Source organism: Amia ocellicauda, chromosome 14, assembly GCF_036373705.1.
Source record: "Amia ocellicauda isolate fAmiCal2 chromosome 14, fAmiCal2.hap1, whole genome shotgun sequence".
NCBI lineage: Eukaryota > Metazoa > Chordata > Actinopteri > Amiiformes > Amiidae > Amia > Amia ocellicauda.
This window is the reverse complement of record NC_089863.1, coordinates 11,753,112-11,825,200: the sequence shown is the minus strand read 5'-3', so window position 1 is coordinate 11,825,200 and position 72,089 is coordinate 11,753,112. Positions and strand designations below refer to the sequence as shown.

The 72,089-nt window shown below is 40.6% G+C and overlaps 1 protein-coding gene and 1 long non-coding RNA gene across 2 annotated transcripts in view; both read left to right on the top strand.

Moving 5' to 3' along the window:
* Positions 1–27,248: 27,248 nt before the first annotated feature.
* On the top strand, positions 27,249–49,616 carry LOC136768144 (pleckstrin homology domain-containing family D member 1-like). The gene is made up of 14 exons (XM_066722196.1): positions 27,249–27,252; positions 27,358–27,378; positions 28,220–28,240; positions 29,044–29,064; positions 29,444–29,464; positions 30,019–30,039; positions 30,373–30,393; positions 30,678–30,698; positions 36,972–36,992; positions 39,321–39,341; positions 39,658–39,678; positions 39,849–39,869; positions 44,961–44,981; positions 49,570–49,616. Exons 1-14 carry the CDS (start codon positions 27,249–27,251, stop codon positions 49,614–49,616), a joined length of 303 nt encoding a protein of 100 aa, XP_066578293.1.
* Positions 49,617–63,659: 14,043 nt separating this feature from the next.
* The window catches only part of LOC136768712 (uncharacterized), an 8,806-nt gene continuing 376 nt past the window's right edge, over positions 63,660–72,089 (top strand). The window contains exons 1-7 of the long non-coding RNA XR_010822016.1: positions 63,660–63,680; positions 63,978–63,998; positions 64,490–64,510; positions 65,223–65,244; positions 65,516–65,534; positions 67,224–67,246; positions 70,828–72,089. The exon at positions 70,828–72,089 is cut by the window's right edge and continues 376 nt beyond it. This is a non-coding gene — a long non-coding RNA (uncharacterized LOC136768712). The remainder of the gene's footprint in view (positions 63,681–63,977; positions 63,999–64,489; positions 64,511–65,222; positions 65,245–65,515; positions 65,535–67,223; positions 67,247–70,827) is intronic.

The window sequence follows — 72,089 nt, the reverse complement described above, 5'->3', positions numbered from 1 at the left end:
ATTGCCAACAAGGGTTTTGCCACCAAGTACTAAGTCGAAGGGGTCAAATACTTGTTTCCCTCATTAACATGCAAATCAATTTATAACTTTTTGAAATGCGTTTTTCTGGATTTTGTTGTTGTTATTCTGTCTCTCACTGTTAAAACACACCTACCATTAAAATTATAGACTAATCATTTCTTTGTCAGTGGGCAAACGTAAAAATCAGCAGGGGATCAAATACTTTTTTCCCTCACTGTACAAACAGTTAGGTCCATAAATATTTATATAATATATAAATAATACATATTTTACACATACGCCAATAAATACATACTGTATGTATATAAAGTGCTTCACACATAAAATCAATAGTGCATAAACAATCTTTAACTCTGATAAATGTAATCACAAATTCCACACCAAAAGAAAGGGGCAGTCACACGAGAGAGTATACCTACATGTCAACCTCAAACTTGCAATTTCTTTTAACCAGTGAACACATTCAATACGAAACACAACCAAAGACGTTTTACACGCAAGTTTACATATAACCACACTCTAGTTCACCAGGCAACACATCGTAACTTTAAAAAGAGAATCGCAAAGGGGCAAAGAGTGAATAAAATCAAAACAAGTCTGGAAACAAAACAGTGCTGTAAGAGGATTTTTTTTTAATGCTTGGTTTTTCAATCCAATAAATAGTTTAACTGAAAACATTTATAACTTAATAAGATTTTAAAAGGGAAGACGTTCAATAATCATTCATTTATGACAAAAATAGAAAACTAATATCATTTAATTATATTACTGAAAAGGGTAATATTAAGCTTGTGCCGAGTTACAGGAAAGAAACAGACGATACCCGATTTCTCTCACTGCTCCTCACAGAGAGCAGTTGTGGTCAGTCTGGTCAGCAGCGGCAGCCTGGTCTCTCTCTCTCGCTCTTTTCCTCCTCTTACACAGGGGATGTGCCTTATCCACCCCTGGCAGGACTCCATAGTTATGGAACAAAGAACGTGAACAGATGGTTTGTGTTATATGGGCCACGGGTGGCATGGTGGTGCAGGACCCCAGGGTGGCTGACGGCTGCAGAGAGCGATGCTGCAAAACGCAGGTGAGCTCACCTGTGACACTTTCATTCATGACAAACCTCCGATTGCCCATTTAATAATTCAGTTTAATAGTGTTTGCACCGAGAGGACAATGTGTTAATAGTGCTGACGTTTTGTGACTGGAGTTTGGTAATTGAATGGCAGTGCTTTCTACATGAACACACGAGGTGTCACTGGTGAAGGTTTTGTTTTAAGTACAGAACTGGGTGATGGGATTAGCGAAAACTGTGAAACAATTCTGAATTGTGTGTGAAAACTGGTGAATAATTCTCATTGTTGAAATAGTCTCTCTTTTGATTTCTAAAACAATGGATTGGGATATGGTGTTCATAGAACCAGTTTCAGTGTGTAAATGTTTTGAATAAGCAAACAAACTGTGTCAAACCAGATTGGTTAATTGCAGTTTTAGATTAGTAAAATGGAAAAGGGTAATTAGTTCCAGTATTGCTGCGGTACGGTGCTATAATTCAACCCTGATACCCAGAACAACAAAGCCTGAACCACCAATCTGGGCCCGATACATCATACGAGCCTCACTTATATTAAACATTATGTTGTAACGATCACCTGGCACGACTGATAAGCAGCCGCACTGTCCTCCAAATGGAGCCATTACTGGCCCACTTTATATACAGTATATCAGCAAGGGTGAGAAAAAGCAAATGCAGGGATGTCAGATGTGTCAACGTCTAACCAATGCAGTTTATTGTGGGGATTCAGTGTGACAGAAACAGAAATAGGATAGATAGGAAAGAAGCCACTAAATTAGTGAAGTATAGAATATAGGACAAAAGAAAGACTGCAGAATACATCTACACTATATATGGATAGAGAAGGGATATTAATTGATATATGGAAAATAACCTGGTTAAGGTAGAAAAGTACTTGGAATATAACAGGAGACAAAGAAGAGAGAAGAGAGAAAGTGTTGGGCTGAAGCAGGAGCCCATCAGACCATCCACAGACAAATTTAATTTTTATTTGTTGGCAGACGCCCTTATCCAGGGTGACTTACAACATAAGTGCAAAACAAAGTGCAAAAATACAGTTAAGTACAAGGCATCAATCATTATAAATTCAAGTTAACTAAAACATAGTAATACAAAATACATTTTACAAATTCCAATTTACAATTTACAGTAAAGTACAGTAAGTGAGGTCCTACATCCTGGAAGGTGAAAGCTAAGTGCTGTCAAGATGTAGGGTCACAGTCAAGGGCAACGGGAAAGGGAACAAGCAGGAAAACAATCAAAAGCACAAGGGGCATAATAAAACTGAAGTGCTATCTAGCAGGGATGAAAGGACTAATATTACAAGTACTGTCAAGTACTGATGCAGGGGGTTTGAACACTACCAGGCTCACAGGGATGACAACAGCCCAGCATCCCTAGCATCTCCACCACAGCCACTTCCACCTCCTCCAGAGCTGGAGCCAGTAAAGCTCCCCCTGGTGCCTCGCCCCCTGACAAGTGAGAGCGAAGGAGCCTCTTGGGCTGAGGATGTTCTCTCTGTTCAGGCCTAGAGGGTGATGAGAGAACAGAAGAGGACAGCCCCCCCAAAGCTACCCAGAGAGTTTCTGGCTGTAGTCCAGCGGAGCGTGGAGCATTTACAAACCCCCTGGCCTGACCCTTTAAGCACAGGCAGCCCACCCAGCATCCACCCAGACCCCTCCCCATGTGACTGGACTTCCTCTCTGAAGCGATTGTCTTCCTCCCACCTCCCACCTGTCTCTGCTGAGCCCCAGGACCTTTCCTGCTCTAACCAGCAGTGCAGAGTTAGAGACTCTCCACCACAGGGCCTGCGCGGCAAAGGTGCAGTCTGCTTATATTGTATCTTGCCAGCCTTGCTGAAGCTCTTAATGCAACTCCAGACACACACCTCTCAGCGGTGTCACACTTTCTGGTCGAAGTCGTGTGCCACAACGCACACACCACAGGCCCTCCGTAGCAGCCATTAATGAATTGTCAGGACATGTTTAAGACTGTTAGGGCTTATATGTGTTGCAGGGTGAAAAACAATTACTGGGAATATATATATATATATATATATATATATATACCTTCAGCTCCCTCCACAGATTTTCTATGGGATTAAGGTCTGGAGACTGGCTAGGCCACTCCAGGACCTTAATGTGCTTCGTCTTGAGCCACTCCTTTGTTGCCTTGGCTGTGTGTTTTGGGTCATTGTCATGCTGGAATACCCATCCACGACCCACTCACCCAAGATTTGACGGTACATGGCCCCGTCCATCGTCTCTTTGATGCGGTGCAGTTGTCCTGTCCCCTTAGCAGAAAAACACCCCCAAAGCATAATGTTTCCACCTCCATGTTTGACGGTGGGGATGGTGTTCTTGGGGTCATTCCTCCTCCTCCAAACACGGCGAGTTGAGTCGATGCCAAAGAGCTCGATTTTGGTCTCATCTGACCACAACACTTTCACCCAGTTCTCCTCTGAATCATTCAGATGTTCATTGGCAAACTTCAGGCAGGCCTGTACATGAGCAGGGGGACCTTGCGGGCGCTGCAGGATTTCAGTCCTTCACGGCGTAGTGTGTTACCAATTGTTTTCTTGGTGACTATGGTCCCAGCTGCCTTGAGATCATTAACAAGATCCTCCCATGTAGTTCTGGGCTGATTCCTCACCGTTCTCATGATCATTGAAACTCCAGGAGGTGAGATCTTGCATGGAGCCCCAGACCGAGGGAGACTGACAGTTGTGTTTCTTCCATTTGCGAATAATCGCACAAACTGTTGTCACCTTCTCACCGAGCTGCTTGGCGATGGTCTTGTAGCCCATTCCAGCCTTGTGTAGGTCTACAATCTTGTCCCTGACATCCTTGGACAGCTCTTTGGTCTTGGCCATGGTGGAGAGTTTGGAATCTGATTGATTGATTGCTTCTGTGGACAGGTGTCTTTTATACAGGTAACAAGCTGAGATAAGGAGCACTCTCTTAAACGGAGCCAGAAATCTTGCTGATTGATAGGGGATCAAATACTTATTTCCCTCATTAACATGCAAATTAATTTATAACTTTTTTGAAATGCGTTTTTCTGGATTTTTTTGTTGTTATTCTGTCTCTCACTGTTAAAATACACCTACCATTAAAATTATAGACTGATCATTTCTTTGTCAGTGGGCAAACGTACAAAATCAGCAGGGGATCAAATACTTTTTTCCCTCACTGTAAATGACAATGCTTTGTGCAGTGTCACTGGTCACACCTTGTATGTTTTACTCAAATTAAACTTTTATTATAATTTGATTCCTTGTCTGCATTGTAAGTTCTGATGAGGAAATAACACTTTAAGACTGTGTTCATTTTACTTCCGTTAACCTATAAATACATTGGTATTGCTGTAATTATAATCTGTAATGCATTTACTGTTGCATTTTGTATCTGGTTATTTAGTCATTTAGTTAGTTGTTTTGATAGTTAGTTATGTACCAAATGGCAAAAGAAGAAAGAAGCAAATTAGAGTTTTACTCAAAATATTTGAATTAATGTTCATAACAGTGTTATTAGCTTTCTTCACTATTTTCTATCTTTCACCATCTCACATGCCACCTCTGGTCAGAATTTAATCAGAATAAATGGTACAACATGTTTTTAGAACTCATAAATTAAGAATATATCAAAAAAGCAGTATATGACATATGTAACCCAAAGATATGCTCTATTAAATGATCCCAAATCTGTATTCCACTTCTGGAGAGCTTGTCATTTCACTTCTAAATAACGCATGTTAGTCTTAATGGTTGACAATACAATTGTATTATTATTATTATTATTATTATTATTATTATTATTATTATTATTATTACAGCTGCTTCTCTACCCATTGCCTCACCAAGCACAGTGCTGGCTCTTCATCATGCCAGAGAGCACAGGGAAAATCCCCCCCCGCCACCTTACTGTGCTGCCCACCACTGTCCTGCAGCCCCCAGCCGGATCGTGCTGAGGTGCACCAATGGGTTGTTGTCAATGAATACTGTAAACGACATCCACCATAAAAAGTCCTTGAACTTTTCTGTCATGGATCCACTTGAGGGCCAACAGTTCAAGGTAAAATTAATTATAGTTCTGATCATTTCTCCTAGCCCATCCAGGCTGGCATCGGTGTAGAATCCAATGACTGGATGAGCATGACACTGATGTTATACATATGTCATGGCCTTCTGAGTCACCAGATCTGAACCCAAATGAGCATTCATGGGATATTTTGGAACGACACCTGACAGCATTTTTCACCTTCAAGGCGTAAGTTGATTGATTTGAAAGAATGGTGCTGCATCCACCCCGCAGACCTCCAGACGCTGGTAGACGATGTCACGGCACATACTGGCTGCTCAACACTTCATTAAGTGACTTTACATTGTTGTTAAAATTTGTATCCACTACCTGTATATATTTATACACACATGTATACATGGTCTAATGTAGATATCTTGTTGAGTTGAGCTACCAGAGCTACCAAAATACCACAGAATATCTACTTCTGCAAATTGAATTCAGATCTGTGAGCCCCTCACACTTTTGTCATTTTCTCTTCATGATAAGACCAGCACAGTGTCAGGAGTAAGCTCAGTCCAGGGGGGGTTATATTTTAGATATTTTCTAAACCTGTTTTGATGTGAGCACTTTCACCTTTCACAACTACACACAGAGCAGAGAGCAAATATGGAAGCGATATACGCTAATATTGAAAACACAAAGGAGGAGGATGTTGGAGCTGGCGATTGCCAGAACATTAAACATTTTGCAGGTAATATGTCATTTTAATATAGTGGAAAGATTACAAACCAGTTGACCCAGCATGCTCACATTGGTATTGGTCAAATTCATTTTTAAATATGATTTTTCCAGAGCCACACAGCAGTAGGATAGACTGCATTTATTAAAAAGCAATATTTCTATTATCTTCTATTATTGCATTACCATGAGGTAATATTTCACTATTTCCTTCTCTTTACATATGTATGTATACATGCATTTATCTATTATTAATAATACTATGATTGTTTTATGGGAAACCTTATAATATGTGAAGAATGTATCATAAATGTACTGTACATACTGTAATGTTCAGTTACATCACAAATCTCTGATAAAGTGATATTTTGAGGGTCTGATGAATTTACTTTAATTTGTTTTTGTGGTTTCGTTTTTTATTCATTTTTTTTACAGGAAATTAAATATAACCTGACCGTGGCGGAAGATATTGCTGAAGCAATATAACAGCTCTCCACTTGACTAATGTGTTATCATGAATTATGATAAAACAAGTGTTGCTGACTGCTGTCTGATTAAACAATATTTGACACGAATACTGTTCCACTTACTTTAAAGGCATCAGGTTTACAAACACATTTGTGAATTCTTCCATTTTGTAGTTTCTTTCTTTTTTTTAATGATTTGAACTTTGATGTGCACATTATTTCTTTATGTTGTCTACTTTTATTGTATCTTACTTTATCAAATGCTTATGTGGTAGTGTCAATCAGTCCAGTCAATGAGAAACATTTTAATTTCCAATTCCAGATAGGAAAGAAGTAATGTCCCAAAACGAATGTATTTCTGTTTGGTTGGGTGAAGAGAATTAATGAGAATAATTTTATTTTCAGTTTCACAATCTCTGGAATCCAGATGGCAAGACTTTTTCTACAAGACTGCTACAATCTGCCTTACATGTCTGAGCTTCATGCTGCTGACTGCAACTATATTCCTCGGTTGTTACTGTAAGTATTTAACAAATGTATATCACATTGTAACAGAGGATTGTGAAAATAATTGGTGCAAACAATAACTCTGTTTAACTCAGTTTGACAAACATGTTCGGAACTCTGACAGAGACAGTATACGTTATAGTATAAAATATATAAAGAGAGGTCATAAACTCATATCATAAATGCTGAAGCAAAAGCATCTTCATTCTGTTTTTTTTTCTTTCCACCCTTTTTGAAGCCCACCAAGAGTCCACCAGAACATTCTGGTGAATATCTCACACCCCTCTGAGCTCTCCAAGCCCTGATCTCAAACCCAGTCGGAAACCCCATGCATAACCCTTGTGCACTACCCTGTTATACTCATGATTTACAAGCACATCCAGAATGTATCAATCTTCCTGTAACATTCACTATTTAGCCGTTTGTGGCATTTATAATGTAAACTTTGGCCACATTTTCTGTTGTATCTTGTTTAGCTCTTCAGAAGACACCGGAGAACATGCAACCCAACTGCTCCAGACAGCAAGAGCATTCCTCTAATGATGCAGTCTGTAACTGCACCAGCAACAAGGAAATAGAAAGACAATTTCTGGTAAAGCTATGCTACAGTAAAATTTCAGATGGTCAGTATATATATTCCATTGAACTTTTTTCTTATATTCTTTATTTTCTGTCCCTCTACAGTCAATGTACAGTACTGCAATTGTAAAGAACCAGAGAACGTTTTAATTATTTAGTTCATTCGTTCATTAGTTTGAGCTAGAGTGCATGACGACTTAATTGATTGAGATTAACTCTTTTGATTTGATTAATTAATTCATTGATTTAACCAATTTAATTGGATTACATTAAACCATACATTTCAAGGGGATTTCCACTGGGTCTTTTGGTGTAGCGGTTTGTCACTGTGCTGGTGGGGATGTGTAAATCAGACACTGAGGGGTTCCTGAGATGGCCACTCAGCGTCTAACCACACAAACTACTTCTGCATTTCAACTTTTTGATACCTCTGATTTTATCTTGCTCCTCTTATTTACAGTTTGCTCTATTGTTACGGAGCTGTCCAGTAAGTATATCATGAATCATTGTCATTTTTGTTGCTGTTCATTTCACCTAATCATACTCTGCAGGCGCAGTATTTGGCCATGACAAAACTTGACATTCATTAAAAAAATCTTCCCAGTGCTTATACTCTGTCTCCCACTGTTCAGTACCCAATCACTTAACTGGAAAATATGTAATTAAACTGTGACACTTAGCAAAAGTTATAATTACCAATTTTGTGTTTAAATTGAAATAATAAATTTAGTATGAATCTCTTCCATCTAACCAATGCCAGAGAGAAAAACTTGTTTAATACAGAAGAAAAAATATTGGAATTGCTGCGCAGTCCATCATTGTTAAATAGGGGAAGAGTGTGGTAGAATCCAGGGGTATTTAAATGGAGAGATCAGAAGAAAGTGATGAGTGGAAGGGAAAAAAGAGAGGATCAGATTTGGAAAGCCTAAGCTTGATATGATGTGAATGCATCCAGGAGGAGATAGCAGAGAGACTGGAAGAGATGCGAAAGGGGATCAGAGAGTTCGAAGAGGGAAAAGATCTGGGTATTATCTGGGAAGGAGAAGTCATGGGCTGAGGTGGCCCCGAGAGTGGGTGCAGAAAGACAACAAGAGGCCCAGGACAGATAATTGGGGCATACCTGTTAAGAGGTTGCGATGTGGATGAGAATCTACACCGTGTCACCTGTTGGTGCAGCTGGTGAGGTATTAGGAGAACCATAGTTCGGGAGGAGTGGAGAATGAAGTGACTGACTGTGTCACAAGCTGAAGAGAGGTCAGGGAGGATCAGGACAGAGGGAGGCTATATGAGCTGAGTTAAGAGAGTCAGTGACAGATAGGTGAGTGGTTTCAGTGGAGTGAGCAGTGCAAAAGTCAGATTGCCGGGGGTCAAGGAGTGAGTGCTGAAATAGAAATGGAGAGCTGATGGTGAATAGCCCCCCCAAGGGTTTTAGACGGGACGGTGATTCTGAAGAGAGGTGGGGTCGAGGGTGTTTGAGGTGCAATTAAATAGTCCACTTGTGTCTAACTGGAGAAGACATATGAATTACATTAAATTTTTACTTTTAATATCTCAAAAGATCCACTTTGTCCCTCAACATGTCAAAATGTTTACCAGCCTATCACACAGTTTTTCTTATTTAACCCGAAGCAAAGTCATTGTCAAGTAGTTGATAACATGTATGAGAGGAACCCTTATGTCCACTATAGTATATTAAAATATTTAAAAACATTAGAGCATCAGACAAGTATGTGTTCATGAAAATGCACATACTATCCCATACCTCACCAGCAATCCCTGTAATTCTTTTAACAGAGCAAGAAGGACAAGTACCAATGGCAGGTAATCAAATTCTTAACCTATTATGCTTATTTATTTTTTCAGTAATCTTAACACACCAGTATCATGATCAGGAGTAACTCCTTTCTGTTAATGCTTTGTTTTTGTTTGTGAAATGGATTACTACTTTTTAATAAAAGGCATAGTTGTCAATGATAAATGAAGAAATTTGAATTTTTGTATTCATTTTTTCTAGTGTGGAAATGGATCCAGAATGCATCAGGTACTTGCATATGAATAACAGTAATACTAACCATGCAGAGTTAATAATGCAAAGTCACTGGTTTCCATTCCAAGTTGAACCCCTATCATATCTTATTTCTTGTCTCTTATTCTCTAAGTAACTTGTCAGTTAACATGTGGACGTCATGCAGGTTAGTAACAGAGCTGGAATGCAAACCAGCGCAGACAACACACATGCAAGGGAAGGTACATTAGTTCGTTTCAAGGACATCTCTTAACAGATCTGTCCTCTCTATTGCTGCAGTTGATGTGACACTGGACCCTGAATCAGCCCATACCAACTTAAAGGTCTCCGATGATGGGAAGCATGTGATGTCTGATGATATTAATCGCCCAACATTGCCATCAAGATTTCTTAGAAATCGCTGTGTCTTGGGTAAAGCAGGATTCAGCTCAGGTACACACTACTGGGAGGTGGAAGTGGGAGACAATCACAGCTGGGGAGTCGGCATCTTCAAAGGGACTGCTTATCGTGGAAATTCCCTAAAGCCTGAGAACGGTGCTTGGGCTGTACAAAGGTGGGATGGAACAAAGTACAACGCCAATACTGCACCCCGAACCCCAATAGAGTGGCGGCTGCTGCCCAATAGGGTGGGGGTGTATGTTAACTGTGAGGAGAAGCAGCTGTCATTTTACAAAGTGGAGACTCGTGAATTAATTTACAGTTTCGATGTGAGCTTCACAGAGACATTCTACCCACTGTTCTATACTAATGATTACAAAAATATTAGCATTGTCTCTCCTTCATTAGAGTGAGGGTTAAGCTTCAGGAAGACAAAATATCCTCTGTCATTGTTTTCTTCTGAGACAAAAGAAGGTTATTTGATTTTACACCATGCAAATTAGAGGAAAATATGTTTCTGTTCTCCGACCAGATAAGAATCAATGTTAAAAAGATGATGCCAAAACAGATTCATCCACATCATTGGCAGCTGCAATTGGCCACAATAATTTAATTGAGTGATTAGCCGAGCAGAAGCTTTACAGTCTGTCCGTTAGAAATTTTCATGTATGTCCCTTGTATTGGGGTAGCGATTCACTTTGATTAGGACTTATTTTAGTATAACTTTCAAAACAATGAAATTGGAGCTCATAAAAGTCTGCCTGTGTAAATGTGTCCCATAGCAATCTGTTAGTTGTTGTAAGGAAATCACAAGAGGGATTTTGTAACAAGAAAAGTGGGATAATACAAACACTCATTGTGTCCAAGCATAATATTAATTGCAGCAGCAGAACATGTCAGAGCTGTATAGTATAATGCTTATATTAACAGAGTGGTTTCCTTTGCAAAATGATAAGTAGTGTCTGTCCTCCATTCTGTTGCAGCACCCCTCCCTTAGGCCGAATATCCACTGCCTGTGTCAATGTCTTGTGTCTGGACAATTCTGTTTGGGGATTGAATGGGCTTTTGCAGATTTTCTTTTATTTTTCTAAAATACTTGTATAACATATATCTTGAATTGATTTGCATGTGTAGCTTATTTCTCTTAGACAATCAACTCTTCTTTTATGGCTTTGTGTTTCTTCTTAGAATGTTTTTATGTACATAAGTTTCACTTTGTTTTAGGCTCCTCCCCCTGTGATTTGGTATCTCTTGGGGAAGCATCGAGTATTTAGCCAGCAAGTGTGAAAAACCAGGAAGTGTAAATGAACTAATTTTGACCTCTACTGTTAGTGTTGAGCCATATAGCTCTTCTGTGTTATTCTGTCTATTTTATCAAATCGTTACTGGAAATTGTACTACTAATGATCTTTAAATCTTCACTAACATTTCCCTTGTTTTTAATCATTAATAAATGGCAAATGCAATATTAATGTATATTTGTTCTTCTTTGTACACATACTATAGGTACAGCATGCAATTGACTCTGACTCAATGTAGTCCTTGGCAAACCATAGCATTAATAGATTGTACCGGGATTCACATGTGAAACAGCGGATTCCTGGTGGAAAACTCCACCATCACTAACAGAGAGTTGGAATTTGAAGTATTTTAGTGACAACAATGCTTCCAGTACCCATGAGACACCAATAAGTTTGATTTTGGTGACAAATTATTGTAAACCAATTGAGTAGCTTTCAAGATAGATCAGTTAATTTAATTAATAGAGATCAACTTTACAATGCACAGCTGGGAAAATGATGGGTCTCCCAGCACTGATATAGTACAAGGCATTAAGTAACCATATTAAATAGAGATGTAAATCAAAAGGGCTTCCACAATTACAAATGACACCATGTTCAAGAATGTCAGGGTTTATATTTGAAATGTGAAGTGAGCTGCAGTCATGTTAGTCGCAGGGTGAAAAACAAGAACTGGAAATATATATATAACTGTGCTTCGTGAAGTGTAATGGGTCACACCGTGTTTGAGTTCAGTGAAGCTGTATGTTGTCTTATGATTTGATTATTTGTTTGCATTGAACATCTCAATGAGGAAATAACACTTTAAGACTGATGTGAGCTGTTTATCTGATGGTGCTGTAAAAGCATTTGCAGGAGGGAACAATGTAAGCATGTGACATATCTCGCTTAGTGTGTAGTGTTGTAAGAAGATTTGTAAGATTGTATTTTATTTATTCTAATTAAACAAATATCCATATACACCCATGTATTAATGTCTCAATGTCTCAACTTTAGTGAACGTCATGCTTTTTATTACTGTATCTGACAGAAAGGGTTATGTTCATTTCACTTCTGTTAACCTATATAAGCACATTGGTATTGCTGTAATTAAAATCTGTAGGCTAATGTATTTACGGTTGCATTTTGTATTTGGTGAGTAAGTTAATTAGTTAGTTAGTTAGTTAGTTAGTTAGTTAGTTAGTTAGTTATGTACCTAATGGCAAAATAAGTGTTTTTTAATAGCATGTGCAACAGAGTCAGAAAGAGGTATATAACAGTTTAACCTGAAATCACAAAATAGTTTAAGTAATATTCATAACAGGGTTATTAGCTTTCATCACTATGTCCTATCTGATTCTGCTCAATCTTACAGGAAACCTCTGGGGCCGACAGGATCAGAAAACAGGATCAGATCCGGGATCACCAGATCATGAAAAGGCGCTGTATGAAGTGTGATTCATCGCTCCAGAGATCGCATTTCCACTGCTCTCAGGTCAAATGATGACAAGCTTAACACCACTCCAGCCAAGGCTTGGAATTGCACATGGAGATCTTAGGCTTGTGCGGCTGCTCTGCCATGAAAGCCCATTTCATGAAGCTCCCGAACAAACAGTTCTTCTGCTGATGTTGCTTCCATAGGCACTCGGAAGTGATTGTTGCAACCAACAAAAGACTATTTATGTGCTATGTACTTCAGCACTCAACAGTCCTGTTCTGTGGCCCACCACTTACGGCTGAGCTGTTGTTGCTCCTAGATGTTTCCGCTTAACAATAACAGCACTTACAGCTCACCAGGGCAGAAATTTAACAAACTGACTTGTTGGAAAGGTGGCATCCTATGACGGTGCCACGTTGAAAGTCATTGAGCTCTTCAGTAAAGTTCATTCTACTGCCAATGCTTGTCTAAGGAGATTGCTGTGTGGCTTGATTTTACAGTGGCTCTCAAAAGTATTAAATCCAGTTTTCTGGAATTAACAGAATATGTAACTTCATTGATATTATTTTATGATGCACAACAATACCTGTTCTCACTCCAGCTCCAGTACATATTGTCACGAACTGTGCCACACAAGGACAGGGAAACGGTGATGGAGGTGCAGGACAGAGCAAACAAGGGATGGGCAAAGACATGGTCGTGGTAACAGGCAAGGGTCCGGCAAACAGGGGAAGTCCAAAGTCATGGTCAGGAGGAAACACGAGTGGTCAAGGAATCGAGGCTATAACAAGGCACAGGGAGAGACTGCTCAGAGATGCAGGTAAACCAGTGGTTTTCAAACTGGTCCTGGAGTACCCCCTGCCCAGCTGGTTTTTGCTCCAACCGAGGTTTTAATTGCTTACTTGAATCCTTAATTGACCTAACAAAGCAATATACCATTCAATTAAGAAATTAAGAACTAGGTTGGAACAAAAATCAGTAGGGTAGGGGGTACTCCAGGACCGGTTTGAAAACCCCTGAAGTAAACTGACAAAACTTCACAGTGAGTGAGGGGTTTATGGAGCAGAGGGAAGCAAGGAACCAAGTTGGGAGGTGCAGGGCGAATGGGAGCAGAGGGTGCTTGAACAAGTGCACAAGGTGTTTAGGAATGTTGATTGATTGACTGAATGAAGGGAGCTGGGGGAAGGGACTGGTAAGGAAGTCCAACAGCGACATCTAGTGGGGAACTGGGGATGTGTTGTGAACTGTTACTCATATGCATTATATTTTATTAATTGTAATTCTATGATACCTTCACTTTCTCAGTTTAAGTGAGGTCCTACATCCTGGACGGTGAAAGCTAAGTGCTGTCAAGATGTAGGGTCACAGTCAAGGGCTACGGGAAAGGGAGCAAGGAGGAAAACAAAATCGAAAACACAAGAAGCATAATAAAACTGAAGTGCTATCTAGAAGGGATAGAGGACTAATATTACAAGTACTGTCTGGAAAGATGCATCTTGAGTAAGCAACGGAATGAGGTCAAGGACTCTGCTGTTTTGACTTCGGTGGGCAGGTCGTTCCACTACTTAGGGTTCAGGGATGAGAAGGAGCGGCTCTGGAGGAAGGAGAGTGGAGAGGAGGCAGAGTTAGTCTTCTGGCACTGGAGGAGCGCAGTGGTCTGGAGGGGATGTATGGAGAGACGAGTGTCTGAAGGTAAGGGTCAAACAAACAAACCTTCTTTTGATGTACAAAACAATACACTCACCTAAAGGATTATTAGGAACACCTGTTCAATTTCTCATTAATGCAATTATCTAACCAACCAATCACATGGCAGTTGCTTCAATGCATTTAGGGGTGTGGTCCTGGTCAAGACAATCTCCTGAACTCCAAACTGAATGTCTGAATGGGAAAGAAAGGTGATTTAAGCAATTTTGAGCGTGGCATGGTTGTTGGTGCCAGACGGGCCGGTCTGAGTATTTCACAATCTGCTCAGTTACTGGGATTTTCACACACAACCATTTCTAGGGTTTACAAAGAATGGTGTGAAAAGGGAAAAACATCCAGTATGCGGCAGTCCTGTGGGCGAAAATGCCTTGTTGATGCTAGAGGTCAGAGGAGAATGGGCCGACTGATTCAAGCTGATAGAAGAGCAACTTTGACTGAAATAACCACTCGTTACAACCGAGGTATGCAGCAAAGCATTTGTGAAGCCACAACACGTACAACCTTGAGGCGGATGGGCTACAACAGCAGAAGACCCCACCGGGTACCACTCATCTCCACTACAAATAGGAAAAAGAGGCTACAATTTGCACAAGCTCACCAAAATTGGACAGTTGAAGACTGGAAAAATGTTGCCTGGTCTGATGAGTCTCGATTTCTGTTGAGACATTCAGATGGTAGAGTCAGAATTTGGCGTAAACAGAATGAGAACATGGATCCATCATGCCTTGTTACCACTGTGCAGGCTGGTGGTGGTGGTGTAATGGTGTGGGGGATGTTTTCTTGGCACACTTTAGGCCCCTTAGTGCCAATTGGGCATCGTTTAAATGCCACAGCCTACCTGAGCATTGTTTCTGACCATGTCCATCCCTTTATGACCACCATGTACCCATCCTCTGATGGCTACTTCCAGCAGGATAATGCACCATGTCACAAAGGTCGAATCATTTCAAATTGGTTTCTTGAACATGACAATGAGTTCACTGTACTAAACTGGCCCCCACAGTCACCAGATCTCAACCCAATAGAGCATCTTTGGGATGTGGTGGAACGGGAGCTTCGTGCCCTGGATGTGCATCCCACAAATCTCCATCAACTGCAAGATGCTATCCTATCAAAATGGGCCAACATTTCTAAAGAATGCTTTCAGCACCTTGTTGAATCAATGCCACGTGGAATTAAGGCAGTTCTGAAGGCGAAAGGGGGTCAAACACAGTATTAGTATGGTGTTCCTAATAATCCTTTAGGTGAGTGTATACAATACGTAAAAACACTGGATTTATCTCGGTATAACGTCTTCACTGTCCTCCAATTCATACACACAGTCAGATTACACCTGCTGTATAGTATAAAGTGTGTGGGTTTTAGTCCCAAAACTATGAAGACTTAAATTCGTACGTGATAGTGGTTACATATTCATACTTTATTTTTCAGGGAAGGATCGTTTGTGGTGCACATGCAATAGAGATGCTGACACATATGCCTGCTGCTTTATTGATCGATTACATCATTCACTCTCACATGCCATTCATTAGAGATCAGTTCCCACATGTGTGTGCTGGTCATTGTGAGTGATTCATTGATGGGCAAAAGAAAAATGGAAAAATAGAAATATCCTGATCGTATTCCTAAGCATCGAAAAATATCGGATTTGTTCTGCTGAGTAAAATCATTAATTCCATATTCCATTACCTTTTAAAGTTCCTGTACAGTTTTCTTTTTCAGTGCGTTTCAGTTGACCTGTTGAATCTGGTCGTTCCACTCAAACATGCTAGTTTCTGATGTAGTCCTAAATCCTGCTCAGATATGGCTCCAGATCGAATTTCCAGAGGTTTCACTTTCAAAATGTTCACGGGGAAGCCCCCCAGACCCCCCGCCCGGGCTCGAGCCCTGTGGCACTTGTTCTCTGGCCTTCGGTCCTTGAACCCCCTCTACAATATGGTGGGCTTGGATCAAATTACATCAAAATACTGGACAGTCCGGTAAAATACTGGCCAGATAGCAAGCTTAATTGCCACAAACATCTTTATTGTACAATTTTCTACTTTTTCATGTTTGAATGGTTAAACAGATGTTTAGGTTATTAATATTTTGGTTTTGTTAAAACAGTTATTTACATAAAAAAGTAAAACTAATAAATAAAACACTGAAGCTTTAATACCAGGTTTCTATAGTCTAATCTCTTATCAAATTAGAAAATGTATAGCAAAGCAACACAATAAAAAAATATATATTTATTTGGATAATAATAATTTAATGTAATAATTTATAAATAATGATCCCATAGTTTGCAGTTTTTCTGTGGCTCCAGAGCTGGAGCTGGTTACAAGCAGCCGGAGCTGGAGCTGCAGTGTGGAGCTGCACCGGAGCCGCTCCAGAGCAGGAGCTGAGGATGCTGGAGCCGGCCTGGAGCTGGAGCTGAACCTCTGGAGCCACTCCGGAGCTGTAGCCAGCAAACCCTAACAGACATAAAGCAGCAGATTCAAGGGCGTCTTGCTCTCCTGGAGATACTCAACATACAAAGCCAAATGATTCACAACAGAGGTATGGTTATTTAACTTCTGTCTAGTCAGGTAGCCACCCCACTAACCACCCACAGGTAAGTGAGCGGTCTAGTCTGGGACGCAATTGCTCTTCGGTGTCTCCACTGGTGTCGGTGTCTTGACTAGAGCCAGGCAAAACCCAGACTGGCTCCACACCGATCGCCCAAATTCTAGAACAGATTCTAGAAAACAGTCTCTGTGCAAATACGCAATGCAAGCGTCTCTTTCCTCCTTGCTGTATGTTAATGTCTCAACAGCCACCAGAGGAGAGTGAGGGAAGAGTGACCATCTGACAATGCAAGTTACATTTAAAGCTCAGGTAAGTCTCTGTGGCGTCTGAAATTAAGTGCTCTAAATGCCGTTTTTTAAGCCTCTTATTTTCACAATCACTATTCCATCAACGGGGAAACAAAGTACTTATCCATGTAGGGAGGGTCTGCATTTCTTCCATTGTCTCCAAACGTTATCTCTTTTATTCCCTAATCTTCTTCGTAGTCGGCTCACCCAGCTCTTCCTCTGACCCAGGACCCCAGAGACTATAACTTTGCTGTTTTTATCCCCCACTCTCTCCTCCAGTACAAGCTTAGGTTAAGGTGCTTTGTTGCATCTCATTCCTGCTTCGCTGCTGGTCTGTATGGCAAGCCTAATTTTCATTTAGAGATATCTGTAATTCATTTAAAGATATCTTCAAATATTTAGAGATATCTCTAAATCATTTAGAGATATCTCTAAATATTTGAAGATATCTTGAGGGGGAGAACACAAATTAAAACATGCAGATGTGAAATGCGTGTATTTAATTGAAATAAAAGTGCAAAACGTGCAGTGGCCTGAGACCGCTACAATTTGGTTGGCTAGTTATCTGCTTATGGTATGTTGATTTTAAAACTAACTACTGATTCGGTTTGAAAACTAGTTCAGTATTATCTAGCTTGTTGCATGGAATGAGGTCACACACAAGCATCACTCGGCAGGTGAGGTGAAATAAATAATGAATAATGTCTGCAACATACTTCTACCTTGCACCTCTTGTCCTCGTCCTTTTTTCTGCACCTGACCGGTCTGCTCTTTTAAAAGATGTCATATATTTGCCTCTCAGCTCTCTGGTATCAGCAGCACTGCTGTAACCCACACCTCAACTGCCCAAGACGATAATAATGTGATAAGTGATGAAAAGCCAGTCACGCCCCCATTGTGACACTCAGTTAGTCTTAAGATTTAGTCAAAGAGCATATGAGTATAGGAGTTCTGGTTAATACTAGCCTTAAAAAAGTGACTTCACATTAAACTCATGTATTCTTCCTTTTATTTCTCTAGTTCTTCACAGTGAGCCTGGCTAGCCTATCAGAACAGCCAAAGGAATGGTTTGTTTACCTCCTTTCATTTCAAAGAAAACTAAAAAGATGTCTTATTAGTGTCTGGCTTTTTAATCCATATTAATCCAAAAGTGGGCATTGTTAAAAGAACATCAGGTTACATTTTCCCCTCTGCAGCACAAAGGACAAAAACGAAAGGGACATGTCTTTGTAAAGTCAGTGTTGTAATACAGCGTTACCTCTTTATAGTCATCACTCAAAGCACAATGTTTGGTGTCACAGAGACTCTCGTAGAATCGTGGACAAACTTGCTGTGTGTTAGATTTAATCACTTCTTTTTCTTTAACATAAAATTCTCTCTAAAATCATACATAAATCCTTGTTTTCTACTTATGTACTGTCTGTTCCTTAAGTAATCTTACCTTCTTTACCTTTCACAGTTTCAGGTCCTCAGTCCAGCGGAGCCTGTGGTTGCTGTAGCTGGTGAGGCTGTTCTGCCCTGTCATGTCTCACTCAGCATCAGTGTGGAGGACATTGAGATCAGGTGGTACAGAGATGATATTGCTGCACCTGTGTATTTATACAAGAACCACAGACTTCACCTTGAAAATCAGAAATCATCCTACAAAGGAAGGGCTGCGTTTCTCCTAGAAGACCTCAGAAAAGGAAACGTCTCCTTAAGACTGAATGACGTACGAGGGTCTGATGAAGGACGGTATACATGTTTTGTTCACTCTACAGTGTGGTTTTGTAGCGCACCCCTTTAAAACATCCCTTCTGGCAGATGTAAACCAAGGATAACCCCCTCGGTTATCCCTATAATTAAATTGACTATCTTGAATAACCAAATTAAGCAGAATCAATGACTACGCCACTGTGAAGCTAATATAACTCCAAATAAATAACAGGTCCTTTAAAAATCAAGACAGCACAGTGTGTGAGTAAGGACAACAAAGTATAAAAACAACATTTTTATATTTATATTTAAACAAAATATCACAGCTTTTACCTATTGCAGCAGATTTGATAGCAACAACCATTAAACTATAGCAGCAGATTTTAAACTATAATGATCCCATCAGACCCCAAGCACTAGGATACTTTAAACTAAATACTGTTAGCGAATTAGGAAGTCTGACCTGTGTGCGGTTTATGGGAACCTGAAGGGAAAAAGGGGGAAAGTCGATGTACCTCTTTGGAAAGGTTAATAAATGCCAGTTGTTTTGGAAGACTTCTGTTTCTTTTGCGTTTTATTTCAACAGCGACCATTTAAAGGCTAGGTCGCTACAATATCTTTGCTTTACAACCACACATCACTATGGGACACATCTGGCAAAGCTTACAGAAGGTAGGCAATTAAGGTCACAGTTATAAAAACGTTGGACTCTAAAGAGACCTTTCTACTACTGAAAAACACCAAAAGAAAGATGCCCAGGGTCCCTGCTCATCTGCGTGAACGTGCCTTAGGCAAGGAGGCATGAGGACTGCAGATGTGGCCAGGGCAATAAATTGCAATGTCCGTACTGTGAGACGCCTAAGACAGCGCTACAGGGAGTCAGGAAGGCCAGCTGATCATCCTTGCAGTGGCAGACCACGTATAACAACACCTGCACAGGATCGGTACATCTGAATATCACACCTGTGGGACAGGTACAGGATGGCAACTGCCTGAGTTACCCCAGGAACGCACAATCCCTCTATCAGTGCTCAGTGTAGGCCAGTTGTAAGGCAGGTCCTCACCAGACATCACCAGCAACAACGTCGCCTATGGGCACAAACCCACCTTCGCTGGACGTGATTTCCTGCAAGACAGGAATGTCAGTGTTCTGCGATGGCCAGCGAAGAGCCTGGATCTCAATCCCATTGAGCACTTCTGAGATCTGTTGGATCGGAGGGTGAGGGCTAGGGCCATTCCCCCCAGAAAAGTCTGGGAACTTGCAAGTGCCTTGGTGGAAGAGTGGGGTAACATCTCACAGCAAGAACTGGCAAATCTGGTGCAGGACTGCAGCTGCACCAGATACTGACTGTTACTTTTGATTTTGACCCCCACTTTGTTCAGGGACACATTATTCCATTTCTGTTAGTCACATGTCTATGAAACTTGTTCAGTTTATGTCTTTTTATGTTCATACAAATATTTACACATAAAAGCAGTTGAAAGTGAGAGGATATTTCTTTTTTTGCTGAGTATATATATATATATTGCATTGGTGTTTGAAATTGATATTAACAAAACATATACATTTTGTGTAAATTAAAATGACTGTAATAAATACTGACGATTTCTTGTGTGAAACCTGTTGAGGCTTATCAGCTACAATCTAAACACATGCTTATTGTCTGCAGTAATAGTAGTTTAATCTTTAACCAAGGTCCAAGGTATCTGCCATGTAAAAATGAAACCAAGAACGGCCTCTTTCTGCACCTTGCACTGACTGTGACTACCGGTGTCTAGCTGGAGGTTTAAACGGAGTAATAATCTTCATCTTGTGGGTCTGAGCTGTCCATTCAGAGGGGCTGTTGTGTCTGGACTCCAGTGCACTGATCACAAGTCATTGCCCATCTGTGTGAGAGAAGAGACTGCAGAAATGGCACAGACCTGCAGTGCAGCTGCGGACCTTACTGTGAAAGTGAAAGGAGGTAATGGACAGAAAGTAGGCCGCACCGTACATTACTCGAAAAACTGGGATTTAAAAAATATATAATTTTATTTTAAAGAAAATAATGATTAACACTACAGGGTTGCAAAACTATTACACTGCAACTTCCGCTGTGATTATATGCAAACTCTGTTGAACGTGATGCTTGGAGTGATGAAATTAAAATGATCAAGCTGTATTATAAAAGCGATGTAACAAAGACAGTTATATCCTTTGTGCTGCATGGCGGGAAATGTAGCCTGACATGGTAATAGTGCCTACTTCTTCAATAATTCAATTTTAATACATGGAATAAAAACATGACACTAATATACGACACTAATATGATTTTCCTTTTGTTTCCATTTGTATCAAATTGAAAGCAAACAATGACTGTTCTGAAAGGCCAGAACTAGAATATGAAGAGCTTGAGAAATAAAAGGAATGCATGTTGATGTATACATGGGTTTAATGTGTAGTCCCTTCTTTAATAATAAATACAGAAACTATGTAGGAGATACATCTAACCTCAGCCTCTTCATGATAGCTATTAGCCTACACATCTCCATAAGTGCATCTATTTAATCAGTTATGATTTCACTGTCAGTAAGTAATTTGTGGGGATTCTTTACACAAATGTTAAACTTCTTGCAACTTTTAATGTTTTGACATAGATCAGGGATTCCCAAACAATCTAACAATGCAATATAAGGCTCAATTATGTAATTAAGTGCTCTGTTCGAACCAGAACCAACAGGGCAGGGGGTCCTCCAGCACCAGGGTTGGAAACCACTGTATTAAATGTGAGATGGTTTGTACATCAGGAGACGCACCATTACAAACTGGGTGGGGGGGGGGGGGTATAAATAATTGTGAAATTAACATTCAAATTTAAACTTTCATAAAGGTTCTGCTGTCTAGAATATGAAAGCTCAAAATATTTATAAAATAAAATAAATTTTGCTGCTGGCTGCACATGACATGATTTTCCCTTCTGCGATCATTGTAGCACATATCAGCTTTTACAATCTAGGATATAAGACCTCATATATTGTTTACTGTACATCTTATATACACTTGCATACATTTTGAATTTGTAAAATGTATTATGCCTTGAACTGCACTGTATTGCACTGTGTATTGCTCTTATATTTTGTAAGTCGCCCTGGACAAGGGCATCTGCTAATACATAAATAATAATAATAATAATTGTTTCCACATCTATGTGTTTGTACTGTATACATTTTTAAAGGGAAAGGAGGGTGGGAAGGAATGCATTCAACTTCCTTAAAAGCTAACTTTTGAACAGAATGAAACAATGTTGGGATCACAGATGAAAGATTATGTGACTTTTTGACACAAGACAGGGTGAGATATAGGTGTTAGTGTTGAATGTTAATGGGGATCAGTGTTACTCTTCTGTTTTTATTAGGTTTAGTGTTATTTACGAATATTAATAATGTGAGAAAAAATGGGAATTGATTTGGAGCTATCAGTGATCCGTAAAAAGTCAAACACTATTTGAAAAGATAGATTTAATTGTCGTGTCACAGCTGTCTGTTATCCTCAGCAGTGTGGATGCTTGTGTCTTACAGTCATGATGACATTGTGGATGAGTTTGGTGCTGCTGCTTCTCCAGCTGATCTCCATCTCTACGACAGGTACAGCGCTAAGACATTCACTACAAGATTCAGACCCTTCAGGTTTCTTTTTGCAGAAAGTCAAAGACATGTGTATGCTCTATTCATTTTTTGTAATCCTTAATTTAAGTAAAACATTGATTCAATATATTAGTTCTTCTGTATATTTCTCAGAGGAAAGTGTGATTGTGTGAGTCACAGGTGGTGCTGTACAGCGGTGTGTCATCTTAACGATGAGATGTATCAATATCTGCATTATTTCTCTTTCCAGAGAACTTTAAGGTTATCGGCACATCTGAGCCTGTGGTTGCTGCAGCTGGTGAGGCCGTGGTCCTGCCCTGTCACGTCTCACCCTCCATCAGTGTGGAGGACTTTGAGATCAGGTGGTACAGAGAGAATTTTGCTGCACCTGTGTATTTATTCATGGACCACAGACTTAGTCTTGAAAATCAGATATTGTCCTACAAAGGAAGGGCTGCGTTTCTCCTAGAAGACCTCAGAAAAGGAAACGTCTCCTTAAGACTGAATGACGTACGAGGGTCTGATGAAGGACGGTATACGTGTTTTGTTCGGTCTAAGTTGTGGTTTGGAGAGACTGCCATTCAACTAACTGTCAGAGGTTCGTTTTGTGTTTAAATGTATTACTGTGCAGGGACAGAACAGTTAGAATGATTAATGCAAAACAGTAAGATAGAGAAGTCCTTACTGAGGTTTTGACAAGAAGTCCTTATTTGTGTTTACAGTGGCTCATGTTGACTTTGTATGTTATGTAATAAAGTAAAACTTATTGTAACAATCATGTTTTAGTTTGATTGTGTGGGAATTTGATTTTTTAGACACAAAATAGACTCAAGTCACAGCAGTGAGAGGGAAATGTTGTGCAAACCCAGATAAAGTTCAATATTATTAATATTATGTATTGATTTGGCTACCAATTTAAAGAGTCACTAAAATGCAATGCGTTATACATATTTGAAAATCTGCATATGCTACTAAAACTCCAAGCTGAAACATGTTTATAAAAAAATATATTTAATATAATACAAAAGTCTTCATCTCTCTACTTCATTGTAGCCTCTGGCACCCTGCCAGTGATCTCTATAGAGGGACACCAGGAAGGGGGGATCGGCCTGGTGTGTGAATCTAAAGGCTGGTACCCTGAGCCTGCGCTGGTCTGGATGGACAGTGAAGGACAGAGTCTCACTGCTGGACGTACAGAGACGGTCAGAGACAGTCGGGACCTCTTCACTGTGAGAGGACAGGTGATCGTACAGGAGAGAGACATCAACAGGTACACCTGCAGTGTCACACAGCAGCAGCTCAATGAAGGGAAGGACACAAAAATGTACATTCCCAGTAAGTAACACTAGTTCATATGTATTTTATTAAACACTGTCACACTCAAATAATATCCACAGTTATTAACTGACCTTGTGTTTTTCAGGTGAATTGTTCCCCCGTGTCTCTCCCTGGATGAAGGCCTTCTTTGTTTTTTTCACATTTTTTCTCATTGCTTTGAATGTTGGTGTATTTTTCTACTTTAAACTGCGCAGAGAAAAAGGTATTTTATTATTTAGCTTATTGTATTACTAAAACTGTTCATTGACTGTTGTGCTGCATTTGACATGGAGAATGTAACCACTGAGTGTCATTTACTCAGTTGCTGTTGTCATGAACAGGCCAATGAGGGCTTACTGGAGCACTGTCCACTGGTTACTGTACTTTGAGTAACATATTAGTCTGCATGAAGGAGGGGTGTTTTTTTATCAGTATGACTTCAATACATTCCCAGAATTATTGGTTGTTTCTTATCTTTCCTGACAGCTGAAATTGCAGAAAAGGCGAGTAAGTATTCAGGGTTTACTTGATTATTCTTTGATTCCATCTGTGTTCAGTATTTCAGTCTGAGTTTGTCTTGTTGTGCTCAAGGCTAGACCCAGAAAAACACAATCCAGATCCAGACGTATGGCCTTATTCAATATCATAAGGAAACTGTAGCCTTCACTCTGGTATGACTGATTTGATTTGTCTTTATTTTTTGTCACAGCTAAGAAGATAAGTAAGTATTATTTCGCTGTATTTAAAGACCATGTTCATATAGTGTGGTTGACTCTTAATCCTAGTACTTTAATTGCAAGTAATTTATGAAAAGGCTTGTCATCAATAAACTTGAATAGTGCTCAAATGTCTTGCCCAAATACACTGTGGTTTATGTGATAAATACTTACATAAAGCAGGGAGTGCCCCCTCCCAGTCACTCTAAAATCTTCATATAATTCATAGTGAGTTTCCCGTGTGCATAATCTGGACAATGGTGTACGTTAGTTTCTTTTACAAATTTGTAATTTTTGAGTGTATAACACCCGGCAGGAATCAAGCGAGAGAGAGCAGTTACTAATCTCCACCCTGCAGCTCAGTTTATGGTGAATTGATGGTTTATACTGTTGCTGCACTGAAGTTTATTTCTGCAAAGACACTGACAATCTGATGAATGGTGACAGCTACAACACTAGGGTTACCATACATCCAATTTTTACAGGACATTATTTACAGGTTTTTCGGTCTTTTAAATATGTAAAATTGTCAGATTTGGCTGCAGACAGGAGTCATGCGTGTGAGGAGACAGTGCTCACCTGTCAAGCCTGTATAACAACTATTGATGTTAATAACTGACTGACGTCTGTAAAGACTTCAAAAACCAATCAGGAAGGTTTCATTTCATTGGGGATGTTAACGATTTACTAATGAAAAGTTAAGTTGAGACGAGAAGGCAGAGTGTGAGTGAGAGGACGATTGACAGGCAGAGAAAAGGCGTTTAGAGATTGTCTTTGAAGAAACGGCGACAGCATATTCTCACACCTGCGCACATCACTAGTGTTTAGCTGTTGCTGTTTCTTCATAGTTTTATATTTGTACTATATTACCTTGTTATAGTGTTAAAATATATTTTCATATAATCACGTTTTGGTTCTGTATGTTTTGTATATACATTTATTAACTAAAACAAACATGCAAATATATATAATTTTAAAATAATACTAATCGTTCATGTTATTTATTGTTTATGTTATTGATAACTTATGTTATAAATTGTTTAAGCACACAATTGTTTGTGCTTTTTCTTGGTAAAGCATTTTTTCACCTTTTTACCATACAACCATGTATTGAACGAATAAGTGCTGTGTTTTATTTTATATATATTTGCACTGCATATAATGTTACATAAACGGACATGGGATTGAATGTTAAACTTAATTTTTAGACATTTTTTTCATTTAAATATTTGTTTGAGGTCATAACACTTTCACAGTTCAGATATGGGAGCTCATTATCAGTGGGGCAGTAACTTTGGCTAATGGGTTAAAAAGGTCTTAATATACATGTTCAATATGCAGTCCAGTGATTTTGGGGGGTTGTGTACCCATTCTGTCCAATCAGGCATTTTCTTTGTTTATTTTTTAAATATTAAGGGGACCCTAATTTGTTCATTAATACATTCCCTCTTGCACTGAATAAATGCTCAGGGATGTGTCCATATTGAAGTACTTTTGGGGGTGAGGCGAGTGGAGAATGTGTGTATTTTGTCTAGTCTGTTAATGGCAATATGTAATAATCATGGCCCTATGCCCACCCATTTCCAAAATCCTACAATCGCCCTGGTTACAGAGCGGTTTAATTTACTTACATAATTGTAGTTCAGGTAGCCTCCATGGCCTTGAATGTCAGTGTCCTGTGTTGTCCTGCAGTGTATAATGGATATTGCTTCACACTAGTCATGTCTGGTGGAGATTCCTGTAACACGAGTGTATTAAAGTGTGTCTGTTGATGCAGTCGTCACTAAATCTTTGTTGAGACCAATTTTGACTTGTTTTTTTAATTTATAGGTGCTGAGAAGCGTAAGTATTCAAAACATTTTCTGGGTTTTATTTTAATTTAATTTGTTTTTTTGATTGAGTTAAAAATGTTGCTAGGAGTAAGATTGATATGTTTTCTCATTCTTCTGCAGAAAAACTACTAGAAGATAAGAGTGAGTATGCAGTGTATATTTGCTGTATGTATTGGTGTGGTTGTAAGTCTGTCTGGGCAGTTGGGTACTGAGCATTTAACTGACATCACTGTAATGAGCTCATACACCATGTGCCCAATTATATATATCACTGAGATCATGAGAATTACAACCGTCTTCTCTTCTTTTTCATCTGCAGTTGACCTTTCTGCATAGCTGAGTTAGTATCCAGTGTGCGTTCAGAGCAGCACTAGTCCTGCTCTCAGTGTCTCATTGTTCTCATTTCACACACCTGTTGTGCTTCAACTTGCTCACCTTCTGTGTGTGTTGAGATGATCCTCAGTGCTCACTCACTGCTGCAGTTACACATCATTGCTGCACACCCTTATTAGAGAGTCAGTGCCCTGGAGAGGTGCTGTCAGTGATGCTATAGCTGAGTGCACTTTCACCAATGGTGGTGCAGCTTTGTGCAACAGGATTTGGTTTCCCCTGCACACTTCCTGGGAATCCAGAAACACAGGTCTTTCAGAAGCTGTGTGTGTATTTGGGTGGAGAGGTGAACGTCCTCTTTACATTCATAATATCTTCCTTGTGCAGTGACAGGGTAGTGCATCCCAGTGGTGATTTATATGTCTTTTCTTTCCATTGACAGGCTCTGCTGCTGAAGAGATCAGTGAGTATTCATCTTTCTCCTCTGTGCTCTCTGGATGAGTAGAGTCCAGTGTTGTCACCGCTGTGGATCTGTTCTGTCTCAGTGTTTGACAGATTGTCTACATGGCCAGCTGTAAAATCTGAATTTTATCTCAAGTGACAGAATAGGAAAAGAAGAGGATAAATTAGTTAATGCATTTCTACTGAGAGCCGATCCCAGTCTATCAGTCATGGGTGCAGATTCCCCATTAAGGGCAGTAATGTCTGTGATTATCGCTGTCTGTTGCTGGTGTGATCTGTGGTTCAGTGTGACTGGTTTGACTTCTCTTTGCTTGACAGAAACACTTTCACAAGACAAGGGTAAGTTTTTAAGATTTCCATAGTTCTCTGATATTTTAACTATTTCAATCATTGTTTTCAAGTATAATAAGTCCTGATTGATTCATGTGTTGTGTAATATTCTGCATCCCCTGAATGATGGTGACCTGCACATTTGCAGGAGGATTGCTCAACATGAGTTATTGCCCAACAGTGCACACTTGTGTGAGAAGGAGTTTAGTTCAAGGTGATCTTAATTACATAAAAAAACTGAAGTGATTTGCATTGTTTTAATTACATTTTAAATGTAAATCATGAAAAAATGTTATACATTGAAAATAAAGCTACATTTTGATATTAATTACAGTCGATTTTAAATAAAGGATTCTCATTGCAAACTGTTTTATAAAGGCAAATGTCAAGTCAGCAGGACATAACGAACAGTAAATAATGAAGATGATTTTAAATATGATTTTAATTACTGTTCACAATAGTAAGATTACAATGTTTGAAACTGTGCATGTGGCAATCGGTCAGGGGATGTAGGATTCCAGGGGGCGTGGAATATTATACAACAAATTCAATTTTCATTGTTGGTGCTGCTTTTTCTCTTAATAACATGACATTTCTTACTGTTTTAATAATAATACACATCACCACATTAAACAGGTTTAGAATTGTGACTTTCATGTTTATAAACTATAATTGTGAAAATGTCTACCCTTAAATTATAATTTTCAATTGTTTTAAATAAAACACAGAGTATGCTGTAAATTGATGTAAATTCTAATTAAAGAAATACATAAATAAAAGCACTGCAGTAAGCAGACCAGTATCATGGAACTTCTGTGAATTAAGTGTCTGTTTGGTTTTTCTCCTGCAGTTCGGCTAACTGCACAGCTGGGTAAGTGTCCAGTGTGTCCCTGTGCTGCTGTGTGTGTGACATGTCTGACAGTCCTTTCTCACAGCTGGGTGCTGCCCTCTACAGGACAGAGGAGTGCGGTGCACTGTGTCAGAGCAGCGCAGGTCCTGCTCTCAGCGTCTCAAAGCTATCACTTCAATCTCCTGTTGGGCTTCAGCTCGTTGTCCAGATCTCACTTCCTGTTTATGACACTCTCCCTCATTAGAGAGTCAGTGCTGGAGAGATGCTGTCAGTGATGCTATAGCTGAGTGCAGTTTCACCAATGGGGGTGTAGCTTTGTGCAACAGGAATTAGCTTCCCCTGCACACTTCCTGGGAATCCAGAAACACAGGTGTTTTTAGTACTTGTGTTTTGGTTAAATCCATGTAATTTCCAATGATGGTTGCCATGTTGAGCACCTCCCAGGTATAATTATTTGTATTAGTATTTATTTGAGTAAAATTATTATTAAGCATAATTGGGAGCATCTGAACATTTGTATTGGTGTTCTGTGGTTGAATCGGAAAGTAGCATTCTTACCATTGATAAGATTTTATGGCACACTGTGTGTTGATCCTGCTGTCTCTCTCTAGGACTTAAATGATCTTAATATCACTATAATCTTTCCACAATAATGAATATATTTAAGTAGGAGTTGTCCCAAAGATAATATTCATAGAGGATGTAAAAGAGTCATTTCCCTGAGAGGTGACTGAAGGAGTCTGACTGTTGTAGATCTTCCTCCTTTGGCCACAGTCTTCTGTGCATCACTGCTGTGACTAAATGTGTGTCTTCTTCCTTTATAGAGTCTCTTACTGAGCAGAAGAGTAAGTTTTCTATGGTTTGAATTTCATTGTTTTGATTCCTACTTGTTATGCTAAAATATTGGAATATGTGTTAGTAAAAAAAGTTTATTGATATGTTTAATTTATTTTGATCTAAATTGTGATAACAATGGAAAACATTTATATTATTTATATAATAAATTACTCCACCACAAACATTTAATGACATTTTTTATTTTTGTAATGATGGTTTTATCTTTGAATGACATTGTAATTTTAAGTTTATATACCCTGTTGTAGGGTACATGTTTGTTTTTGATTACTGTTCCTAAATGGCACAATTCATATCAGAGATGTGAACACAGGAGTATTACTGAACTACTGAGAATTAAATCTGTCTTCTACTTACTTTCACCTGCAGATGAGCTTAATAAACAGTATGGTAAGTGTCCAGTGTGTCCCTGTGCTGCTGTGTGCAGTGACGTGTCTCTCTCACAGCTGGGTGCTGCCCTCTACAGGACAGAGCAGTGCAGTGCACTGTGTCGGAGCAGCGCAGGTCCTGCTCTCAGTGTCTCATTGCTCTCACTTCAATCTCCTGTTGTGTTTCAGCTTGTTGTCATTATAAATCTTCTAAATGTGTCTCATGCACATCCTCACACTGATAGTCATGGAGATGAGAATTGTAGGAATTAATCATTGTCCTAGGTGTTCTCCACTGATCTGAGTGTTTCCCACATTGTTAAGCATCTCTCACAGTATGTGACTTTCATCCTCATTACTATTATAAATATATAATGTCTTATTTGATCAATTAGGAAATCAAAAGTATAAATGAGAGAATCGACCTTTCAGCTGAGCACAGTTCCTGAGGTAATAGTGATGAGAGAGCAGCAGATTCCCCACTAGAGGGCAGCATTTCTGAGGGAGGCTGGTTATTGCAGTGTAGGCTCTGGGCATCACTGGTGACACTGATTTTCATTGTTTTCTCTTTAACAGGAAACCTTTCTAAAGACCAGCGTAAGTATTGAATATTCTTATTAATTTTGCTAGTATGTAATTTGTTAGGGTTGTTTTTTTTTGTGGGGTTTTTTTTGGTCGGGGGGGGGGGTCATTTCAGTTTAGGTTTATTTTTTTTAAATTTGCTTTTTATGTAGATATGTATTTTTTTTGTTCATTGTGTTTCGATTGTGGTCTTCTGTTATTTAGTCTTTAGTTGATTTTAAAATACTTCCTATGCAATATAAAATAATTCAGTTTTATTCTTAAGACACTATTCTCAAAACACAACAGTAAACAGATATATCACAGATATTCTTAATTAAATCACTTCTTTCTCTTCTTCCAATGCAGCTGAGCTTATTAAGCTAGTGGGTGAGTAGCAGCCAGTGTTTGTGCTTCTTGTGTTTCTTATAGTCATCAACTTGTTTCCTCTAAATAACTTCTTGTGTTTTAGTTGTCAAGATTATCTCCAATTTCCATGTTTGTCAGCTCACAGGGCAATAGCTATGGGGTCAGATTCCCCAGAACAGGGAGTAATTTGTAATTGTCAGGAGGTGGATGGTGGGGTCTGGTTACTCAGTGCAGAACTCTGTTATTGCTGCTGTAGCAACCAATTTACATCACTGGTGTGACTCATTTTCCTTCTTCCATGACAGGAAAACTTTGTGACGAGAAGAGTAAGTATTCTAGATTGTTCTTTTTGTCCTAATGATGTCATTGTTTGAATCAGTTTTATTGTATTTTAATATTTAAAGTACCAGTTTTTTTGTTACTTTTATATTTAATAAAATTAAAATAGTAGTTTAGTAGTAATGTTTGAAGTCACCTGCTCTGTCACTTGTTTATTTCTAATTACATATAAACCTTTAAAACTGTACAAGTATGTCATATCTATCTATCTATCTATCGACTATTGACTATCGTCTGTTGCTGTCTGTCGGGAGTGTGGAGGAGTGCGCGGAGCTTGTTTAGTGAGTGAGTGTGAGTGTGAGGGTTTTTTTTTCTTCTCTCCTTCTTTCCTTTTCTTTCTTTGGGTGGTACAAAAGCTTATTACTGTTTGGGGTTGTGCAGGGAAGCTGACTTTTGTCAGCGATCGCTATGGCTCTGATTCGCCGTCACGGCATTACAATTATTGTGGATGCGATCCTCCCAGTAGAAAGATGCGTCATTGAATTGGGGAAAGTGGTGGAGTGTGGGAATATTAAATCTGCATCTCGGATGAATAAATCTGTGGTTGTTTTTCTTGCTAATGAAGCGTTAGTGCGGAGAGGTTCAGGAGGGCTTAGTTCTCGATGGAGTCCTGGTGTCTGTCTTGCTGCTTGCAGTCCCGGCTCGGAAGGTCACTATTTCCAATGTGCCGCCATATATTTCCAATGTGCCACCATATATTTGCAATGTGCCGCCATATATTTGCAATGTGCTGCCATATATTTCCAATGTGCCGCCATATATTTGCAATGTGCCGCCATATATTTGCAGTGTGCCGCCATATATTTCCAATGTGCCGCCATATATTTGCAATGTGCCGCCATATATTTGCAATGTGCCGCCATATATTTGCAATGTGCCGCCATATATTTGCAATGTGCTGCCATATATTTGCAATGCCATTTAGATCACGGAGCTGAGCCGACACGGCAGCTTATGTCAGATATCACTGATACCGCTGGGTGTAAAAGTCCCGAGCTGAAACGGGGAGCGGGCCGGACCGGCGGGTGTGCAGGGCGGGGAGCGGGCCGTATCGTTTGGTGTCGGGGTGCTTTGTGGGGACGCGGTGCCGGTACAGGTAGTGCATGCTGTACTGGGGGGTGCGGGACATGAGAGGGGGGACACTGTGGCTCCGGCTGTGGTTGCTACTGTGATGCCTGAGAGGGAGATTGCTCTGCAGGAGGGTGAGGGTGAGGGGTCTATGGCAGCAGAGGTGGCAATGGAGGGAGAGGTGACGGCTGAGAGGGGAGTTTAAACGTCCTAAACGCAAACGTGAGAAGAAGGGCAGACCCGCTGACAGTGATGCGAAACGCAGTTTTGTCGCAGAAAAGCAGGACGTGGATCGCAGGTGGGAGCTGCTGGCTGAGGCCGGACTGCGAGAGCGATGAGAGGGACTGACTCTGATCTGTCTGTCTGCCAGTCCGCTGCTCAAAGGGATTACACCACACAGGATACGGCAGTTTTTGGAGTCGGTTAAGGGGAGACGTGGGATCAGCATTGTTGATCACTTTCCCGATTTGAAACTGTTTTTAAGTTCAGCGGCGTTGGTGCTGCGGGAGTCGAAAGGGCTGGGAATGGGAAAAAAAGAGTGATCGCCTGAGAAACCTGATGGCTGAAGTCCGTCTGTCCCTTAAAACAGGCACCAATGTATGAGCTCACTCGTTTGTTTCCCTGGCGCTGTGTCGTGGTTTGTCATAGTCTGTGTTTCCACTGTTTCCCTTTCCTCCCTTAATGTGTGCTGCTATTTTGCTCACTGAATATAAATGGGATCTTGTGAAGAGAGCTATAGTGTTTGATTATTTGGTGCAGAAACGTGTCTCTGTAGCTTTTCTGCAAGAGACGCACACTGATGCCTTGAATCAATCGGACTGGTCTACAGAGAGGAAGGGGGAGGTCATTTGATTTGCTCTGGACTGTAAGCCTGAGAGAGTTACAGTGGCTGAAATTGTGCCGGGACGCGTCTTAATGGTTAAAGCGGTCATTGGTAGTAGGACTTTTAATTTAACAGTTATGCCCCTAATGACGGTAACGAGAGGATTGCTGTTTTTAAACGTCTTCCTGGTGTTTTAGATCAGTGTGAGCCCGCTGACTTTATTTTATTGGGTGGTGATTTTAACTGCACCGAAAACTGTAGGCTTGATCCCAATAATACCGTGGAGCCCAACCCCGGGTGGGATAGAGAGCTGAAATCAGTGTCGACAGCTTATGATCTGGTGGACGTTTAGTGAATGACACATACAAGTGACAGGCAGTATACGTGGGCTAAATGCTGTGTAGGGTCTCCTTGGTCAGGCTGGATAGATTGTATATTTTTAGACACCAACTAAATAGCTTCATTTCACCGAAAATCTCTCCTACTGGGTTTTCTGATCATAGTTTAGAGGCAGTAGAAGTGGTTTTTCCTTCTGCACGGGCTCAGTCCTCTCATTGGCATCTAAACATTAATTTGTTACATGATACTAAGTTTTTGAAATGCTTTGCCTTTTTTTGGGAAAGGTGGCAGAGGCAAAAACATACCTTTCCTTCCTTGAGGGAGTGGTGGGACATGGGTAAAATTCAGATAAAACTGCTCTGTCAGCAGTACACTGAAAGCATTACACGGAGGATTAGCACAGCGATGAGAGAACTGGAGGCTGATATTTCCGAGCTCTACAGAGCTTTGGAGTCTGATTTCAGCACTAGGCTGTTTGAAGACCTGACTTTGAAGAAGAGGGTTAGCGCATCTGTTGGGCACGCAGGTACATGGGGCGTTGGTTCGCTCCCGGTTCCTGAGTTTGTCGCAGATGGATGGACCCACGCAGTACTTCTTTGCTTTGGAGAAGAAGACGGCACAGCATAAGATGATGCACTGTTTACAGACTGCAACTGGCCAGCTGCTGCAGGAGCCTGGGGAGATTCGTGGGCTGGCGGTCCAGTTTTACAAAGAGCTGTTCACGGCTGAGGCTGTGGACGAGTCGGTGGAGGCTCGCCGTTTTTTCATGGACCTGCCTGTAGTTCCTGAGATGGACAGGCAGAAGCGTGAGGGGGAGCTGACACTGCTGGAACTTTCCGAGGCCCTCAGTGGACTGAACACTGGGAAATCACCAGGCATTGATGGCCTACCAGTGGAGTTTTATCGCACTGTATGGCCACAGATAGGAGAAGATCTGTGTGCCATCTTTACAGAAAATTGGGATGGGGTGCTGGAACGTGTACAGGGCAGGCTGCAGAGCTGGCGCTGGCTGGTGACTAAATTGTCCTTTAGGGGTAGAGTGCTGGTAATTAATAATTTGGTCACATCTTTGTTATGGCACAGACTTCCCAGATCCCCCAGGTTTACTTCTGAAGGCCATTCAGAAGATTTTGCTGCAGTTTTTTTGGGATGGCATGCACTGGATCAAGCAGATCCTGCCTGTGCAGGAAGGGGGGCAAGGGATGATGGATGTCTGTAGTAAGGTGGTGGCTTTCAGACTCCATTCTCTCCAGAGGCTGCTTTTGTGCTCTGAGCCTCACCCTTGGAGGGATCTGGCATTTGCATTCTTGCACAGAGTAGGGGGTTTGCACTGCGATAGGCAACTGTTTTTATTGGAGACTGAAAAGCGACTTGTTACTACGTTACAGATGTTTCAGGTACGCTATGATTTCGGGTCTTTGGGGTTGAGGGGTCTTTTGGAACAGTTTTTAATCGGTCCCTGAAGTGTTCACTTTTAAAGTCCGAGAGTTTTACTTCTCTGTTGGTGGCTAAGGGATGTTTCAAAGTTGGTCACTTTATTGATATGGACCAGCGCAGGTGGAAGACCCCTGCTGTCCTAGCTGCTGTGTTAGGGGTGCGGTCTCAACGAGTTATTGGTGTGTTTTTAGAACAGCTGCACTCAGCTTTTTCCAGAGAGGCTTTGTTGCTGCTGAGGAATTTTTTCTCGGGGGCAGTGGACCTGCAGACTGAGCCCCCAGTGGTGTTTTTTCTGATCACACCAGCAGTGGCGCAGTGTCTGGATACACCGGGGAAGCTGCTGCAGTTTAAGGAAAACTATGACATCCCATTTCAGGGATTAGACAAAAAAGCACTTTATTGTTTATGCATCAAGATTCGGCACTACCCTGAGCTTCGGGACCAGCCTGACACTCACTGGCATGCACAGTTAGGTGTAGCGCCTTCTATCACTCCTGCTTGGTGTGGTCTCTATAGACCACCGATGCAGAAGAGAGTGGAGGACCTGCAGTGGAGAGTTCTGCACAGCATTGTTGTTACTAACGCTTTTTTTATGTGTCATTCTGCCAGGCATTTTTGCTGGATTTTGTGAATGGTGATTCAGGAGTATACTGTTATTTATTTATTTATTTCCTGGATTCCAGGCATGTTGTTTTCATTTTTATGCAACAACCAAATGAGTGACAAATTTGACATGGAATTAACTGCTTGTTAGTTTTGTTTCTTTTGTTGAATTGTCTATAGCATAGGGGGAGTATGTTATTTACTGTTATTGGGTTTCAATGTTTTTCATAATTTCTTGCGTGTTTCCTTTAGAACCTTTTTGTTTCTATCTATTTGTAACTATCCTTGTTTGTCGGTACCAATCTATTGTTTTCTGTCTGTCAGTTCTTGTTCGTTTGTGTCTGTTAGTTTTTGTATCTTTTGTTTTGTCTTTTGTGGGTTGGGGAGCTTGCAGGTTTTGTGGATTGGTGGACAGGAGTATACTGTGTATTTGTATCCTGTATTTTGTGGAATAAAGTTCACTTTAAAACCTAAACCTATCTATCTATCTATCTATTTATATGTCTGTGTGTATTTGCCATTGGAATTTCCTGAGACATGCATGTTCTCTCTCTCTCTCTCTCTCTCTCTCTCTCTCTCTCTATATATATATATATATATATATACACACACTCACCTAAAGGATTATTAGGAACACCTGTACAATTTCTCATTAATGCAATTATCTAACCAACCAATCACATGGCAGTTGCTTCAATGCATTTAGGGGTGTGGTCCTGGTCAAGACAATCTCCTGAACTCCAAACTGAATGTCTGAATGGGAAAGAAAGGTGATTTAAGCAATTTTGAGCGTGGCATGGTTGTTGGTGCCAGACGGGCCGGTCTGAGTATTTCACAATCTGCTCAGTTACTGGGATTTTCACGCACAACCATTTCTAGGGTTTACAAAGAATGGTGTGAAAAGGGAAAAACATCCAGTATGCGGCAGTCCTGTGGGCGAAAATGCCTTGTTGATGCTAGAGGTCAGAGGAGAATGGGCCGACTGATTCAAGCTGATAGAAGAGCAACTTTGACTGAAATAACCACTCGTTACAACCGAGGTATGCAGCAAAGCATTTGTGAAGCCACAACACGTACAACCTTGAGGCGGATGGGCTACAACAGCAGAAGACCCCACCGGGTACCACTCATCTCCACTACAAATAGGAAAAAGAGGCTACAATTTGCACAAGCTCACCAAAATTGGACAGTTGAAGACTGGAAAAATGTTGCCTGGTCTGATGTGTCTCGATTTCTGTTGAGACATTCAGATGGTAGAGTCAGAATTTGGCGTAAACAGAATGAGAACATGGATCCATCATGCCTTGTTACCACTGTGCAGGCTGGTGGTGGTGGTGTAATGGTGTGGGGGATGTTTTCTTGGCACACTTTAGGCCCCTTAGTGCCAATTGGGCATCGTTTAAATGCCACAGCCTACCTGAGCATTGTTTCTGACCATGTCCATCCCTTTATGACCACCATGTACCCATCCTCTGATGGCTACTTCCAGCAGGATAATGCACCATGTCACAAAGGTCGAATCATTTCAAATTGGTTTCTTGAACATGACAATGAGTTCACTGTACTAAACTGGCCCCCACAGTCACCAGATCTGAATCCAATAGAGCATCTTTGGGATGTGGTGGAACGGGAGCTTCGTGCCCTGGATGTGCATCCCACAAATCTCCATCAACTGCAAGATGCTATCCTATCAATATGGGCCAACATTTCTAAAGAATGCTTTCAGCACCTTGTTGAATCTGAACAAATCAATGCCACGTAGAATTAAGGCAGTTCTGAAGGCGAAAGGGGGTCAAACACAGTATTAGTATGGTGTTCCTAATAATCCTTTAGGTGAGTGTATATATATATATATATATATATATATATATATATATATATGTTCAAATATGTACCATTGCAATTCCCTGAAGTGCTGCTGAGGCCACAGCACTGAACAGTGTTCACTGAGCTAATGTGAGAACTGTCTTCTCTTCTCTTTCACCCTCAGGTGAGCTTTCGGCACAGCTGAGTAAGTATCCAGTGTGTGTTACTCTGCTCCTGCCCACAGCTGGGTGCTGCCCTCTACAGGACAGTGTCAGAGCAGCGCAGGTCCTGCTCTCAGTGTCTCACTGCTCGCACTTCAATCTCCTGGGGCCGGTTGTAACAGGATCAGAAAACAGTATCGCATCCGGGCTCACTGGATCCGGATCATGAAAAGGCGTTGTGCGAAGCAGATCAAGATCCGGCTCCGCTGATCCGATTTTTGATCCGATTACTAAACAGCGTGTGCGGTGGGTCTCACTACACGATTTCTACAATCCGACCCGATGTTGTGCACAGTGCGCAGCTCACACTTAACCGCTATTTTGCACCGAATTGATGTCTTTTGCGTGCTGAAGCAGCGCGCACAGCCGAGCCTTCAGTACAGACACACTGACTGATCCGACATCCCTGTCGTGCATCTGCGTCACAGCCTCCGCACTCCCACATCCCGCAGAAACACAGTGATCCGCACAGAGAGAAGAAACCCACACGGACTGCACATTTACAGGACACGTTCGTGAAGTGCAGATGTCCGCAGTTATGCGCAGATCTGCGCTGCTCCACCAATGGGATCAGTGCATTTCTGCAGATCTGTGTAGAACTGCGGAAATCTGCGCAACAAGAGCACGACCACAAACTGATGTTGCTGTCCGTGTTCGTGTGTCGGACAAACACAAACAGCGCAGAGAAAAGAGGATGAGTGTGAAGACACGGCCGAGAGAGAGAGCTGCACTGAGAGACACACAGCTCTGTCCATCCCACACTGTGAGCAGCGCAGTGTAGGGGCGATATTTAGCGCAGACCTGGTCAATTACAGATACTAACTGGTGTTTGACGCGTCAAAAGTAGGATCATATTTGATCTCGGATTTGAGCTCAGATTCAGCGCTGATCGGTTTAGTACAACACAGTTGAGATAAAGATCAAGATCGGATCCCGTCAGTACAACCCGCCCCTGTTGTCTAGGGTCGTTGTCTAGATCTCAATCCTGATAGGGATGTGCGGATCGATCCAAAGTATCGATACTTCCGATCCTTACGTTTCATTTTTGAGAATCGATACTCACATAAAATATCGATACCAGGAGGTGACAATGTGAGACAGACGCCTTTCAGACAGGCAGGCATTATCCAGGTATCGAAATGATAATATTAGCTTATTTTAATCATTTGAACAGAAATCAGTTAATACTTTTTATTTCTTGAGGAGCATAGTATCACAGTGGGTGCATGTACATATACGCTAATACTGCGATACCCCGACTAAGGTTACTATCCGGCTATGTAAAAAGTAATGTAAACACTTTATCTAATATCTTTAATCGGGGTTTTAATAGCAGTAACACACCAAGATGTCTGCCCAACACTTTGATTAATCTGGGCATGTTATCAGCTTTGTCAGATCTGTTTTTCAAATGCGTCCATGTCTGACTATAACGGGCGCCAGGTCCCGTATAAAGAGAAACCCCACTATTTCACCGATCCCATGAAAACACGGTTTTCTGTGTAATCGCGGTATTGCTGGGTCTGTAAACACTTCAGTAAAATTTTTGCCTTAACCTGATTTTGTCCGGTCGGGGCTTTGTTCTGCATGTAAACGCACTCAATAGGCTGCTAGATTGAACACATTTTCAAACAATATCTGAATGCATTATATTAATTTTGTGGAAAAACTGATATGCATTGCTCAGGATTTCTAGAACATAGATTATATCTTATAAAATGTTACCGTTTTGAAAGTAAAGAGCTCAGGTTGCCAATACCTTCAGGGATGATCTGGTGAATATAACTCTTATGCCAGCCAGAACAATTGAACGTGTGTTTGATAATTGCTGTCATTAAACAGAAAACAAAAAGAGAAACACTACTGAAAATGTATTAAAAAGGTGATTCCCAACGATCTCTGAAACATTCTTCCATGCATCCATTTTTAGAATTATATCTCTGTCATAAATAATGGGGAAACTAATGGCGATGATAAGTTTCTCGTCCATGTTTTGAACTAGCGAGTAGAACAGAAAGGCACTGTGGAGCTTTTCTGTCACAGTGTGCTAACATCCATATGGTCAGGTGTTGGAAATAGAGAATTGTGTCTCAATTGACCAGTAGGAAAACAACAGGATGAATGAGAGTTAATGGATTTAAACTGAGCGCAGTTCCCAGGCCAGCAGTCCTGGAGCAGATTCCCCATTACAGGCAGTCCTGTGTGAGTGACAGTGTGTGAAGGGCTCTGGCCCTTGCTCTGCAGATCTCCTGCTGCTGCTGCAGTTCTGTCCATCACTGGCGTCGCTGACCTTTATTCTCTTTCCTGAACAGAAACGCTTTCACAGGACAAGAGTGAGTTTTGTACACATTGTTCTTTTGATATTGATATTTCATATGTTGATTCTCTATTTGAAGTATTCAAATATTTTCAGTCTCAGTTCCTTTGTTTATTTTGTATAATTTTACATTAGTTTGTAATGTATACATGTTATTGCATTGCTGCTCTTAATTGTGCTTTGTGGTTGATGAGCATTTTGTTTTCATCATAAAACACTGTATATGTACTCTTGTATGTTTTAATTCTCATTTAGTAGATCTCACAAACAGATTTTGAATTGTGAGTTTATTTTTACTATTTGAATTGTTTGTTTTTGTTTTTCATCCACAGGTACTCTTGCTTCTGATAGAAGTAAGTATTAAGCAATTATAATTGTCCTTTGATGGAGTGTCTTCATTTGTTTCACTTTGTATTGTTTTTACATTTTTTGACTTCAGTTGGTGTCTTGAACTGCAGTTATGATTGAGAAATACTGTGTGTACTGGGTACTGTGAGACTCACCTGTCTGTCCTTCTCTTCAGGTCATCTTAATGGACAGCTGGGTAAGTAACCCTGCGCTGTGTTGATTGTCTGAAGGAGAGAGACAGAGTTCTGTCATTTGTTTCTCCTTCTCTGAGAGCTGCCCCCTACTGGACACACATGGGCACTGCTCTGTGGACTATCCTGTAAACCAGTGCACCATAGACCCCGTTCACACTTATTAGGCCGGCCCTGGGCGCCTCAAATTTAGGCCAAACACAATGCATGCCGGGAATAAACAAATCTGCTCAAACAAACCAGTGACGCATGACATTAGCTCTGCTTACAGGTGTATGCGCTGTATTTATAGTCACAACTTATTAATATTGATTGGATATTGTTCGGTTCTATATTTTATTTGAAAGTAATCTTAACCTTTTGCAGCCGAAGCTTTCTAAAATAATTAAAAATGTGCTGGTTCAATGGGAAATCTAATTCATATATTTCCCTTTTCAAATGTCTATCTTCGGTTCTGCAAGTCTAAAAGTGCTGTTATACAATCCACCCGAAAGCGAAGCACCTTTATTATGACATCCACATTAAATCACAAAAAATCGTGTGCATTAGTATGCAATCGTCTGCATCGAAAGCAGCCTCCGGGACGTGTCTATAGTTATAATATCCTCAGACAGCAGCGCTGTGCACTCCCTGCGGTTTCTGTTTTAACTTTATCTTCCACATTGTAAACAGCGCTTTCATTTCTGCATCGTCCCAGTTGTCACCTCTAATGCCGGCATTTGTGATTGTACTGCTCAGCTCAATATAATCGCATTTCGGATTGCATAGTAAATAACCGGTCTCATATTAAAATGCATTGATTTTAATGGAAACCTGCTTCGGTTAAATGTATATTGTTTTAATGGAAAATTCGGATAATGAATAAAGTTATGGTCCCGTTCACAATTTCACAAAGCAATTTCCACGTGTAAAATGCATACTATTAAATTCCAGACTTCAATCATACTTAGTACAAGAACAAACAATAGCAAGTTTACCAGCTACACAGTTTTATTTTAATCGACCGAGTAGTTTGAACTGTTTACATCATTATAACTCATTACTTAGCCTAGACTTTTATAATATATAAGAACATAAGAACATAAGAAAGTTTACAAATGAGAGGAGGCCATTCGACCCATCGTGCTGGTTTGGTGTCCATTAATATCTAAGTGAACCAAGGATCCTATCCAGTCCATTTTTAAATGTTCCCAAACTTTCAGCTTCTACCACATCGCTGGGGAGTTTGTTCAGATTGTGACGACTCTCTGTGTAAAGAAGTGTCTCCTGTTTTCTGTTTTGAATGCCTTGAAGCCCAGTTTCGATTTGTGTCCCCGGGTGCATGTGTCCCTGCTGATCTGGAAAAGCTCCTCTGGTTTGATGTGGTCGATGCCTTTCATGATTTTGAAGACTTGGATCAAGTCCCCACGTAGTCTCCTCTGTTCCAGGGTTCAGGTCCCTCAGTCTCTCAGTAGGACATTCCCTTCAGACCTGGAATAAGTCTGGTTGCTCTCCTCTGAACTGCCTCTAGAGCAGCGATATCTTTCTTGAAGTGTGGAGCCCAGAACTGCACACAGTATCCAGATGAGCTCTAACTAGTGCATTGTACAGTCTGAACATTACTGCCCTTGTTCTCAATTCTACACTTTTGACAATATACCCTAACATCCTATTTGCCTTTTTTATTGCTTCCCCACATTGCTTGGATGGAGAAAGTGAGGAGTCCACGTAGACTCCTAGGTCTCTCTCATGCGTTACTTCATCTAGTTCTATTCCTCCCATTGTGTAATTATAGTGGACATTTTTGTTACCTGCATGTATTACCTTGCACTTGTCCACATTGAATTTCATTTGCCAGGTGTCGGCCCACAACTGAATATTATCTAAGTCCCTCTGAATAGCCTGTGCTGCCAAGATTGTATCTGCTGAACCACCTATTTTAGTATCATCTGCAAATTTGACAAGTTTGCTAACTATCCCAGAGTCCAGATCATTAATGTAGATTAGAAAAAGCAAAGGCCCTAGTACTGATCCCTGTGGAACTCCACTAACAACCTCACTCCAGTTAGAAGTGACTCCTCTAATCGATTTTTTCCAACATTTTACATGTGATGCAGGTGAGACTGATTGGTCTGTAATTTCCTGGCTCAGTTTTGTCCCCTTTCTTGTGGATTGGTATGACATTTGCTGTCTTCCAGTCAGTTGGCACATCCCCTGTTCTAAGTGTCATTTGGAATATTTGAGTTAGCGGCCTATAAATAATTTCCCTCATTTCTTTAAGTACTGTTGGAAATATCCCATCTGGCCCAAGTGATTTGTTTGTTTTTAATTCTGCTAGTGCCTTTAGTACCTCCTCCTCATTTATCCTGATCTCTCTTAGGGTTTGACTGGACTGATTGTCAACCTGTGGCATGTCATCTGTTTTTTCTTTTGTAAAAACCTTTGTGAAATACTCATTTAGAACATTTGAAACATCTTGTTCGTTTTCCAAAATACCTCCATTTTTGCCCTTTATCTGTTTCACTTCCTCCTTTATTGACCGCTTGCTGTTTTAATATTGAAAAAAGCTCTTTACATTGGTTTTAGCTCCAAGAGCTATGTTTCTTTCTATTTCCCTCTTTGCTTTCCTGATCCCTTTCTTAAGATCTCTTTGCAGCTCAACATATTCTATGTATTTTGTTTCGTCACCATCCCTTTTGTATGCGCTATACAACATTTTCTTTCTCTTGATATTTTTTTGCATACCTCTATTAAACCATTTTGGCCAGTGTTTTTTGGTCCTCAATTTGCTAAGTTTTGGTACAAATTGCTCCTGAGTCTCCAGTAGTATATTCTTAAAATATACCCATCCATTTTCAACTGACTCTGTATCCAATGTGCTCCAGTCTACCTCTTCTAAGTGCCGCCTCATACCTTCAAGGTTTGCTTTTCTAAAATTGTAGACCATTGTTTTAGACTTGGTCCTTGTTTTTTGAAAGAATGCCTCAAAGCTAACCATATTGTGATCACAATTTGCCATTGGTTCTCTAACTACTGTCCCCCTGACTCTATCTTGGTCATTTGAAAAGATCAAGTCAATACATGCACTCTCTCTGGTTGGTTCCCTGACAAATTGAGTTAGAAAGCAGTCATTTACCATCTCAACCATTTCGATTTCTGCTTCTGTAGTCCCCACTGGGCTTTCCCAGTCTAAGTTTGGGAAATTGAAATCCCCCATTATAACAGCCACATCCTTGCTACATGCAGTCCTAATTACACTGTACAATACAACATCTTGCTGAACATCTGAGTTGGGTGGTCTGTAACACACTCCTACCACTAATCCTCCAGATCTCTTGTTCAAAAGTTTCACCCACAAAAATTCTGTTCCATTACTGGGATCTATTTTTCACATATAATGCTACCCCACCCCCTCTTCAATTTTGCCTGTCTCATTTAAACTGTGTGTATCCTTCCAACCATCCTTCCATCCCCATCATTTTCTGTAAGCCATGTTTCTGTCACTCCTACAACATCATAGTCACATGCCAGCACTGTGGCTTCCAAGTCTAACATCTTGTTCCTTATACTCCTGGCATTGAGGTACAAACATTTCAGGACTTTCCTACTAGCAGTTTCCCTTGGTTTTCTTTCCTTAGAGGAACATCTCCCATTGTCAGAGCTCCCTGCCCCCCTGGTTCCTAGTTTAAATGATTCTTAATTTCACTGCACATACACTCTCCCAATGCATTAGCCCCCTTCTGTTTAGATGTAGACCGTCCGGTTTGTACAGGTCCCATCTATCCCAGAAGAAAGACCAATGCTCCATAAACCTAAACCCCTCTTCCCTACACCAAGCTTTCAACCACATGTTAAACTTTCTAATCTCTGCCTGTCTCCCTGGCCTGGCACGTGGTACCAGAAATATTTCAGAGAAAACTACCGTGGAGGTTCTGCTCATTCGTTTTGTACCTAACTCTTTAAATTTGTCTTGCAGAACCTCTGTCCTACCTTTTCCTATGTCATTGGTTCCAATGTGGACCATTACCAGTGGACTCCCCCCGGCTTTGGCCAGTAGCCCGTCTACTAGTTTAGGGAGATCTGCAACCTGAGCACCAGGCAGGCAAGATACCATGCTGGTCTCCTTGTCACTAGAACACACTGTGTTATCTACACCTCTAAGAATTGAGTCTCCTACTATAACTACCTCCTTCTTCTGGGGGGGAGTGGGCACCATGGTGCTCTGGTGCTCAACTGCTCCCCCATCACCCTCTGAGCTGTCACTGTCCAACTCGGTGGGTGTCTCTAGGGGTTGTGCGCGCCCTTTTCTGAGGTTACGACCTACTGTAACCCAGCAGTTCTCTACACTGTCCTGCTCTAAGGTCTCAACTCTCCTAGGTTTTGGCGTGCACACCATCTCTCTCATGGGCTGATTGACCAATTCTTCCATATCCCTAATACAGCGCAGATCGACAAGCTGAGCCTCAAGATCACGAACCTTGATCTCTAGGATTTCAACCTGCCGACAACGTTCACAAATGAAGCCTTCTTGGATGAGTTCATCCAGGAAGGCAATCATTCTGCAAACCTGACACTGTAGTGACCACATGCTTCTAAATCTTACTTGTTTTTTAGTTTTTTTGTTGTTTTTTGTTTTTTTACATCTCTTGGTTCCTGCTGCTAGTCAACTGCTTAACTTTCTGTGACTGAGAAACAGCTAAGCTCTTTCTCAACAGCTGCTTTAAGTAGCTTTTGTCTACCTGCCCCCAATTCACACCTAACTAGCCACACCTGGATCCTCCTGCAACAGAATTCCTGCTAGTCCTAAACAAAATCTCCCTTCTACAATCTGGTTACTTTCACGAACTCAGCAGCTGAACTGAATTGACTTCAATTTAGGCAAACTACAGACAATGCTAACGTCAATTAAGGCAAACTTAAAACAAAATTAGAAATGCTAGGACTGGTCTGAAACTAGTCAAACAACAAGATGGCTGCCTCTCACCTGTACTCTCCTGTCTCTGTCTGTTTCAACTTGTAAATACTTCTGTTTATATAACAGGACCCCATGTGCCCTGTTAAATGTATCACTGAGAGAATAAGAATTACAGCTGTCTTCTCTTTTCTTTCACCTGCAGCTCAGCTCACTACACACCTGGGTAAGTATCTAGTGTGTGTTCATCTGCTCCCACCCTGATGTGCGCAGTGACGTGTCTGACAGTCCTCTCTCATAGCTGGGTGCTGCCCTCTACAGGACAGAGGAGTGCGGTGCACTGTGTCAGAGCAGCGCAGGTCCTGCTCTCAGCATCTCACTGCTCTCACTTCAATCTCCTGTTGTGCTTCAGCTTGTTGTCCACCCTTCCTGTTTATGACACTCTCCATAATTAGAGAGTCAGTGCCCTGGAGGGGTGTTGTCAGTGATGCTATAGCTGAGTGCACTTTCACCAATGGAGGTATAGCTTTGTGCAACAGGAATTAGCTTCCCCTGCACACTTGCTGCACACACATGTGTTTTTAGTACTTGTGTTTTGGTTAAATCTATGGCATTTTCAATGATGATTGCTATGTTGAGCACCTCCCAGGTATAATTATTTGTATTTGTATTTGAGTAAAAATATTATTAAACACAATTGAGAGCATTTAAACATTTGTATTGGTGTTCTGTGGTTGAATTGGAATGTAGCATTTGTACCATTGATAAGATATTATGGCACACTGTGTGTTCTTCCTACTATCTCTCTCAAGGACTTAAATGAGAGCAGTTAATATCACTATAATCTTTCCAGAATAATTATTATATTTGAGTAGGAGTTTGTGCCAAAGATAATATTCATAGAGGATGGATTCAGGATGTAAAGGAATCATTTCCTAGGGAGGCGATGGTGTTAGTACCACTGATAATATTTAATTGCACACTGTGTGTTTATCCTACAGTCTATCTCTGGGACTTAATTGATAGCAGTTTATATAATGATGGTGATGGCAATGACTGAAGGAGTCTGACTGTTGTAGAGCTTCCTGATTTTGCCACAGTCTTCTGTGCATCACTGCTGTGACTAACAGGGTTCGTACAGCTTTACAAAAGTCAAATTCAAGCTGTGACAAAACGAGTTGTCACGGTTACAACACCAGACACACGAACACCCGTATTTCCCACTGAGTTCTCATTACGCACTATATACTATATATATCACATCGGTATATACAACCCTGTTTACTTACCGCGCCATAGCTGGGTCTGCACTTTTCTCTCCAGTACGCCAGAGGTCTGTGTTGTTTGTGGATGCTCCGCTTCATGGATGCACACATGGAGGGGGAAACCCACTAACAAACTTTCCTCTTGCTAACAGCAAGGCAAGAGAAGGTTTTGTTGGCATTTGAAATAACCGCCATTGTCGGAGTAAGCGGAGCAGTGCAAATCTGGGTTCTGTTATACAAGCTGGCTCTGGGTCGAATAAACGTCTTTCATGAGAAGGGGAAAGATGCCTGTTACATTATTATGATTAAACTTAGTATTTTTTTTGCGTAGGAAAACGGTCTTGTTCATCTCTGTTTCATTGTTATTGGTGGAAAGATTAACGAGGAAGGTATAAACATAACAGATAGATCTAACAGTGCTATTTGGATGGATGTATTAATTACCTGTACAAGTTATAGTTGGTTTGAGCTGTGGGCGGGTCCTAATGGATAAGTGGAGCCTCTTGACTACAGCAAGGGGGAGAGTAGTAGGAGTGTTTTGGAGAGAGGAGGCAGAGCGATATTTAGAAGGAGAGTTATTGTAGTGCTGGGAGAGTTTTTTTTTTTTTCCACCTTGTTTTTTCCTCTTATTAGTGGAAACTTACTTTTTGTTTTGTTTTGTTTTATTTTGTTTTTGTGCTGTTTTGTTGGATGTTCACTGTAAATATATATATTTCACACAATGGTTAGTTATAGTAATCTGCTCAAAGGGTGTGCAGGACACTGTAAATAAAAAACACCTTATTTTTACCCTACTTTTGGACTCCGGACATCCCTGTTGTTTTTTTCCCTTGGAGAACCTGTCGGCCCGTACCCACACAGATAAACACGCTTGGTGGGGAGTTGTGTGACAGTTGGTGGCAAGAGTGGGATAAAGTCCGTGAAAGAGTCCAGACTTTAAGGGGAAGAAATCCATACTTGCAATATGGCGAGTGGAGGTAGGAAGACAAGGTCACAACAGAAGGACCTGGATGGTCCACATCAGAGGAGGAAACTGCGTCCCAAAGTCCCGGTGAGACAGCGTAGACCAAAGAAGGAGACCGGTGAACTGGTTTCCCTTTTCTGGGACTTCCTGGTTGCTCAGCAAAGGCGTAAGGAGGGCCTACAGGATGAGCTGCGAGGGCTGAGACAAGCCTTACAGCCCATCCCCGTTTCAGTGACGCCAGCACAGGTTGAGGACCTCAGCCCCAGATGACTTCTTCCGACCCCAGCACCTCAACGCCATGCATCGGAACGCTCGGTCAGCCAAGGGCCAGCAGTTCAACAGGAGGACAGACCTGCTCTGTTGAGAAGGGAACCAAAAATGCCCTTATACCAGGAGGGGGAGGACATCGAGAACTATTTGCTTCGCTTTGAGCGGCAAGCCAGGACCTGGGAGTGGCCACAATCAGAGTGGGCATGCCAGTTAGTCCCGTTGCTGACTGGGAGAGCTCTGGAGGCCTACTCAGCAATGGACGAGGACCAGATGGGTTCTTACGAACATCTTAAGGAAGCTCTCCTGGCCAAGTTTGAAGTGTCAGAGGAAACCTACTGGCTTCACTTCAGGTCTACTGTGGTTCCAGCAGACGAGTCGCCCCAGGAGACTTACCATCAACTCCGAGGCCTGTACCGAAGATGTATACGTCAGCGCACAAAGGAAGAGATCGGAGAACTGGTCATCCTGGAGCAGTTACTCAGAGTCTTGCCTGCAGATATGAGAACATGGGTTAAAGAACACGAGCCGGAGAATGGACTGGCAGCTGCTAGACTGGCGGGACAGTACTACAATGCAAGACGGAACCTCCCACGACCAGCCGTTCAGCCCAACCGGCCACCTCCACGACCTGCGCCACAGTAACTTGAGAGGGGGAAGTGAGGGGAGAAGCAAGACAATGATCTGTTAGAGAAAGGAACTGGTATGTGTTGCAGTAACACGGTCTCAAACACAGAGAGGTTTAGAGCCACTTCCACAGGTACACTCGTCTATCATCCCATCTCAGGGAAAAACATGAAAGTCTCGAAGACAGAAACTTCACAACAAAAAAGCTGGTTCCCCTATCATTGACACCCCAACACCAGACAAGTCCATTTGGAAACTCCCAGCCAATATTAGTGCCTTACAGCACTCTGACCCGTCCTTAGCACCCTTGTTCCGTAGGGCTGAGATGGGACACAGTCAAACCAAGGTCACAGATGAAGATCAATATGAATTGCACAATAATATTCTGTATGTAGGGGGTCAGGAAGCAAGCCGCTTAATTGTTTCCTCCTCCTGTAGGCAATTGGTTCTTCATCTAGCACACACCATTCCCTGGTCCGGTCACTTAGGTCAGCAGAAGACTTACCTCCGCATTGGTTCTCACTTCAACTGGTCAAACATGTTTAGGGATGTACAGGATTACTGCCGTACATGCCCTGAATGTCAACAAACACAACCCCTGCGACAGAGAGACAGAGCTCCCCTCCATTCACTTCCCATCATTCAAACTCCTTTTCAGAGGATAGCCATGGATGTTGTAGGTCCTCTGGAAAAGAGCAGTGCAGGTTACAAATACATTCTCGTGGTTTGTGACTATGCAACCAGGTACCCAGAAGCTTTTCCACTCCGTACAATCACTACTTCTGCCATAATCCATTCATTGATTCAATTATTTTGGTATTCCCGAGGAGATACTTACAGATCAGGGTACAAACTTCACCTCAAAACTCATGGCACAGCTTTACCATGAATTGGGAATCCAGGGAATAAATACCACTCCATACCACAAGCCTCTACTGGGTTTTCCCCTTTGAACTTCTGTATGGGAGGCAGGTGCCAGGTCCACTGGAGATCCTACGGAAAAGCTGGGATGGAGGGTCCTCTAAATGTGGTCTCCTATGTGCTGCAGATGAGGGACCGGCTGGAGAAACTGAGGGAGGAGACAAGGCAACATCTGGAGAAAGCCCAGGAAAACCAGAAGAAATGGTATGACCAGTGTGCACGCAACCGGGTCCTTCAGCCAGGTCATAAGGTCCTGTTATTAGTACCATTTTCCACCAGCAAACTCCTCGCAAAGTGGCAGGGGTCCTATGAGGTGCTGCGGAGGGTTGGGCCGGTGACCTATGAGATCCTTCAGCCAAACCGTGGAAGGCAGACCCAAATCTACCATGTCAACCTCCTGAAAGAGTGGAAAGAGAGGGAGCCAGAGCAAGCTCTGATGGTGAAAGCAGTGCTGGAAGAGGAGGAGGATGAGACAGAGATGGACTTTCCAGCCATTCCAGGCTGTAGATCTGACGCGGCATAAAGCAATCAACTGGCTCTCCAACCACTGCAGTTATATCCCCAAGTTAATTCATTTAATCAGATTGTAGATTTATTATGACAGTGATTAGCAAATTTGAAAAAAATATATATATTCACAAACTTCCAGCACATTCAAGCACTTTATTCATAATTCAAGCACTTTCACAACCTGGAAAATACCAGCATTTTCAAGGATTTCAAGCACCCGTACGAACCCTGGACTAAATGTGTGTCTTCTTTCTTTACAGAGTCTCTTACTGAGCAGAAGAGTAAGTGTTCTATGGTTTCAATGTAATTGTTTTGATTCCTACTTGTTATGCTTAAATATTGGAATATGTGTTAGTAACAAAAATTATATAAAGCACATGGAATTCATATTATTTATATAATACCTTACTCCACCACAGACATTTAATGAAATGTTATGCTTATGTTTATTTTTATTTTTAAAATATGGTTTTATCTTTTAATCAAATTGTACTTTTGATTTCATATACCCTGGTGTAGTGAACATGTTTGTTTTTGACTACTGTTCCTAAAAGTCCCAATTCATATCAGAAATGTGAACAAAGCAGTATTTCTGAACTACTTTGAATTAAATCTGTCTTCTCCTCTCTTTCACCTACAGATGAGCTTTCTACACAGATGGGTAAGTGTCCAGTGTGTCCCTGTGCTGCTGTGTGCAGTGACGTGTCTTACAGTTGATCAACTAGGAAATCAAAAGTATGAATGAGAGAAGCGATCTTTCACCTGAGCACAGTTCCTGAGGTAATAGTCATGAGAGAACAGCAGATTCCCCACTAGAGGGCAGCATTTCTGAGGGAGGCTGGTTATTGCAGTGTAGGCTCTGGGCATCACTGGTGACACTGATTTGTGTTGTTTTCATTGACTGCAAAACTTTCTGTGTTTGGATTATGGTCTTTTATTTAGTTTTTAGTTTTGATATTAAAATACTTACTCTGCAATATAAAATAATAATTCAGTTTTATTTTTAAGACACTCTACTCAAAACACAATAGTAAACAGCTATAGCACATATATTCTGAAATAAAACTGATTTATTTGTCTTCTTCCTCTGCAGCTGAGCTTGTTAAACTATTAGTAGCAGCAAGTGTTTGTGCTTCTTGTGTTTCTTATAGTCATCAAGCTGTTTCCTCTAAATAACTTCTTGGGTTTTAGCTTTGTTGTCAAGATTATCTCTAATTTCCATGATTGTCAGATCCCAGGGCAATAGCTATGGGGTCAGATTCCCCATTACAGGGAGTCATTTCTGATTGTCAGGAGGTGGGTGATGGGGTCTGGTTACTCAGTGTACATCTATGTTATTGCTGCTGTAGCAACCACTTGACATCATTGATGTGACTAATTTTCCTTCTTCCATGACAGCAAAACTTTGTGACGAGAAGGGTAAGTATTCTAGATTCTTCTTGTTGTCCTAGTGATGTCATTGTTTGAATCCTCATGTGTCATGCTATATATCACTGAGAGAATGAGAATTACAGCTGTATTCTCTTCTTTTTCACCTGTAGCTGACCTTTCTGCGCAGCTGAGTAAGTATCCAGTGTGCGTTAAGAGTAGCACTAGTCCTGCTATCAGTGTCCCATGGTTCTCCTTTCACACACCTGTTGTGCTTCAACTTGCTGACCTTCTGTGTGTTGAGATGATCCTTAGTGCTCACTCTCTGCTACAGTTACACATCATTGTTGTAAACCCTCAGTAGAAAGTCTTTGTTAAATAATACATTTCAGCACATTTGTCATTTGTGGGTCATAGATCTCAGGTGAGCTATTTTTACTATTTGTAACACATTATTGTAATATGTTTTTTAATGTGAAATGCACAGAATCCAATATAACTTGAATATAACCCACCTGTAGACACAACAGTGAGCAGTACTATGTCTCTGAGGCGTGAGTGACAGCTATCTTCTCTCTCCCTTGTCTGTAGATGACATGACTAAACAGAGGGGTGAGTACCAGTGTGTGTTGTGCTCTGTGACACTGCTGTGTGTGTGTGTGCAGTCTGTGCTGTCTATCAGGCCTGTGGCTGTGTGGCCCTGCTCTCATCTCATGGGTTTGCCGTGCAGCTCCTCTGCTGCTTTTACATGGTTTCTGACTTGTATGTTAATTTGTATTAAACAAATATATTCTCACAGTACAGTAGCTGTCAGGACTGTAACACTGAGGAGCTGTGAGTTTAATCTCTCTTCTCTCTTGTTTAATTATCAGATCAGCTTCAGGAAGATCAGAGTAAGTACCACTGCCTTTCTGTTTGTCAGTGGATATAAGCGAGCATTACTGTGTGAGGGAACATGGTTTTGTTTCATTACCTTCTACTTCAGTATTCATACAGATGTATGTATATTTAAAACAATAGGTGAATTTGTACAATGCAAATATAGTATATACCTTTTCAATGTTACTACTTATCATGATGCCAGTGAGCAGATTTGTATCTCTCAGGTAATGTTCAATTTAACTGGCTTGTCTTTTCTTTACCTGCAGATGAGCTTTGTAAAGAGCTGGGTAAGTAGTCAGTGCACTGTGTCTTGTGGCCCTGTGGCCCTCAGCCTCTCTGGTGCTCCTGCTCAGCTCTTGTTCTGCTTTCATACGTTTCCAATATTAATACACATTGACTCCTGTGTTAATTTCTTGATTGTTTTAGTTTGTCTGTTGATTAAACCTTCTGCCTCCTAACCTACAGGTGGGATTTTTGAGTTTCTGGGTAAGTAGTCAGTATGTTTTCTGTTAATATAGTGTAGATTGTAGAAAGATCTGTTACGTCATATGATGTTTTAGTATCTTATAATGTGATAGATCTGGAGTCGGTGCTCTGGGCTTTCAATATTTATACAGAAGGCAAGGACACACAGGCCTTTTATTAGCCACTTTGAACAGTTGTCTTACTTCAAAATGTCCTATCAGTTCTCCACATATTTCACAGATTGAGCAACTTATTTAACTACCGTCATTCTGTCTGAGATTTGGTGTCGCTAAATTCTCTTATTTCTATTATAACAATTTCCGGTTTCCATAATCAGGTGTCTGTGGATGTGTAGATACCCTTGCTATTACTACAGTCTTCACTGTTTCACTCAAGTTTCATTGCTTTTTGGTTGTATTTATTGTATTTAATACTTTACTTCTATTTTATTGTATGGAACTGTTTTGCTTCATTTAATATACAATATATAATATGACTTGTATGATTTTATTTGTCACAATGTGGATTAAAATGGTCAGCTTCCCTTAATTATTAGTATTTAAATATGAAATTGCATATCCATTTGTAACTGTTTTGTCTATTTGCTTAACATTGCTCTGTAATAGGTAAACATTCATTGGAAGAGCAACATACTGCACAGAAGGGCAGTAAGTATCTGTTTTTATTTAATTTCATTGTTTTTACTTCATTTTCATGCTCAGGTAAGCATTATACAGTGTTCTGTGTTTTTGTTTGACTGTATTTAGGGGACTTATGTTTCCAATAGTAATACATAACTTTGACTCCTGGGATTCTGTGTATTAGCTTGGACTGTATATAGTGGGCTTTTGACATGTTTCCAAGATGAGCACATTTCTTCAGATCCTGTGATCCTGTTTGTCAGTGGGTGTCAGGAAACAACACAGTTCTAGGAATCAGATTGTCCTTTGATTACATTCTATATAAAGTGTATCACACAGCTATAAGTATTGATAGGTTGAAATGAGTTGTCAAATAGTTATTAAGAACACATTGGGTTATGCATACATGATCTGTTTGCAATGTTATTTCTAAACCCTTCACCTGACATCAGTAAACAAGCCTGTATCACTGAGGGTGATTTGCTGTTGCAAATCTGACACTTTACATTTCACTGGTATCACTGCATTCTTCAGTATATCACCATTTCCCTCCCTCATTTTTCAATTATAGATGAACTGCATAAAGGACATGGTAAGTATTCAACATCCGTTGGACTCCACAGATTGAATGTTCATACTTTCTATCTATTTTAGTTTATTTGTGCAATTCTATTTTCTGAAATGCAATAGTAATTTAGAGATGTTCTGTTATTTGTTCATTGAAATGGTTCATTCTATTGCTATTTTAACTTGACAGTAATATACTTTAATTATTGGTGCAACTTGTGGAAATCAGGAAATATCACCTTTTAATACTTTGTAAACAAATACAGGTGTATTTGTTTTTAATTTAGATTAAAATCTATTTCAATATACATGTTTGCTTTGCAATTTTAATTCAAAGCCATATTCAAGACACAAAACAGAGGTAATATGAGTCACAAGTTGTCTGTCTTCTCTCTTCTTCAGCTACAGATATAAATCACCAGAGTCTGCGTAAGTATTCACAGAGTATTCTGCTCCTATGACATTAGTGTTGTGTGTTGTCGCTCTGACAGTGGGTAGACAGTGAGGTGCTGCCCTATGCAGGACACATTCAGTGTGTACATATACACGTGCAGTGTGTGCAGATGTCCTCGCAGGGTTTACCTGCACAGCTCCCGTACTGCTTCCTGACATCCACAGACTCTGGGTCATCTACTGAGACTCTGTTTGGCAGTGGATACTGGGAAACATTACTGTTTCAGGAAACACACATTGTTTATTTTCTGAAATAAAACAAAAACAAATGTATTTTCATAGAGCAGCAGTCCCCAGCTCCATCCCCCAGATGATTAAATGCAATTGTTAAATGGATATGCTCTAATATTCTTTTAAACCTTTTTTTTTAATAAATTACATCACATTTATCACACTGGGTAATTAATTTGAGTTGTATCTGTTGTTGTGGTTGTTGTTTTAATCTGCCTTCCCTTTTCTTTACCAACAGGCCAGAATTTTCAATTTCTGGGTGAGTAGTCAGTGCACTCTGCTCCTGCAGCACTGCTGTATCTATGAGCATGTGTGGCAGTGCAAGCACAGGCTGCTGCTGTGGCCCTGTGGCCCTGTGGCCCTGTGGCCCTGTGGCCTTGCTCTCTGCATCTCAGGGGGCTTCTGCACAGCTCCTGCTCTGCTCTCACACATATCCTAGATTAACCAGGTTCTTTAACGACAGTGATTCTGAGTGACATTTCTATTCATATATTATTGTAATTGCAGTTTTCTGTTAGTTTACACTGTCTGTATCATTCTTTTTCAGGTCAGGTTAAAGCACACCTGGGTGAGTTACCCTGCCTCTTTAAACTCATTTCGGTGTTAAAACTTATAAGAATGATGAGCAGTTCTACATTATTTTCTGAATGGATTTAATCAGGAGTTTTTGCCACTGTTCAACACAGAAAATTTCCATCATATCAATGTGAACAATATAATCTGCACATTTTTCAAAATGAATTACAAATACACCCCAAGGGTTGACTTACTTTTGAGAGCTGCTGTATGTTTATATACGTATATGAATTAAGGCGCATTGTTTAAACCCTGAAACGTTTCTGTATGCATTGCTTGAAATGTGTAAATGCAGTGACGATGGTACAATGGAATATGAATTATATTATTTTTTTACAGTTCACCCATTTAATTATGTCAGTGGTATAACTGAATGGCAGGAGCAACAGAGAGAAAATGTATAACATCTCAGATGTAGGTACAGCTGTCCACAATGCTGAGGTGCTGTGAGTGACAGCTGTCTTCTCTCTCCCTTGTCTGTAGATGTCATGACTAAACAGAGGGGTGAGTACCAGTGTGTGTTGTGCTCTGTGACACTGCTGTGTGTGTGTGTGCAGTCTGTGCTGTCTATCAGGCCTGTGGCTGTGTGGCCCTGCTCTCATCTCATGGGTTTGCCGTGCAGCTCCTCTGCTGCTTTTACATGGTTTCTGACTTGTATGTTAATTTGTATTAAACAAATATATTCTCACAGTACAGTAGCTGTCAGGACTGTAACACTGAGGAGCTGTGAGTTTAATCTCTCTTCTCTCTTGTTTAATTATCAGATCAGCTTCAGGAAGATCAGAGTAAGTGCCACTGCCTTTCTGTTTGTCAGTGGATATAAGCGAGCATTACTGTGTGAGGGAACATGGTTTTGTTTCATTACCTTCTACTTCAGTATTCATACAGATGTATGTATATTTAAAACAATAGGTGAATTTGTACAATGCAAATATAGTATATACATTTTCAATGTTGCTACTTATCATGATGCCAGTGAGCAGATTTGTATCTCTCAGGTAATGTTCAATTTAACTGGCTTGTCTTTTCTTTACCTGCAGATGAGCTTTCTAAAGAGCTGGGTAAGTAGTCAGTGCACTCTGTCTTGTGGCCCTGTGGCCCTGTGGCCCTGTGGCCCTGTGGCCCTGTGGCCCTGTGGCCCTGTGGCCCTGTGGCCCTGTGGCCTTGCTCTCTGCATCTCAGGGGGCTCCTGCACAGCTCCTGCTCTGCTCTCACACATATCCTAGATTAACCAGTTTCTTTAACGACAGTGATTCTGAGTGACATTTCTTTTCATATTTTATTGTAATTGCAGTTTTCTGTTAGTTTACACTGTCTGTATCATTCTTTTTCAGGTCAGGTTAAAGCACACCTGGGTGAGTTACCCTGCCTCTTTAAACTCATTTCGGTGTTAAAACTTATAAGAATGATGAGCAGTTCTACATTATTATCTGAATGGATTTAATCAGGAGTTTTTGCCACTGTTCAACACAGAAAATTTCCATCATATCAATGTGAACAATATAATCTGCACATTTTTCAAAATTAATTACAAATACACCCCAAGGGTTGACTTACTTTTGAGAGCTGCTGTATGTTTATATACGTATATGAATTAAGGCGCATTGTTTAAACCCTGAAACGTTTCTGTATGCATTGCTTGAAATGTGTAAATGCAGTGACGATGGTACAATGGAATATGAATTATATTATTTTTTTACAGTTCACCCATTTAATTATGTCAGTGGTATAACTGAATGGCAGGAGCAACAGAGAGAAAATGTATAACATCTCAGATGTAGGTACAGCTGTCCACAATGCTGAGGTGCTGTGAGTGACAGCTGTCTTCTCTCTCCCTTGTCTGTAGATGTCATGACTGAACAGAGGGGTGAGTACCAGTGTGTGTTGTGCTCTGTGACACTGCTGTGTGTGTGTGTGCAGTCTGTGCTGTCTATCAGGCCTGTGGCTGTGTGGCCCTGCTCTCATCTCATGGGTTTGCTGTGCAGCTCCTCTGCTGCTTTTACATGGTTTCTGACTTGTATGTTAATTTGTATTAAACAAATATATTCTCACAGTACAGTAGCTGTCAGGACTGTAACACTGAGGAGCTGTGAGTTTAATCTCTCTTCTCTCTTGTTTAATTATCAGATCAGCTTCAGGAAGATCAGAGTAAGTGCCACTGCCTTTCTGTTTGTCAGTGGATATAAGCGAGCATTACTGTGTGAGGGAACATGGTTTTGTTTCATTACCTTCTACTTCAGTATGTCATACAGATGTATGTATATTTAAAACAATAGGTGAATTTGTACAATGCAAATATAGTATATACATTTTCAATGTTACTACTTATCATGATGCCAGTGAGCAGATTTGTATCTCTCAGGTAATGTTCAATTTAACTGGCTTGTCTTTTCTTTACCTGCAGATGAGCTTTCTAAAGAGCTGGGTAAGTAGTCAGTGCACTCTGTCTTGTGGCCCTGTGGCCCTGTGGCCCTGTGGCCCTGTGGCCCTGTGGCCTTGCTCTCTGCATCTCAGGGGGCTCCTGCACAGCTCCTGCTCTGCTCTCACACATATCCTAGATTAACCAGTTTCTTTAACGACAGTGATTCTGAGTGACATTTCTTTTCATATTTCATTGTAATTGCAGTTTTCTGTTAGTTTACACTGTCTGTATCATTCTTTTTCAGGTCAGGTTAAAGCACACCTGGGTGAGTTACCCTGCCTCTTTAAACTCAATTCGGTGTTAAAACTTATAAGAATGATGAGCAGTTCTACATTATTTTCCGAATGGATTTAATCAGGAGTTTTTGCCACTGTTCAACACAGAGAATTTCCATCATATCAATGTGAACAATATAATCTGCACATTTTTCAAAATTAATTACAAATACACCCCAAGGGTTGACTTACTTTTGAGAGCTGCTGTATGTTTATATACGTATATGAATTAAGGCGCATTGTTTAAACCCTGAAACGTTTCTGTATGCATTGCTTGAAATGTGTAAATGCAGTGACGATGGTACAATGGAATATGAATTATATTATTTTTTTACAGTTCACCCATTTAATTATGTCAGTGGTATAACTGAATGGCAGGAGCAACAGAGAGAAAATGTATAACATCTCAGATGTAGGTACAGCTGTCCACAAAGCTGAGGTGCTGTGAGTGACAGCTGTCTTCTCTCTCCCTTGTCTGTAGATGTCATGACTAAACAGAGGGGTGAGTACCAGTGTGTGTTGTGCTCTGTGACACTGCTGTGTGTGTGTGTGTGCAGTCTGTGCTGTCTATCAGGCCTGTGGCTGTGTGGCCCTGCTCTCATCTCATGGGTTTGCTGTGCAGCTCCTCTGCTGCTTTTACATGGTTTCTGACTTGTATGTTAATTTGTATTAAACAAATATATTCTCACAGTACAGTAGCTGTCAGGACTGTAACACTGAGGAGCTGTGAGTTTAATCTCTCTTCTCTCTTGTTTAATTATCAGATCAGCTTCAGGAAGATCAGAGTAAGTGCCACTGCCTTTCTGTTTGTCAGTGGATATAAGCGAGCATTACTGTGTGAGGGAACATGGTTTTGTTTCATTACCTTCTACTTCAGTATTCATACAGATGTATGTATATTTAAAACAATAGGTGAATTTGTACAATGCAAATATAGTATATACATTTTCAATGTTACTACTTATCATGATGCCAGTGAGCAGATTTGTATCTCTGAGGTAAAGTTCAATTTAACTGGCTTGTCTTTTCTTTACCTGCAGATGAGCTTTCTAAAGAGCTGGGTAAGTAGTCAGTGCACTCTGTCTTGTGGCCCTGTGGCCCTGTGGCCCTATGTTCCTGTGGCCCTGTGGCCCTGTGGCCCTGTGGCCATGTGGCCCTGTGGCCCTGTGGCCCTGTGGCCCTGTGGCCTTGCTCTCTGCATCTCAGGGGGCTTCTGCACAGCTCCTGCTCTGCTCTCACACATATCCTAGATTAACCAGTTTCTTTAACGACAGTGATTCTGAGTGACATTTCTATTCATATTTTATTGTAATTGCAGTTTTCTGTTAGTTTACACTGTCTGTATCATTCTTTTTCAGGTCAGGTTAAAGCACACCTGGGTGAGTTACCCTGCCTCTTTAAACTCATTTCGGTGTTAAAACTTATAAGAATGATGAGCAGTTCTACATTATTTTCTGAATGGATTTAATCAGGAGTTTTTGCCACTGTTGAACACAGAAAATTTCCATCATATCAATGTGAACAATATAATCTGCACATTTTTCAAAATTAATTACAAATACACCCCAAGGGTTGACTTACTTTTGAGAGCTGCTGTATGTTTATATACGTATATGAATTAAGGCGCATTGTTTAAACCCTGAAACGTTTCTGTATGCATTGCTTGAAATGTGTAAATGCAGTGACGATGGTACAATGGAATATGAATTATATTATTTTTTTACAGTTCACCCATTTAATTATGTCAGTGGTATAACTGAATGGCTGGAGCAACAGAGAGAAAATGTATAACATCTCAGATGTAGGTACAGCTGTCCACAAAGCTGAGGTGCTGTGAGTGACAGCTGTCTTCTCTCTCCCTTGTCTGTAGATGACATGACTCAACAGAGGGGTGAGTACCAGTGTGTGTTGTGCTCTGTGACACTGCTGTGTGTGTGTGTGTGCAGTCTGTGCTGTCTATCAGGCCTGTGGCTGTGTGGCCCTGCTCTCATCTCATGGGTTTGCCGTGCAGCTCCTCTGCTGCTTTTACATGGTTTCTGACTTGTATGTTAATTTGTATTAAACAAATATATTCTCACAGTACAGTAGCTGTCAGAACTGTAACACTGAGGAGCTGTGAGTTTAATCTCTCTTCTCTCTTGTTTAATTATCAGATCAGCTTCAGGAAGATCAGAGTAAGTACCACTGCCTTTCTGTTTGTCAGTGGATATAAGCGAGCATTACTGTGTGAGGGAACATGGTTTTGTTTCATTACCTTCTACTTCAGTATGTCATACAGATGTATGTATATTTAAAACAATAGGTGAATTTGTACAATGCAAATATAGTATATACATTTTCAATGTTACTACTTATTATGATGCCAGTGAGCAGATTTGTATCTCTCAGGTAATGTTCAATTTAACTGGCTTGTCTTTTCTTTACCTGCAGATGAGCTTTGTAAAGAGCTGGGTAAGTAGTCAGTGCACTCTGTCTTGTGGCCCTGTGGCCCTGTGGCCCTGTGGCCCTGTGGCCTTGCTCTCTGCATCTCAGGGGGCTCCTGCACAGCTCCTGCTCTGCTCTCACACATATCCTAGATTAACCAGTTTCTTTAACGACAGTGATTCTGAGTGACATTTCTTTTCATATTTCATTGTAATTGCAGTTTTCTGTTAGTTTACACTGTCTGTATCATTCTTTTTCAGGTCAGGTTAAAGCACACCTGGGTGAGTTACCCTGCCTCTTTAAACTCAATTCGGTGTTAAAACTTATAAGAATGATGAGCAGTTCTACATTATTTTCCGAATGGATTTAATCAGGAGTTTTTGCCACTGTTCAACACAGAGAATTTCCATCATATCAATGTGAACAATATAATCTGCACATTTTTCAAAATTAATTACAAATACACCCCAAGGGTTGACTTACTTTTGAGAGCTGCTGTATGTTTATATACGTATATGAATTAAGGCGCATTGTTTAAACCCTGAAACGTTTCTGTATGCATTGCTTGAAATGTGTAAATGCAGTGACGATGGTACAATGGAATATGAATTATATTATTTTTTTACAGTTCACCCATTTAATTATGTCAGTGGTATAACTGAATGGCAGGAGCAACAGAGAGAAAATGTATAACATCTCAGATGTAGGTACAGCTGTCCACAAAGCTGAGGTGCTGTGAGTGACAGCTGTCTTCTCTCTCCCTTGTCTGTAGATGTCATGACTAAACAGAGGGGTGAGTACCAGTGTGTGTTGTGCTCTGTGACACTGCTGTGTGTGTGTGTGTGCAGTCTGTGCTGTCTATCAGGCCTGTGGCTGTGTGGCCCTGCTCTCATCTCATGGGTTTGCTGTGCAGCTCCTCTGCTGCTTTTACATGGTTTCTGACTTGTATGTTAATTTGTATTAAACAAATATATTCTCACAGTACAGTAGCTGTCAGGACTGTAACACTGAGGAGCTGTGAGTTTAATCTCTCTTCTCTCTTGTTTAATTATCAGATCAGCTTCAGGAAGATCAGAGTAAGTGCCACTGCCTTTCTGTTTGTCAGTGGATATAAGCGAGCATTACTGTGTGAGGGAACATGGTTTTGTTTCATTACCTTCTACTTCAGTATTCATACAGATGTATGTATATTTAAAACAATAGGTGAATTTGTACAATGCAAATATAGTATATACATTTTCAATGTTACTACTTATCATGATGCCAGTGAGCAGATTTGTATCTCTGAGGTAAAGTTCAATTTAACTGGCTTGTCTTTTCTTTACCTGCAGATGAGCTTTCTAAAGAGCTGGGTAAGTAGTCAGTGCACTCTGTCTTGTGGCCCTGTGGCCCTGTGGCCCTATGTTCCTGTGGCCCTGTGGCCCTGTGGCCCTGTGGCCATGTGGCCCTGTGGCCCTGTGGCCCTGTGGCCCTGTGGCCTTGCTCTCTGCATCTCAGGGGGCTTCTGCACAGCTCCTGCTCTGCTCTCACACATATCCTAGATTAACCAGTTTCTTTAACGACAGTGATTCTGAGTGACATTTCTATTCATATTTTATTGTAATTGCAGTTTTCTGTTAGTTTACACTGTCTGTATCATTCTTTTTCAGGTCAGGTTAAAGCACACCTGGGTGAGTTACCCTGCCTCTTTAAACTCATTTCGGTGTTAAAACTTATAAGAATGATGAGCAGTTCTACATTATTTTCTGAATGGATTTAATCAGGAGTTTTTGCCACTGTTGAACACAGAAAATTTCCATCATATCAATGTGAACAATATAATCTGCACATTTTTCAAAATTAATTACAAATACACCCCAAGGGTTGACTTACTTTTGAGAGCTGCTGTATGTTTATATACGTATATGAATTAAGGCGCATTGTTTAAACCCTGAAACGTTTCTGTATGCATTGCTTGAAATGTGTAAATGCAGTGACGATGGTACAATGGAATATGAATTATATTATTTTTTTACAGTTCACCCATTTAATTATGTCAGTGGTATAACTGAATGGCTGGAGCAACAGAGAGAAAATGTATAACATCTCAGATGTAGGTACAGCTGTCCACAATGCTGAGGTGCTGTGAGTGACAGCTGTCTTCTCTCTCCCTTGTCTGTAGATGACATGACTCAACAGAGGGGTGAGTACCAGTGTGTGTTGTGCTCTGTGACACTGCTGTGTGTGTGTGTGTGCAGTCTGTGCTGTCTATCAGGCCTGTGGCTGTGTGGCCCTGCTCTCATCTCATGGGTTTGCCGTGCAGCTCCTCTGCTGCTTTTACATGGTTTCTGACTTGTATGTTAATTTGTATTAAACAAATATATTCTCACAGTACAGTAGCTGTCAGAACTGTAACACTGAGGAGCTGTGAGTTTAATCTCTCTTCTCTCTTGTTTAATTATCAGATCAGCTTCAGGAAGATCAGAGTAAGTACCACTGCCTTTCTGTTTGTCAGTGGATATAAGCGAGCATTACTGTGTGAGGGAACATGGTTTTGTTTCATTACCTTCTACTTCAGTATGTCATACAGATGTATGTATATTTAAAACAATAGGTGAATTTGTACAATGCAAATATAGTATATACATTTTCAATGTTACTACTTATTATGATGCCAGTGAGCAGATTTGTATCTCTCAGGTAATGTTCAATTTAACTGGCTTGTCTTTTCTTTACCTGCAGATGAGCTTTGTAAAGAGCTGGGTAAGTAGTCAGTGCACTCTGTCTTGTGGCCCTGTGGCCCTGTGGCCCTGTGGCCCTGTGGCCTTGCTCTCTGCATCTCAGGGGGCTCCTGCACAGCTCCTGCTCTGCTCTCACACATATCCTAGATTAACCAGTTTCTTTAACGACAGTGATTCTGAGTGACATTTCTTTTCATATTTCATTGTAATTGCAGTTTTCTGTTAGTTTACACTGTCTGTATCATTCTTTTTCAGGTCAGGTTAAAGCACACCTGGGTGAGTTACCCTGCCTCTTTAAACTCAATTCGGTGTTAAAACTTATAAGAATGATGAGCAGTTCTACATTATTTTCCGAATGGATTTAATCAGGAGTTTTTGCCACTGTTCAACACAGAGAATTTCCATCATATCAATGTGAACAATATAATCTGCACATTTTTCAAAATTAATTACAAATACACCCCAAGGGTTGACTTACTTTTGAGAGCTGCTGTATGTTTATATACGTATATGAATTAAGGCGCATTGTTTAAACCCTGAAACGTTTCTGTATGCATTGCTTGAAATGTGTAAATGCAGTGACGATGGTACAATGGAATATGAATTATATTATTTTTTTACAGTTCACCCATTTAATTATGTCAGTGGTATAACTGAATGGCAGGAGCAACAGAGAGAAAATGTATAACATCTCAGATGTAGGTACAGCTGTCCACAAAGCTGAGGTGCTGTGAGTGACAGCTGTCTTCTCTCTCCCTTGTCTGTAGATGTCATGACTAAACAGAGGGGTGAGTACCAGTGTGTGTTGTGCTCTGTGACACTGCTGTGTGTGTGTGTGTGCAGTCTGTGCTGTCTATCAGGCCTGTGGCTGTGTGGCCCTGCTCTCATCTCATGGGTTTGCTGTGCAGCTCCTCTGCTGCTTTTACATGGTTTCTGACTTGTATGTTAATTTGTATTAAACAAATATATTCTCACAGTACAGTAGCTGTCAGGACTGTAACACTGAGGAGCTGTGAGTTTAATCTCTCTTCTCTCTTGTTTAATTATCAGATCAGCTTCAGGAAGATCAGAGTAAGTGCCACTGCCTTTCTGTTTGTCAGTGGATATAAGCGAGCATTACTGTGTGAGGGAACATGGTTTTGTTTCATTACCTTCTACTTCAGTATTCATACAGATGTATGTATATTTAAAACAATAGGTGAATTTGTACAATGCAAATATAGTATATACATTTTCAATGTTACTACTTATCATGATGCCAGTGAGCAGATTTGTATCTCTGAGGTAAAGTTCAATTTAACTGGCTTGTCTTTTCTTTACCTGCAGATGAGCTTTCTAAAGAGCTGGGTAAGTAGTCAGTGCACTCTGTCTTGTGGCCCTGTGGCCCTGTGGCCCTATGTTCCTGTGGCCCTGTGGCCCTGTGGCCCTGTGGCCATGTGGCCCTGTGGCCCTGTGGCCCTGTGGCCCTGTGGCCTTGCTCTCTGCATCTCAGGGGGCTTCTGCACAGCTCCTGCTCTGCTCTCACACATATCCTAGATTAACCAGTTTCTTTAACGACAGTGATTCTGAGTGACATTTCTATTCATATTTTATTGTAATTGCAGTTTTCTGTTAGTTTACACTGTCTGTATCATTCTTTTTCAGGTCAGGTTAAAGCACACCTGGGTGAGTTACCCTGCCTCTTTAAACTCATTTCGGTGTTAAAACTTATAAGAATGATGAGCAGTTCTACATTATTTTCTGAATGGATTTAATCAGGAGTTTTTGCCACTGTTGAACACAGAAAATTTCCATCATATCAATGTGAACAATATAATCTGCACATTTTTCAAAATTAATTACAAATACACCCCAAGGGTTGACTTACTTTTGAGAGCTGCTGTATGTTTATATACGTATATGAATTAAGGCGCATTGTTTAAACCCTGAAACGTTTCTGTATGCATTGCTTGAAATGTGTAAATGCAGTGACGATGGTACAATGGAATATGAATTATATTATTTTTTTACAGTTCACCCATTTAATTATGTCAGTGGTATAACTGAATGGCTGGAGCAACAGAGAGAAAATGTATAACATCTCAGATGTAGGTACAGCTGTCCACAAAGCTGAGGTGCTGTGAGTGACAGCTGTCTTCTCTCTCCCTTGTCTGTAGATGACATGACTCAACAGAGGGGTGAGTACCAGTGTGTGTTGTGCTCTGTGACACTGCTGTGTGTGTGTGTGCAGTCTGTGCTGTCTATCAGGCCTGTGGCTGTGTGGCCCTTCTCTGTATATGTCAATCAGGCACTGCAGCCCAGCTCCCGTCTGCAGGAACTGTTAATGATATAATTGTTTTTAGTTAGTTAAACCACTTTACCATTTTGCCCAGATGGGAGGCAGGTGTGATTTAAACACTGATCTGTAATAGTTGCTGCTGATTTGTAGACTGTGAGAGCTGCTGCCCACACTAGTCACAACAGATCTACCATTAAACAGGGCTCTGGGCTGCAGGATACAGCTGTGAGTGTGTGGATATTCCTGTTACTGCACTTTCACTGTCTCACTGTGTTTCTCCTTGACTTTCATTGGTAGACAAACTTACTGAAGAGGAGGGTTTTTCAATTTGTATTGTTTTATTATACTCAATACTTGTATTACTTGAATCTTAATTGATTGTTTTTATTGTTATTGCAAATTTTTACTGTTAAATGCCATTAAAACAAATCTGTCTATTGATATTTATTGACTTTAAAACTTGACATCAACATTTCTTTCTTACTTCTTCATTATAACATATTCTCACAATATGAATTCATACTTTAAGTCCCCTTGAATTATTAGTCAACAGGCCTGTATCTCTGAGGTGCAGAGAGATTAACCTGTCTGTCTGCTCTGTTCTTTTTCAGGTCAGCGTTAATGGAGAGCTGAGTAAGTAACCCTGATTTTTCAAATATAATTTTAATGTAATTTATTGGTTAGAAATCAAATAAAAAATGTAATAACACAGCAGTGAAGCGACCTGTAGCACTGAGGTTCTGTGAGTTTCACCTAACCTTGGTTAGAAAAGCACGAATTCAACTAATTAGTTTACAAACTGAGCATTAGCTTTAAAATAAATAAATCACACATTAATGAAAGTGACACTGAGGTGCTGTGAGTTTCACCTGTCTGTCTGTCTACACTTTTATTTATTTTTCAGAGGGGAGTAAGAGTCCTGGGTAGGTAACCCTGCTGCTCTATTGATTGACATGTCTGAAGGAGAGAGCACAGTTCTGTTCTCTCTTTCTCCAGCAGTGAGAGAGCTGCCACCTACTGGACACACTGTGCACTGCTCTGTGGACTGTGCTATAGATTCGTCTCCATGTAGATTATCACACTGGTTTCAAGCCTGTTTTAATAATTTGCTCATTCATATTCTGTGAAACTCAGATACACTACTATGGAGGATAATTTGTTCGAAAATGAAAACATAAATAAATAGATAAATATAATTTGAAATAAATGTAACAATTTAAATGCATGCATAAAAATAGTTCAAAATCTTTGTATCTATGTGTATTTCTTTTTTTCTTAAATTTAGTCATTTATTTATTTTGTCATTTATTTCCTTAGTAAATGTTGGCACAATTTTTTAACTTATTTTTCTTACTAGTGTAAATCATAATTCTTGATTTGTGCGACAAGAAGTGGTTCAATGACCTACTAACTTTGCCTGGTGTTGGTGCTGAGAGGTGAAAATGTGGGAATATCTCAGTTCATTCCTGTCAGTTAACCCCATCACACATTCTCTACATCAGTGTTTCACAACCCTGGTACCACCTACCCTGCTGGTTTTTAAAATAAGTATATAATTATATAAGGAACTTATTAAAGAACCAACTGGTTTATTAAACAATTCTAACAACAAGTCAAATCTAAGCAGATTGGTACTTCAATTAAGGGTTCAATTAAATTAATTGAGAGCTCATTTGGAAGAATAACCAGCAGGGTAGGGGCTCCTCCAGGACCAGGGTGGGGAACCCCTACTTTACATGGTCATTTGTAACCTTGAGTGTATTCACTTTTTGTGGAGCCATATAACATATTATTCTTGTACCATAGTAGTATTATTATTAATGTATCAGTGTATTTGAGACTAACTCCAATAGTTCAGTCATATACAACTAATTAGGACAGTTTTTTGCCACAGTAGGCTTCTTAAAACTTGTTTCACATTAAATCTGGTGTCTCTCCTGGCGTAATGGTTAAAGAACAGTCCTGTGAGTCAGGTTGTGTAATTTCGATTCCAGACGTGGGGATGTTTCTGTTTATGTAGATGTTGATTCAAATAAATAAATACATAAATAATAATTGGGGCCTTAATATACTTTGACCTCTCAGTACCAACACTAGGCAAACTTAGTAGATCATTGACAGGTGCGTAGACAGGATTTCATGGCCCCCTGAAAGAAAAAAGTGCGGTCTTGGGGGTGGAAGGGGGTTCTGGAGAAGTGCGGTCCAAGCTCCAAGGGCCCCACCCACGAGATGTGCAGCCCCCCCCCCCTCAGGGCACCCTGAATCGTCATCACCTTTCCCCCTTTACTACGCCGCTGATCATCGATTCACTTCTTGGGCTGGGCCCATCAAAAATTAATGAAGTTAGTAAGAAATAAGATTTGTCCCAACATTTTTAAAAGGAGATAAATATATACATAAATAAAACACTAAATTAATAAATCAATATATAAATAAGAAATATGTATTTGATTTCTTTATGTAATATTTTTATGTATGTATTTATACATTTATTTCATTTAAAAAATATATTTTAGCTTTATATTGTTTATAAATACACTGAATTCAATATTCATTGTTTACAACATTACAACATTACTTTTATTACTCTCTTCTCTTTCCTTTATGTACAGCCAATCTCACTAAGAAAAGAAAGGTGAGTGACTCGTGTATATTGTGCTGCTATAACAAACAGGGGTGTTGTTTCCCAACATACAAACTATGCAATTGCATGGGGCCCCATTGGGCTAGAGCAGTAGTTTCCAACCATGGTCCTGGGGACCCCCTACCCTGCTGGTTTTTGTTCCAACCCAGCTCTCCATTACTTAATTGTCCTAACAATGCCCTCAACCAGTTTTAAACAGTAGGGGTTTTAAATGAAGTATAGAGTTGTATAAATAACTTATTAAAGAACCAACTATTTTATTACACAATTTAAAAAATCTAATCTAAGCAGATTGTTACTTCCATTGAGGTGCAATTAAGGGGGGGGGGGGGTGAAGCCAGAGCAAGAGCGCTTGTGTTTTAATATATGTTCTGGCACTGGTGTTTTTCAGTACAGCTGTGGGAAACCATTAACTTTATGTTTAAGGTATGGACAGATGGACTTCATTTCCCAAAAGAACCTCCAGGATTTAAAATGCCCGTTTAAAATACAAGGTCAGAGCTTCTGACATTTTCATAGCAATCAATTGTTAAGCCCCATTGCTGGGAAAGACATTCCACTGACCTAACTAGAGGTCGACCGATGTATCGGTTTTGCCGATTCATTGGCACCAATAATGATTTCTGGAATTATTTCTGGACGTAATTAATGTTTTGACTAGATGCTGCATTAATAGAGAACAGCAGTATGTTTGCCAACAATCTGACAGAATGCTAACAAAACTATCCTCAAGCGGTTGGAACAATGTGACAAAAACACGCAAATCCTACCTAAATGTTTAAATGTCAGGAATGTTACAATTTATTACCATCTATTTGCATTATGCTGGGGTCACACTACACGATTTTAAGCCCGATTTGAGCCTGATTTGGCCCTCAGACAGATCGGCACTGATCGCCACAAGGTCGAGGTCCCGCTGAAGCAATCAATCAATCAGATTCCAAACTCTCCACCATGGCCAAGACCAAAGAGCTGTCCAAGGATGTCAGGGACAAGATTGTAGACCTACACAAGGCTGGAATGGGCTACAAGACCATCGCCAAGCAGCTTGGTGAGAAGGTGACAACAGTTGGTGCGATTATTCGCAAATGGAAGAAACACAAAATAACTGTCAGTCTCCCTCGGTCTGGGGCTCCATGCAAGATCTCACCTCATGGAGTTTCAATGATCATGAGAACGGTGAGGAATCAGCCCAGAACTACACGGGAGGATCTTGTTAATGATCTCAAGGCAGCTGGGACCATAGTCACCAAAAAAACAATTGGTAACACACTACGCTGTGAAGGACTGAAATCCTGCAGCGCCCGCAAGGTCCCCCTGCTCAAGAAAGCACATGTACAGGCCCGTCTGAAGTTTGCCAATGAACATCTGAATGATTCAGAGGAGAACTGGGTGAAAGTGTAGTGGTCAGATGAGACCAAAATCGAGCTCTTTGGCATCAACTCAACTCGCCGTGTTTGGAGGAGGAGGAATGACCCCAAGAACACCATCCCCACCATCAAACATGGAGGTGGAAACATTATGCTTTGGGGGTGTTTTTCTGCTAAGGGGACAGGACAACTACACTGCATCAAAGGGACGATGGACGGAAATCTTGGGTGAGAACCTCCTTCCCTCAGCCAGGGCATTGAAAATGGGTCGTGGATGGGTATTCCAACATGACAATGACCCAAAACACACAGCCAAGGCAACAAAGGAGTGGCTCAAGAAGAAGCACATTAAGGTCCTGGAGTGGCCTAGCCAGTCTCCAGACCTTAATCCCATAGAAAATCTGTGGAGGGAGCTGAAGGTTCGAGTTGCCAAACGTCAGCCTCGAAACCTTAATGACTTGGAGAGGATCTGCAAAGAGGAGTGGGACAAAATCCCTCCTGAGATGTGTGTAAACCTGGTGGCCAACTACAAGAAACGTCTGACCTCTGTGATTGCCAACAAGGGTTTTGCCACCAAGTACTAAGTCGAAGGGGTAAAATACTTATTTCACTCATTAACATGCAAATCAATTTATAACTTTTTTGAAATGCATTTTTCTGGATTTTTTTGCTGTTATTCTGTCTTTCACTGTTAAAATACACCTACCATTAAAATTATAGACTGATCATTTCTTTGTCAGTGGGCAAACGTACAAAATCAGCAGGGGATTCAATACTTTTTTCCCTCACTGTATATTTGTTGTGTCTGAAAGGGTGCTATACACCGATCAGCCATAACATTATGACCACTGACAGGTGAAGTGAATAACACTGATGATCTTGTTATCATGGCACCTGTTTCGTTCTCACTGCCGGGGGGGGGGGGGGGCTGATGGCTACCCCAGGCCCCCCCAAGACACGTTCCTGCCTACGAGTGCCCCGATGCAAGAAGCTATTACTACAGGTAGCTCGCTATCTAGCTAATGTTAGTAGTAGCAAGTTAGTAGTATTCATGGTCATGTTATCACAAATAACTAACTAACTAGTTGTCGGATTTGCAGGTGTCTAGCTACACTGTTTCACCATTGTGAGCCTTAACGATGAAAGCCTGACGGACCTTCTTCAAGTAGTGACCGCTAGGATTGGACAAGAACTGTTTGGGAGCGGGGTTTTGCGAAAGGTCAATTGTTGTAGTCAAAGTCTTCCGTTACATGGGACACAACTAAGGATGTGGACCCAAGCACAGAAGAAGGCTAATTTGATGGACCGCCAACGGGGATCGGGAACAGCAAACAGGAATATGAGGGGAATTCCAAGAATCGTGGTTGAAGGGACAAGCTGAGGTCGGGCGATAAGGCAAATAATACAGAGAAGACAAATCCAGAAGTCTGTAAAACAGGGATACAGGCAGGAGTCAAGGACACTGAGAAGGCTGGTTAAACAAGGAAATGTTCAGGCTGTTGCTCAGAAAGGCAAACAAGACTTTGCATGGAAGGTATGGAACAAATGGGTTCAAATACATGATGATGATGAGAAAGTAACAAGGAGCAGATGTCTAATTAGTTAGATAATGAGGAACAAATAACTAATTGACAAGAAGTAGATGATGAGTGATGAGTAAGGAAACTAGAATTCAGGAGACTGATCTCTGTAAGTGAACTGGAGAGGTGTGAGAAGAGAACTTGACAATACTGCAGCCCACCTTTATAATGACATAGGATTGTGGCAAACACTGGTGTGTGTGTTGATACTAAAATTGTTATGGCAAGTAGAGGTGGAAGGGCCCTTAAACTGAGCTTTGATTGGGGCCACAAAATTGACTAACATGCCCCTGATAACACACACAACAGGGCTGTGGCTGTGTAGCCCTGCTCTCAGCTGCTACTCAGTACATAACCCTGCTGCTCTATTGACCGATGTGCGCAATCAACAATATAATACAAATTATATAAACCAAGTCATTCAAGATTTTCACAGTATGTAGAGGTGGGAGAAATTGATAAAATAACCACTGAGAGTAACAAGTTTAAGAACAGTATTTTAAAGATCAGCTAAATATTTCTTCCCTTTTCTCTCAAAAGTAAAACACTATAGGAAATGCCTGACTCTCACACTCAGTAAATGTTTTTAAACTGATTAAACTTTTTTATTTTTTCTGGTCAGTTCTATAGGTGAGCAGGATTTCCCGTCCCGTGCCTGTGCATCCCTGTTCCACTCCCCCCTCTCTGAGACCCTGCCTTAACCAATCAGAGGAAGCTACCAGGAAGCACAGCAACAATCCACACTGTGATTGGCTGGTTTCACAGACCTGGCCTTCATCCTTCTGAACTAAGGACATATTAGATTGGCTAAGATATGTGTGTGATATCAGCTGTAAGGGTCTTACAGTTGGACCTAACTGGTCCATAAATATTTGGACATTGACACAATTGTCATTATTTTGGCTCTGTATGCCACCACAATGGATTTGAAAGGAAACAATTGAATGCCCCAAGAACAAGCAGGAACTACAGACTGCTGCAGTGCAGGCCTGGCAGAGCATCACCAGGGAGGAAACCCAGCATCTGCTGATGTCTATGGGTTCCAGACTTCAGGCAGTCATTGACTGAAAAGGATTTGCAACCAAGTATTGAAACTCACAATTTAATTCATGATTATTAGAGTTAATAAGTTTAGTTTGTCCAAATATTTTTGAGCCTCTAAAATTGGGGGGGCCACTCCAACACTGTTCATCCAATTTGGATGTAACTACCATCAAATTAAAGATGAAAGTCTACACTTTAAGCACATATTGATTGTTTCCTTTCAAATCCATTGTGGTGGTGTACAGAGTCAAAATAATCACAATTGTGTCACTGTCCAAATATTTATGGGCCTAACTGCATATGAGCTGCACTGATGAAGCAAATCTTGGTATCATTTAAAAACCCTCTCTAGTCTCTAGTTTTCAGTGATATAAAAACAAAATTAAAACAATGGGGCTTAGTGAAATGGGTTATAAGTACAATAAGTAATTGCTCTTGGAATCTTTTTTTTTTATTGTTGACAGCTTACTGTTAACTGAACTTTCTGATTTTTTAATTTATAGTTGTAATTATTTTAAAATATTTAAAATTACTGTTAATTGAACTTTCTAAATAACTACAGATTACATTGATGGGTAAAGGTTTTCTACTTATTAATTATTGAATGTTTATTTACAGTTTCGTGTAGTGTGTGAATGTTCAACCACAAATGTTTTGCCTGTTTATATAAAGAAGAACAATTCTGCAGTCTGTCCTCTGAACCTCCTCCTGTACTAAGCAGCTTCAGTCTGAATAATCTGTGTAGTAGTAATTTTAAATACTGTTAAGGCAGGGCTGTACAGCATGAGCATAAATAGCACTAGAGTGCCGGGGGAGACCACTGCTCCTGTTGGCCGTCAT

What these genes read in the sequence shown, in the direction of transcription:
- LOC136768144 (XM_066722196.1), top strand. An exon ending in TGAGCTTTCGGCACAGCTGA is followed by an intron (nt 36,993 to 39,320) that starts GTAAGTATCCAG and finishes TTTCCTGAACAG; the next exon opens with AAACGCTTTCACAGGACAAG. An exon ending in TACTCTTGCTTCTGATAGAA is followed by an intron (nt 39,679 to 39,848) that starts GTAAGTATTAAG and finishes CCTTCTCTTCAG; the next exon opens with GTCATCTTAATGGACAGCTG.